Below are 60948 nucleotides of genomic sequence, written 5' to 3'. Positions count from 1 at the left end.
GTTGGTCTTTCGTTGGCTTCTTTGGCTATCTTAGCAGATAGCCCGATGTAGCTTTGTTATAAGTAAAACACATACATACATTTGTGATGACGAGAAAACCCACTTGAAGAGTAAAATATATATGTAAAAACAGCTGGTATGGGTGGAGAGAGCTCTCTGAGTGAACAACGTTTCGACCCCATTCGGTCATCTTCAGGTTCACAAGAAGGTCGAAACGTTGTTCACTCAGAGACCTCTCTCCACCCATACCAGCTGTTTTTACATACATACAGACATTTCCCATCTGAAACTCACACCAAATTATTTTCGACTTCAAATTCACTGTTTAGCTGATATACTTTTTAAAAACACTCAGGACAGATTATACTGTAAAAGCATTCATTTTACTTTCCTCAAAATATATTTTACTGTTGAGTTGTATTACAGTGGCGGAGCCAGGATATTTTCGTTGGGGAGGGGGATGAGGTAAACTGTGGAGGGGCTTCCCAAAATGCCATCAATATGAAGTATAGATGTTAATTATAATAATGTAAATACCAGGGTACATTTTAGAAAGGTGTGATATTTTGAACTGCGTTTTCAATGCAGTTTTCATTGGAAACTCATACTCTGATTAATAATTCATTATTACAAATTAGAAATAATCTGTTTATGAAAATATGCGTATATGTAAAAGTGGAAGCTCACCTAAATTCCACCCAAGGTAATGCATAATAATATAGAAAATCAAGATTAGCTGAGATTGAACATTTAATATACCATTAACAGCAAAGCTACAAATCAAAAGGGGCCTGGCATGGCCAAGCACGTAAGGCGTGCGACTCATAATCCGAGGGTCGCGGGTTCGCGCCCGCGTCGCGCTAAACATGCTCGCCCTCCCAGCCGTGGGGATGTATAATGTTACGATCAATCCCACTATTCGTTGGTAAAAGAGTAGCCCAAGAGTTGGCGGTGGGTGGTGATGACTAGCTGCCTTCCCTCTAGTCTTACACTGCTAAATTAGGGACGGCTAGCACAGATAGCCCTCGAGTAGCTTTGTGCGAAATTCCAAAACAAACAAACAAACAAATCAAAAGAAATATAACATAAAGACAGTTTACATAGCAGAAACGAATTATCCCATGTGAAGTTAATACACTCTGAGGAAAAGTAAGGTCACTATTAGGCTAACTATCTTTCATCTTAGCGCAGATAGCCCTCGAGTAGCTTTGCGCGAAATTCAAAACAAACAAATAATATTTCATATTAATGAAGACGTTGAGTTCTACAGATCTATGTCTCTTTGATGTTAATTGTTAAGCTACAACGACGATTGTGTTTTCCATATTTTATGAATATATGTAGGTAACAATATTGGGGGCTGGGGGCTCGGCTCATTTGGAGGACTCAACCCCTAGCGCCGCCACTGTTGCATTACCCCATCAACACTTTCAAGAATATGAGTAATATTATGCCTGGTTTGTGATTTATCATAATATTAATAAACCCCTGAACTCGTAATGATGAAAAACCCACTTGAAGTAAAAATGTATCTCATGACGGCTGGTATGGTTATTAAAACTTTTATTAAAGAAGAGGACAACATTTCGACCTTCTTAAGTCATATTCAGGTTAATAAAGAAAGCTTACAACTACAATTGCAAACTCTCTTTGTTAACCTGAAGATGACCTAAAAAGGTCGAAATATTGTCCTCTATTTTGTTTTAATAAACGTTTTAATACCTAAACACATCAACTACTCTTAAAACTTGTCATAAAATATAATCAAACCCAATCCGCTTCAACAAGAAACGTTTCTTGAAATGTATATCATGATTAATAGAGAAGAATACTAATTTCCCAGTCACAGTCTGAAACTTACTAATGATACATGTTGTGCGATTAAAGAACACGTGGGTTAGACGGTCAGGTCAATGAACTTAGTGTTCCGTAAGGGATTTAAATTTGTACAACTGACCAGAGGGAAGGCAACTAGCTAACTTTTCTACATACCTCAAGGACTTTGGAACAAATAAGTTTTACAACGTATCCACAGCTGTGTGTGTGGAACGTGTTGAATGTAATCACGCCTCTAACCTTCGACCTTTGGTGCATAGCTCGACAAACTAAATGTTATATGGCTTCCGGTCCAATGAACACGTTGTTTGCTTTTTTTCTCTTAATGTGTTAGAAATTGACCAAATCATTTACTATTGTACTCAACGAATTGAAATCTGAACGAACAGCAATGATCTCTGTTGATATAATTGAGGAAACTCCATATTTCATTTAAAACAAACAATTGTTCGAAATACAATGAACTTTTTATGTCATCACGAGGTTTAAGCAATCTGCTATTAACACCCAATATACATCAATCGATGAGACCTAAATCGGGGGACGTGGTGGACTACACACAGGTGTCATGGTTTCTTGTATTTAAAGTTAAAACCTCAAAATGTACTCCGATAAAAGGTTCGATTTGTTTACCTTTAAAAATAAAATAAACTTTACGACCAAACGAACTCACCCCTTAGTAGTGCTCATCTAAACAGATGTGGGGTTTGGTGGGGTTGACTTGGCCGGACTGTGTTTCTCTTGTAAAAATATTATAAATGTCTATGTTAGAGAGGTATCTTAGCCATCTTACGACGGCTTCATTATGCCCTCTTCGGACATCTATGTCGATCAAATTCGCAAAAATCGCAGCAAAACAACTTTATAGAACTAATGAGTAGATGTTTGGGTCGGAGTATTAGATTTTACCCCTCCTAGACAATAAACTAGTACGATTTCGATTGATGGACAGTTCAAGTTTGAGATATAGCAAAGATTTGAAGTATCTAAACAGAAGTCAATATACCGGAAAGCCTGCTTGTTTGAAGTTAAGCACAAAGCTATACAATGAGCTGAGCTTCCCCTGCTCCCCAGGGATATCGAAACGGGTTTCTAATGGAGGGGAGAGGACAGGCAGAGTCTTTGGATATCCTTGACTTACAGATTGAGTTTAATGAAGATATAAATATTTCCTATAAAGACATAAACAACGTAATATTTCCTAGTTTCTAGAATTCACATCGCGTTGCACTCCAAATCTGAAAGAAATGAAAAAAATTATATTTTTACACAGTACTTTGAAACCGTAAAAACCAAAAATTCTGGATTGTTTGTTTGTTTTTGAGTTTCGCACAAAGCTACACGAGAGCTATCTGCCCTAGTTACCCCTAATTTAGCAGTGTAAGAATAGGGGGAAAGCAACTAGTCATCGCCACCCACCGCCAACTCTTGGACTACTCTTTTACCAACGAATAATGGGATTGACCGTTACATTATAACGCCTCCCACGACTGAAAAGCCAAGCATGTTTGGTGTGACGGGAATTCGAACTCGTAACCCTCACGTCGCGAGTCGAGCGCCCTAACCATCTGGCCAAGCCGGACCAAGATTTTAGGAGCAAAAGCAAAAAAGAATTTATTACAATATGACAATTACACTATTTCTGTTATTTCTCAGTGCCCAGAGGCTTTTCGTCCAGTATCAGGGGGGATCAGACCACGGCATTTGGTTAAAACGCTGTTTATATGAACAAATTTCATGAACAACAGGTGTTACGGTGAGAACTATATTAACTTGGTGAAGAATACTTTGTATCAAGTCTGTATGGTTCATTTAGAAATATCAGTATTAGTGTAAGAGTTCAGACTCGTGCGGTTTATTCACCTTAAAAACTATTATTAGGCCTGGCATATTTAGGTGGTTAAGGTGCTCGACTCGTAATCCGAAGGTCGCTGGTTCGAATCCTCATCACACCAAACATGCTTGCCCTTTCAGCCGTGGGAGTGTTATAATATTACGTTCAGTTCCACTAATCATTGATAAAAAGAAGCCAAAGAGTTGGCGGTGGGTGATGGTGGCTCGCTATTTTCCCTCTAGTCTTACACTGTTAAATTAGAGACGGCTAGCGCAGATAGCCCTCGTGTAGCTTTGGGTAAAGTTCAAAAACAACAAGAAAAACAACAACCAATTGTTATTATAATTACTAATTAGTTTCCGATGTTAATGAACATACAGTAAGGCAAGTTACTACTCAGTATAATGAATTTTATACATAACATAATTATGCGTAAGAAAGTTAAAATATACGATCATATTTATCATAGTTTTTGTTACTGCATTTGAGAGATGAAAATGTAAGTGCTCTTCGTCACGAGAAGTCTACTTTGTAATATTTGCACGTGTATACACTAGCTAAGCAAAGAACAAAATAATGGAATAGTAATAAGTACAATCTTCTGGAGGTTTATATAAAGCTTGTTCTAAAATATGTGGACAAAATAAGTTTCGAATCAGTACGAGTTTCAAACGTTTCTTCAATTAAACGCTCTGTTGTCTTTAGTCATTAGGCCTATAAATATTATTCTTTGATATGTAGTTTAAAAGAAATACCTTTTATTGTTTTTAAATATTGTGTTTATTAATCACGAGAACAAAAATTTAAATTCAGAGCTCAGTATTTACAAATGTGTACTGTTTGTCTTTGAATTTCGCTCAAAGCTACACGAGGGCTATCTGCAATAGTTGTCCCTAATTTAGGTGTGTGAGACTAGAAGGAAGGTAGCTAGTCATCGTCACCCACAGCTAGCTCTTGGGCTACTCTTTTATCATCGGATAATGGGATTGATTGTTACATTATAACGTCCAACGGCTGAAAGGGCGAACATGTTTGATAGGACGCGGATTCGAACACTCGACCCTCAGATTGCGAGCCAAGTACCTTAACCACCTGTCCACGTTGGGCCTGCAGTTGTGTAACGAACGTAGCTTCTTGGAATTGTATTATGTAGAATTGAACTGAAGGTAGGTCTGAGGAATGCCAGATAGGTCTGCTTAAAACAAGAGATTTGTACAAGATATTTTATTACAGTAAAATGGTGGATTTGTACTGGCTAAGATGAAGTTAAGAAATAAAAGTGTTGAAGCCAAAATGTAGTACTCTATGAATACAACCTTTATTAAAATGTAAAACAAAAATAAATGTGTGTATTTGCTTACAATGGACTGCTACTTCTTTATAAACTAAAGGTCAGGTCAAGCTTGAATGACTAGGAATCAGAATAGCCAATTAAAAATAAAAAGTGATTATTTTTAGGAAGAAGAGTTCCATAAGATTGTTCCGGTACTGGAGACCCTCTTCATCTATCAAGAGGATGTTTGGATTTAGGAGTTTCATTCATAGGAGGAATAGTGGAAACTATGGTGAGGTCATATTTGGGAACAGTAAAAGATTAACAGAAAAATGAGCTATATATGTTTTGTCCGCCAGGGGTATCGCAATCCTGCTTCTAGCGTTGTAAGTCCGCAGACATACCGCTGTGGCGCTGAGGGACAAAAAAGAAAGAGGAAGATGAAAAGGGTTAGGGGTAGTTATTATTGTATTATAATCGATCCTGGCAGGTGCTCTTGTTGTTTTCCAACGATCGGTGTACTTTGGTACTTCGATTGGTTACATTTGTTTACTATATTGTTGTTTTATTGGTGATAATCTTAATGAGTGTGGTCAAAGCTTTGTTGTAATTATGATACTTGATTGTAACTCACATTTCCAGGAAGCGGGTGGTAACACACTTTGGCAATATTCCTAGCTGATATAAACACTTGTAGACACCCCTAGATGAATGTCCCTTGAAAATAAGTGTTTTCTACAATAGTATCTCCACCCAAAGTTGCAGTCATCGTTTTGTTCAGCAAAACATAATTATTTTCTTTACAAATGTTTTCGTGTCACAAGTCGTAAGATGAAAGGAATCTCTGTCTCCCTAAAGAAGTTTTATTTAGCAGAGAAAATGAGAAACTTAATTAATTTCTACCTTTAGCTGTTTAAAGCAGTATGTTTGTTTGTTTACCTGATAAACCTCTCATTGGTATACAGGAGTTTGCTAGATCTGTGGACTAACAATGGAGGATTTCTATTTAAAACATCACCTTGTATTTGCCCAACATAACTGAGAAAACATGTGACTGCTGGTTTTTATTACACATAGGTGGGACCCGAAACTTCTAGGTATTACCTCTGAAACCAATGAAGGACATTGGTCTCAATATCCTCAAACAAGGTCGCAAGTGGTAACAGGATACACCCAACTTTGACAATGACTGATGAGCAAAGTTAGCTTGAAACAAGACAACCTTAACGTGTAACTTTGCGCGAAATTCAAAACAAAGCAAACTATTGATATTTATCACGATATTTTCTAGTATTTAAACGACATGGCTCATAAATCCCATTACATGTGATTTTAATTTTTTTTTCAAGACTACGCTAAATCGGAATAGTGTTTGGTTTAACAGTTAAGCGGTATGAACTTGTGGATTACAAGGTACATATTGGACCCCTTCCTCCCAGTGACACGCGGTATGAACTTGTGGATTACAAGATACATATTGGACCCCTCCTCCCTAGTGACACGCAGTATGAACTTGTGGATTACAAGGTACATATTGGACCCCTCCCCCCAGTGACACAGTGGCATGTCTGAGGACTTACAACGCTACATTCCAGGTTTCGATAGCCCATTGTGTAGCTTTGTGCTTGGTTACAAACAAACATATACATTATTGAACGAGTCACGTGATCTGGCTGTCTATTTGACGTATAATCGAATTAGTTTTTTATGTATATATTTATACAACTTACTACGCTGTTTTTGCTACTGTAGGAACACATCGAAGAAATAGGTTATTACTACCTACCAACATAAAAAATAGCAAAAGGTTTAACAAAAATAGGTACGAACTTTAATACGCTTTTTTTATTCCTCGCATATGTGAAAAGTATATTGAACAAACCCTGGGATAAATTGTATTAAAATACAACCACAAAAAATTGTCCAAGAAGTGATATCTTTATCAATCAGTTTGCAGCTTGCTACTGGCTGAGTACTGTGACAACCCAGCCCACAGATTTGGTATAAATTATGTATGGATAACATTGAAAAGTAATATTTTGTTTGTTTTAAAGAGCAAAGTTACGCAAGGGGTTATTGTTTTGTTTATTTGTTTTGAATTTCGTGCAAAGCTACACGAAGACTATCTGTGTTAACTGTCCCTAATTTTGCAGTGTAAGACTAGAAGGAAAGCAACTAGTCATAATCACTTATCGCCAACTTTTAGGCAAGCCTTTTATGAACGAATAGTGGAATTGATCGTCGCTTTATAATGCTCTAGCGGCTGAAAAGGCGAGCATGTTTGGTGTGACGGGGATTCGAACCCGCGACCCTCAGATTACGAATGGAACTCCCTTAGCCATCTGGCCGTGCCGGGCTTGAGCAGAAGGTTCATACTTACTGGCTAAAACACTTAACCTGATTGGATATGTAAAATAAACTGATAAAGTTATGTCAAGGTGTATTCACACCATAGTTAACCTGCAAGCCTAAGACAATGTGCAAGAGAGAAAATCTCTTCTACTTTCGAAAAAGACAACAGTGGCAGCTTGTTTAGTAGGGCTTTATAATTAAATAACTTTGAGCTAATAAAAAGACATATCCTAAATGTTTGTTTGGAGTTAAGCCCATAAGCTGCACATTGGGTTATCTGTGTTCTGCTCATCACGGGTATCGAAAACCGGTTTCTAGCTTTACATGTTCGCAGACATATCGTTATGTTTGCTGGATATGACTCTCTGGTGAGGAAGTATCCGTAGAGAGACTTTGCAAGCTCATCTAAGTGCATGACAATTGCTTGCTTCAGTTCTCTGGGTACAGATATGTCTCCGATTTCAGACACATTTTTGATCTTACTTACACAGTCGTCCAGCAGGAGAAAGTTTGCGAAGTTATCATTTTCTGTTCGTCGTTTCCATAACGGTAGCTTTTTTGGAAAACCTTTAGGTTCTCTTCCACTTTGATGATGTTGATTCCACCGCCCTGCATCTGTTGATGGAGATGATTGAGAGCATTCAAGATATCGGCCATGTACACCAAAATGAGAATGAACTCAGATTTTTCGAAGCAATCTGCATGACAATGTTGGTGCTCTCGCAAAAACAGGACAAATTCCACATGCATGGCAAAAACACGATTCAGCACCTTTCCCCGGGATAACCACCAAACGTTAGAATGGTACAGAAGTACCTCGAATTCAGAGACCATTTCATTACACAGCTCTTTGAAGATGCGGTACTTCAGGGCACTATTTCCACAAAGTTCACACATTCCACTACAATTTTTAATACTTCTGCCAGTTTTGAAGGCAAGGATTTGTTGCCAACGCATGCCTATGCAGAACACAGTGCGTTACAATGATGTGTGGTACATTGGCTTTCACTAGCACACCAAAACCAGAGTTTCGTCCCAGTATGACTGGAGCTCTTTCCGAACAAACTGCAGAAACCATATCCCACAAAAGATCATTATCTTTGAAGAAGTCATCCACAAGTTTCTTCACGTCGGCTGCCTTAGTTATTGTTGTAAGAGGCTAACAAAATAAAAAATCTTCTTTTATCTTGTCGTTCTTCAGATAGTGCACGAATACAACAAGCTGGCTTAGAATGAAAATGTCAGTGGTCTCGTCGAGTTGAAGGCTGAATTTTGCTGGGCTTGAAATCAGATCTGCAACTACTTGAGCCAAGATGTCATCGCTCATGCCATCTGTTCTGCTGCTGATGGTGTCATTTGAAAGAGGAATTTGGGATAACTTATTTTCAGCAGCTTTTTCCTTCATGATATTTGCCATCTTCAATGCAGCTGGTTTTACGAGTGCTTCACCAAATGTGTGTGGTTTGCCCTGCTTTGCGATCAAGTACGCAACTTCGTATGATGCTGTGAGGATCGGTTTGCTGATGGGTACAAAACCGAGAACAGGCAAAGTAGCCTTTTCATTGAACCTGGCTCTCTTTACCTTGAATTCAGCAAGCATTGTGTTCTTGTATTTCCCATCTCCATGCAGCTTTAGGGAGTGTTCTCTTAGTTTTGCCGGTGTTAGACTAGAATTGCTCAACTTGGCATTGCAAATCATGCATTGAAGACGCTGACTCCCATCATGTTCCGTTATATACATGAATCCATATTGTACGTATTCGTCCGACCACTTTCTGTTTTTGTTCAACATAGTTAGTGTGAAGGGATTGAAAGATTAGGAAAAAAATCACAAATGACGCACGATTACTACAGTCACAAGTCGACTGCGAAGCGCACGAAGTTCCCTGCAACAAAGATATTAAGGCCAAGTGATGTGACGTGATCAGCCGCAGCCAATAATGGCCAAGTGGAGCATGACATCATGAATCATACGAGTGGGGTGAATGGAACAGACACACACAGTGTGTGTGTGTCTTGACCTCCGCCGAACGCCTGAGACTGGCTCACCGAACCCCTGGGGTTCGATTGAACCCAGGTTAAGAACCATTGATCTAGAGCAAAGGAAGTTTACAAGATTTTTGGGGAAAAAAAAAGTATACGTTTTCTTTTATTTGCATGTTTTAAGTTCAAATGCCAAACGATGACAGTTAGGGTACTTACGACTATGAAAAAATTTATAGCCTAGAAATTGTAACATTAATCAAATAAATAACGTTTTATTTCCGCATGTATTTCTGAGAGCGTTTATACTGGTTGAAATTAGTACATAAAGTTCTTATACGTCTGAAAGGATTAGAATGTGACAAGGGGATTTAAGCTAAAATTTGCAGACGTAATAAGTTAACAAGAATGATACAATCTTCCGTGTCATTTATACCAAGAAAGTGTGATTGTTAAATACTACAGTTCTGAATCATCACGCTTCATCCTGTATGTATATGTATATTAGCAGACCTGGATGTTTTAATTACATATTTCTTGGAAAGTGTGATTGCAGTTCTGAATCATCATACTGTAGTTCCATGTAATAGGTACAATTATATTGTTTCTGGGTAAAACAAACAAATATAAAGCACTTAATTTAAAGTCTTATCAACCAGCTTTAACAGACACTCACCTGCATACATATATTGGCATACACATGTATTTATTTACAGTCAAAGTGAATCTTAGTTTTTACATGTTCATGAAAGGTATTTTCTCAGAACCCTCTTGCGACAAAGTTTTCAATTTACATTTCTTTGTAAGTATATGAATAATCAACATACGAAAACAAATTTTGAAATAAAATAGGAAATTATAGTGAAAACATTCTCTAATGCAACGTGTTTGATTGTGCTTATTATTTATTACGACTTCTAGCATAAAGTAATTCATATATTTGGAACTATATGTTTTAGCGGATGTCGAACAATCTACACCTTTAAGGCCACACAACAGCTGAATTACGCTGGAGCAGACATTGGTTTGGTCAGCGATTCATCGGTGAAAACTGTTACGTTCATGTGTGGAAAGTGTTAGTGGGTGGAAACCTGGGATTGCCGGTATAAAACCGTATTGCCCAGTATTAGTACTTCTTTTGACTACAGTGGGGTTAAGTTTTTTGTCTTCCTTTCTGCAAATATGGATGAAGAGTACGACGTAATTGTATTGGGAACTGGTTTAAAGGTAGGAGATCACATACTATAATTTAAAGATGCTAACACCAGCTCGACTTTTTAATTCTTTTGCGGCTTAATTTAGGCCTAGCATCGAAAGAGAGGATTGAGCATGCAAGGAAAGTTAACTTAAAATATGTCGTTAGTCTCAGAGAAATTAGAGTTCGAGTGTGTATTACTTCCCTTAGAAACTGAGTGCATCTTTTGTTTTTGCCTTTGTATTCGACATGATGCTTCTTTGGGTCATTTAATTTTCACTGAATTTCGTGATTTGTTTCTTTTAATTTAATTTTTTAAGAACCAATCTGAGGCATTCAGAAAGTTGGAATATAGTTGCTCTTCATTGTTAATTGTGTTCCCATATCTGCAGTTTAGAAAAAGGACGCCACCATAAGCGTACAAGACTGAACTTTAGTTTTGGGTAAATGTGAGGTATTGTGATGGCGGTTATAAATGGTGACGTACAATTATTTATGTTTCTGAATAGATCTACATACACTTAACATCATATACATAATATAAACTTTCTCAGCATGGGCCAGATCCCAGGGACTGGCCTCAATAATTTCTTACATTTTCCATGCCATAACTTTTAAATTATAACAGTAAATTTATCTTCTCAAAATTGTTGACGTTATTAGTAAACCTTACGAGACTTTCGTACACAAAATATCAGATTTTTGAAACTAAAATTTAAGATTTTTTAAATTTTTGTTTTTCATTTTGAATGTTTACTATCCAACATTCGAAGCAATCTCTATATTATGGTTAAAAATACTTTTATGCGTCAGAATACTTTCCAATTGTACTTGCAAAATCTTTATAACCTCAAGATAATTATCAAATGTTTTTTTTAGATAAAAATATTATGTTGTGTTATTTCACTACTTTATTTATGTACAGTTTGGGTTAATTTGAATAATCTCATGACCACCATAAAAAATATCAGAAAATAAATATAGATTATAACACAAAATTAAATGTTTAGTCAGAATAGCTTACAACATTATTTATTTATATGTATTTATTATTTTTATTATATCGACCTTTCATCCGTACCTGGCTAACACTAAAGAAGTTTCAGTGATGTGGCATAAGTGCAATCATGTAACTGTGTCCAAGAGTATAAAACTGGCCTTTATAAAGTGACCTGTATTGGCTGTATTTTAGTGGACTTGTACTTTATAAATCAGTCATGTTTCAGTTATGATACATTATATATATATATATGTGTGTGTATATATAATGTATTATTATTGTTTATAAATTCTTAAATTTCAATTTTTTTTCTAGTTATTAACTTTCTACTAGTTTACTGCTTGCTGTATAGGGTGTTTGGAAAGTCACTGTGCAGTTTTGTCTGTTAATAAATATATAAGTGCACAGTGACTTTCTAACACCCTGCAAGTTGCTAAGCCTTATCACATTTTGCACGTGGAAGATTAGAAGCAATATATCTATACATATTTACTCTTTTGAAGTAACCAAAAAACATAAATTACCATATCAGTACTGTAAAATTTCACTAATTTATTAAACTTAACAACTAAGCTGTATTTTGAGCTCTCTAATGCTGCATCTTATCACTAGGAGTCTAGCATGAAAATAAAGTGTTTGTTGCTTAAACAATTTTGAAAATGTATTAAAGCTATTAACACAGTGCTAACTTAGTTTTCTCTTCAAACTGTTAAGTCCATTAAGGTTAATAATAATGTTAAAAAATGACAGTCCCATGTGTTACAGTACCTCTACTACGTGTTAATTTTGGGGGTGAGGGTTTTCTTGGGTATGCACGTAGGTTAATATGTTTTGTTCAGTGATACAATATTTGGTTAAGTATTGTTGTTCGAGTTGGAATTGTTGAGTATGAAGTCGTAATGTTACTGACAGTATCTAGTAGTAAACATTCAAAACTGGAATTTTCAATATTTTATAAATTGTAACTTGATTGAGCAGAATTTGCTAATTCACAGAGGAAGTTAAAATGACTGAAGAAAATGGCTACTTACATATTTAATGAGCATTATTGTCAGACTATGCAGCTTGTTCAAAGATTATAATTATCAGTTTTTTGGTTAAAAATTTGTGTGAAAAGGCACCTCAGCAGTACAGAAATTAATCCATAATGAATCTCAGATAACCTAGGACCTTACTGTGTAGCAGTCTGTAGGCCCCTAGTTTTGGGATGGGTGGGGTACATATACCCAGACTATGAAACTTTTTAAAATTGTCAGTTTTCTAACTTTAAGTTATTCTTTCCTTTGTTACTTCTATTCTTTAACCCATACATATTGAAAATTGCTGTGATATAAAATCAAGCTTTGTTTTACGAACAATATTAATTTAAAACAAAAGGTGGTCATATGATTAAAACAATTTCCAGGTAATAAAAATAGCAATGTTACAACGAAGGGACAAGCCATTTAAAGCTATTATATGTCAGAATGAAGGGACAAGTCGTATAAAGCTGTTACATGTCAGAATGAAGGGACAAGTCATTATAAAGCTGTTACATGTCAGAATGAAGGACAAGTCGATAAAGCTGTTACATGTCAGAATGAAGGGACAAGTCGATAAAGCTGTTACATGTCAGAATGAAGGGACAAGTCGTATAAAGCTGTTACATGTCAGAATGAAGGACAAGTCATTATAAAGCTGTTACATGTCAGAATGAAGGGACAAGCCATTTAAAGCTATTATATGTCAGAATGAAGGGACAAGTCGTATAAAGCTGTTACATGTCAGAATGAAGGGACAAGTCGTATAAAGCTGTTACATGTCAGAATGAAGGGACAAGTCGTATAAAGCTGTTACATGTCAGAATGAAGGGACAAGTCGTATAAAGCTGTTACATGTCAGAATGAAGGGACAAGTCGTATAAAGCTGTTGAATGAAGGACAAGTCGTTATAAAGCTGTTACATGTCAGAATGAAGGACAAGTCGTGATAAAGCTGTTACATGTCAGAATGAAGGGACAAGTCGTGATAAAGCTGTTACATGTCAGAATGAAGGGACAAGTCGTATAAAGCTGTTACATGTCAGAATGAAGGGACAAGTCGTATAAAGCTGTTACATGTCAGAATGAAGGGACAAGTCTTATAAAGCTGTTACATGTCAGAATGAAGGGACAAGTCGTATAAAGCTGTTATATTAATAAACAAAAGTCCCAGGTTTCATGACATGCCAAGCTCTGTAAATACATTGTCTTTTTTAAAAAAGAAAAACAAAGGGTTAAAAAGTTGACACAATTTAAACAAAGTATTAAAACATCTCAACTCTTTGAAGATCTTTGTATATGAATATATTGTTGTTTTAATTTGAAAAGGGCTATAAATTTACCAACTTTACTAACCAAGTTAAAAAAGATCCCAAGATTTTCAGAGTAGCAGGATTCTAACATTTTTAATTATATGAATACCTGAAGCTGTAAATGTGTACACCAGGGAATGTTGTTGAAAGTGATGTCATCACAGATATTGAAAAATAAAACCACATTAGACAAAAATAATAGTGCTAAAATAAGTTGACACATCATGATAGACAAGCAATAACATGAGCAGTGAGGTGAAAACCAAAGATTGAATCATCTAAAGTGTTTGTGAATTTAATGTTGCCTAGAACATCCAATCTTGGTCAAAATAGCTTCAAGGGAACTGCATAAGATATGTTAACATGGTAGGTCTATCATTCAGAAACCTCCATTAACACAAAAATTGTGACAATCCAAATAAAGTAGTCAGAAATATAAAAAAATTGTCCAGAAATTGGTGAATATGGCTTGAATAGATAGTTTTATTATATTCTCATTTAAGTGTGGCTAAAACCCATAGAAGCTTGCAGACCTTGGTGTATTGTGCTAATGGTTTAGCACAATGGAGGCTTTGTAATGATATAAGCAACTTTTTGTTGAATCAGCTGAGGCCCTTTGATCTCACTGAAAGGTGAGGGCAGAAAAGGGTTAACCCTTTTGCGAGTGGTAGCAAGTCAAAAGCCATGTTGTTGCATTTGTTAACTTGTATTAAAAATTTTATTGAACAACTATTTTATGAATTTATGTCTAAGTTTGGAATCAACTTGCAGCTAATTATTCAAACTTTAATATTATGTGTTACTTAATTTCTTAATTTAAAAGTAAATATTAAAGTAACACATTTAAATATAGATTTTACTGAGTTTCGTGATATGTTGAATGCAGCACTGTTTAAAATTAGGTGTTATGTCAAAACACTAATTCTCGAGTTTCATACAAATTAGAAACTCAAGTTACTACAAGCTAGAATATAAAATTAGAATCTCGTATCTTTTTATATTCCTAAGATATGCCTTATGTACTAAATCAGATGCAGTAGCACTGTTCAACTCTTTCCATTTTATGAAACGGTCCCTTATATACTCTTACTACAGTATGTGACATGTGAATAACCAATCAACAGCTTAGAATGCTCCCAGAGTGGTTTTCTCAACCATTTTAATCTTTGAAAAAGTTACCTTGTTCTCTCGATCCAAGTTTTTTAGTCTTCTCGAAGTTTCATATTTTTTTTAAATGTAAATACGTCTTAGTTAGTGAGAGTAATAAATGATAGTGGAATTCTATGGTGTCAGTGTAGTTACTTATGATTTTTTTGTTAGTTAACTGTGTGTATATAAAACAGAACTTTGGTATCTTCCCTATGCGAAATTTTAAAAGGCTTAGCAAACTATCAATAACCGAAGACAGACGTCGTATTGAGAAGATATAATTTTTGCTTTATGTCAATGCAATTTATGTAATCTTGTCTGTAAGGTCCATATAATAATGTAAATATATAGCGTTATGAGACTTAAACTGTTTAAACTAAACATTTATATTTTTGTGTTTTAATATCTTGTCATTTTAGCATGAAAAAATACATTTATATTTTTTAATTTTTCATGATGGTTTTGTGGTTGGTTAAGTGATAGACCTCACATAGTGTGTAGAAAATAGGTTTAACAGAAAACAAATGTTTGAAATGTATTCAGGATGTTTTAGAAATTATTCAAATATTTAATATTTTTGACAAGTAGATATTTTAATCATAACAAGAAATCACTTTGCATTCAAACTAGAAATAAAACTCTTATTTTCAGAAACAAATCTTTAGTAAAAAATATTGTGCTAAAAGATCTAATTTTTTTTGTATGCAATACACGTGTAACCTTTATTGAAAGTCTATCAAATTTTGTGAAGATATACATGCTGTATCAAAATTTATAGTGCAAATACTTAGTGTGCAAATGTGTAGATGAATGTGTACTATATCAAGCCCATAGCAAAAGTATTAACTGAAAATTATCCAATCTCTCCTGATTCAGGAAGAAAATGTATGTTTATACCACTGAAAATGATAATGTAATTGAAAGAACATTAGAAGTACTTTGGGACCCTAACTTGGCTACCACTTTCACCAGATTTAAATATTTGACATCTGTGGCCAGTTTTGAAATCAAATTTTAAAACTTTATCCACCAACGTTATTTCAACTATCAGAAATTTTGACTGGTATATTGTTTTGTTGCTGTTTCATTAGTTCCAAATGTTTACCTGTGAGGCCTACAATCTATACGTGGTAATTTACTCTGATGAAGCTACCTTTTCACACTGTTGGCTGTCTGCAAAATAATTTATGCACTTTGAAACACATGAGGTCTTTTGGTCAGTTGAATAGAATGCCCTCAAACATTTGTAATTTACTCGTTTCTAAATAAGTCATACATAAGTTTTTAAAAAAATCCATTGCTTCTTGAAACAGTGACTTCTTTCAATACAGAATAATATTTTGTTGGAAACTGTTTTCTTTGCCAGTTGGAATACAAAGAAAAGCAAGAGAATAGTGCATTGAATTTTGCTCTTTCTATAGGTTATAAAATGTGAAACGGGAATATTATCGAGAATTATAAGACCTCTAAAGACAGGAGGGTATATAGGTGCCAAAACAGTGGTAAAGCAAGAAGAATATACATTCATATTTTGTCTTGCCATTGTCTACAGTATGTGTTTACAATTAGTTGGATATTCTGAAACCCTTATTAGGGTAGAAAGAAAAGTATAATGGGAAAGTCAAATCAGAAGCCTACCATGTGACAGAGGGAAGTGAAGATTTTGAACATTCAACAAATTTTTCTTTTGTAATTAAGAAATTAAATCTATACTTAAGTTTAGTGTAACTGTGTAATAAAGGGTTGTGTACATTTTGAGGTTCCTGTAAGCAAATGGTTAATTATTTTACATAGAATTAATCCTATTGCTATGGGTCACAGGTCAAAGGCCATGTCATCACATTTGTTGACTGCATTCAAAATTTTATTGAACTACTATTTATGAATGTATGTCAGTAAGTTTGGTGTCAAATTGTATATAATAATTCAAGTTTTAGTATGATCTGTTAGTTAATTTCAATTTTCAAGGTAAGTCTCTACCGAGCTCAAAATTTCATAATTTTTTAAGACCCAAATGCAGCTTAATTACTAAGCTTGATAAATTATAAGGGAATTTTGTAGTATTGATGTTGCAATTTATTTTAGTTCACATCCTCCATGTGCAAAATTTGGTAAGACTTAGTTACTTATAGCAAGCATCAAATGATTTCAAAGGCATGATATATTTATAAACAAATCTTATTGTAAAAATACGTCATTAAATAACCTAATTTTTCATGTACAGAAGACTTGTAATGTTTACTAAACATCTTTCAAACTTTGTGAAGATATACGTAATGCATTAAAAGTTATAGTATGAATATTTAACATTTGAAAATATGTATATGAACTTGTATGCTTTATACTAAAACTCATTGCAAAAGGGTTAATCAGGAGGCAAATATGGGAATGATTACCATTTTGGGTGCAACATTTTGGTCGTCCAGACTAAAATAATTGACTTTAAGGTATTAAACCAGAAATCAAAAAACTGTAGTAGGTAAATATTAATAATAAAAAATGAACACTTTTCTTAGATTTTTTTTCTATGTCTTTTGGTATTTTTTTCTTACCCCAAAATCCATCTGAGCAGATGTACATAAATATAACATTTGAAAGTTTTTAGATTTGCTGTTGGTTTTAGGGGTAGTTTTTATGGGTTAGGGTTTCGAAGTACGATTGATTTCTTGTTGCATGCGATTGTTATTTGATAAATGTGTTACGCTTAGTTAGCGATGGAGTTGAAAGTGTACATCTAGTTAAACCACATTTTTACAGTCAGTTAGGGACACAAGTTTCCTTGTGTGTAGTCTTATACAAAACTTGAGATACAGAACAGCTATGTTAATCGGTATGCTAGTTTTATGATTGTCATACTTGGTGTACTTGCTTGATATAAGTTGTGATACTGAATTCTTATTTCAAAGCATTTGGTCTTTACCTTAACACACAAACTTTTTGTCTACATAATGACCAATAAATGTGGGCCTGCATTGCTTAGATTTTGAAATTAGAAGAAAAAAAATGATGCTTTTAACTTTAACCCTAAATTCAAATTTTTATATTTTGGCAAATTGAATTGCTAGCAGTTAAACCTTTTGCTATGGGCTTTTTATAATATACGCATTTGTCTACACATTTGAACACATTAAGTATTTGCACTATAACTTTTGATACAACATGTGTATTTTTACAAAATTTTGTAGATGTTTTTTAAAGGTTACAAATATTGTGCAAATCAAAAATCAGATTTTATAAATGAAATATTTTTGTTAATGATATGTTTGTGAAAATAGTGTTTTGTTACTAATGTGAGTGCAAAGTGATTTCATGTTAAGATTAAAAAAAAACATATTCTTTGTCCCAAAAATCTTATTTGTGATCTCTATAACCTCTTAAATGTATTTCAAATGTTTGTTTTTAGTAAGTCTATTATTATTTTCTGTACTGTATGTAGGGGTCTGTCACTTAACCAACCTCATAACCATCATAAAATAATTTGGAAATGATTATATGAATTATGCTGTTTTTCATGCTTGGATGACTACGTATTATAACACAAGTACAAATGTTGAGTCAAGGTAGTTTGTCTCATAACACTATATATTTACATATATATATTTATTTTTTACTATATTAACCTTCTAGTCATGCCAAGCAAACATGTACAGCTTTCATAGATATAAAGCAAACAATTATTTCTTCTCACTACCACCTTTGTTCTCAGTTGCTGCTGGGCATAGGTTGCTAAGTCTTTCAAAATTTTGCATGCAGAGGATATCAAACAAAAATTTTCAAGGTTTTACAAATGCAGTTAAATAACTATAAAATGATAAAAAAAATTATACTGATATCATAGAATTCCATTATAATTTCTTAAGCTCAGTAACTAAGATATATTTAGACTTAAAAAAAAAAAAAAAACTTTGAGTGGACTAAAGACAATCTACCTCATTGAAATCTTGGATTGAGAGAGCATGGTAGCCTTTCCACAGATTGAAATGGCTGAGAAAACCACTCTGAAGATGTTCTAAGCTGTTGATTGGTTATTCACATGTCATATATTGTAGTAAGAAAATATAAGGGACCATTTCAAAAATATGGAAAGTGTTGAATGGTGCTACTGTGTTTGATTCAGTACATAAGCCACATCTCAGCAAAATAAGATATGAGGTTCTTATTTTAAATTCTAGCTTGTCAATATCAGTAATTTGAATTTCTTATTTGTATGAAACTAGAGAATAAGTATTTTGGCATTACAAACATCTAATTTGAAAGTGCTGTCTTCAACATATTATGTGACTCACTGAAACCTATATTTGAATGTGTTCTTTTAATATTTACTTTTAAGAAATTAAGTAATATATAATATTAATGTTTGAATTACAAGCTACAGTTTGATTCCAGAACTTATTGACATAAATTTATAAAATAGTAGTTCAATAAAATTGTGAATACAAATCAACAAATGTGATATGGCTTTTGACCCCCTGCCACATCATGAAAGCATTAAATGTTTAGTTTCTTGTTATTCATTATCATGAGAAATTGTTCTCAGTGAGTTTGCACTGTATTAATTATCAGTGGTTATACACAAATTTAATCTGATAAAAATTCATGTTATGATGGTTGGACACAAAGCTCATTAACCATTATCTCAGTTCCCAGTTTTATTAATGAGTGATAAAATATTTCTAATATTTGAGTTCTTCACTCTTGTGTTTGTTGTTTGGGGTCCCAAAAAGTGAAACTTTCAGTCTTTTCTGGTATTATTCCTTTTTTTCTTCCATTTTGATAGGAGACTGGAAGTCATCTTTTGAAGACTGTTCAGTCTTAAGTTCTCACTACCACACACAATGTTTAAATTGTTCCTCGTTATGGAATATTCAGATATCCTAATGTGATGTTGTGGGGACTGTTGCTGAGAGTATCTTGACTAGTAGGACTGACCAGCTTCACTTTAAACAACTTGGGTTTTCTCTGGAGTTAACAGTTTTGCCTGTAACTGTTGGTGGTGTATATCACGTGAAGATTCTTATGGTTGTCATTACTTTCTTGCTATTGTTAGATATCCACCTTTTATATAATTGGACTTCTTTACCTTAATGCACTGTAGAAGGACTTATGTCACTTTTAATTACTGCATCTAAATCTTTTAGTTAAAATATAAAAATCCCCCACACTTTTCAGGTATCGTATCCCAGAAGCACTAAATATACTTAATCTCCTTCACCACCCACCCAACTTTAATTTTCATATAGTGGGTCAGTCACTATGACTCGGTAGACACATGGAAAAAGAGAAATACTAAGCAGTACTGACTTGTATTATAACTGTTGATTTTGAAATATTGCAGTTGAGTGATACAATATTACAAATTTAAAATGAATCCTTAAGTATCACACTAATTGCATCCCCTCAGAAATAACAAAAGTAACATGTTTTATATATGACATGATAGTTGGATATGTTAAATAATTTTAAGTTATTGATACAATAAAAAAATTAGTTCATTGAACATCTGTGCCATTAGTGTAACTGAGAAAGAACAAACAAAAGTCCATAACACTGAGTCTTGAGGTACCTGTCTTGTGGCATTAATCCAGTTTTAATTGGAGTCTAGTTATAATAAACCTCTGCCTTCTTCCTTCCAGCCATTTTTCAGTCCAAATTAACTTATCTCTTGTATCTAAGAAATAGAATTTTTTGGGATATACTTTTTGTATAGCATTTATCAAATGTCTTCTAAAAATATGGATACACCAAATCAACATTATTATTCTTATTTACATAAGCATTAACCTCTAAAGAATTTCAGTACTGGTAAGTCAAGTTTATTATGTTGTCTACACAGCCAGTATGTTGTACCCCCAGCCTTTGTTGCATAGTATTGTATGAAAAGTCTTACTTGCCATGTTCAAGAAGCTTGAGTGTACTTGGAATGTCAAACTGTATGAAATAATACTTTGTAACTTTTCCTCTAGTGGTTTTAAGTTTTGTACTAGTAACGCTTATACAACAATGTTGAGTATAATATTTATATTTACATAATTTATAATTTTTTAGGAATGTATTTTGAGTGGAATGCTTTCTGTAAGTGGGAAGAAAGTCTTGCATATGGATAGGAACAAGTATTATGGAGGTGAAAGTGCATCAATTACCCCATTAGAGGAGCTTTTTGAAAAATTCAATATGCCTGTCACTCATTTGGAGGAATATGGTAGATCTAGAGACTGGAATGTCGATCTTATACCAAAATTTCTAATGGCTAATGGTAAGTTTGATAATTTAGACTTTTAAGACATTTTTGCAAATTGTGTAAAATTAAGTGGAGTGTGAAAAGTTGCATGAACAAAACAATGAGGAAAGAAGTAAAGGTGTCCATATATTTAAAGAAGTAAAGGTGTCCATATATTTAAAGAAGTAAAGGTGTCCAGTAAAGGTGTCCATATATTTAAAGAAGTAAAGGTGTCCATATATTTAAAGAAGTAAAGGTGCCCATATATTTAAAGAAGTAAAGGTGCCCATATATTTAAAGAAGTAAAGGTGCCCATATATTTAAAGAAGTAAAGGTGCCCATATATTTAAAGAAGTAAAGGTGCCCATATATTTAAAGAAGTAAAGGTGTCCATATATTTAAAGAAGTAAAGGTGCCCATATATTTAAAATGAATTTAATGTATTAAGTTATATAGTTGTTCCAACTAAAATGTTCAGTTTAGCTATGTTCAAAACACTTTATATTGGTGAAATTGACTTACATAAGTATTACTTGAAATGTACACAGATTTTGATGAATAACTTAACTGAGGCATACTGTATAAAATGTAATTGTAACAGGAATAAGGCCTTTTAACAATAATATATATTTGATATATAAACAAATATCTCAGTATTTGAAGCAGGTTTGTTTATCTAAAGCAGTGAATTTGAAATTATACTGTAGTTGCTTTAATTTAACTTAATGGTCTGGGAAATGTTTAGATAGATGTGAAAAGAAATTGAGTTTTGGGTTAAAATTAAGCTACTTGTAATTTCTACATTTTATAATTAGTTGGAACTAATAATTATTTCAGAATGTATAACTTTTATTACCTACACATGCGATGTTGAACATGTATGACCTTTTGAAATATTTAAAGTAAATTTATAACTTGATAAGAGGTAGTTTGTTAATCATTAATGTATGGACTTGGTACATACTTAATAAAGTAATTTTTCTACTATCTTGAGGCCTGTGATCTTAACTTCATAGTGATTTCACATGACGAAGTTAAACACAGAACAATTTGTATATCATAACATTAATTGGTGTTTCCTTAGATTTATTAACTGACCCAAAAAATTTTGTGTATAGGACAGATAAGCCCAGTTGTACTTACGATTAAATATCCATTGTTTCCCTTAAAGGGTAGTGTTATCCATCAGTCAGTCAGTAGACATGAGAATGACGTGTCACATGTGGGATTCTTAACGTCACAATTTGCACTGTCAGTGCACTAGTAAAATGTTTATATGCCGTGATTCATGACGAGAATTATGCAGTCTGATTGTAGACTACAACATGACACGAACGTCAAAAGCAAGAAATAACATTTTTTATTATTAACTTTGGTTTTATGTACTGTTGAAACAGAACACTTTCACAGAATATAGAAGTGCATCTAGTGTGTGTGTGTGTGTGTGTGTGTTATACATGAAGGTGTATGATGGTATCTCTTTGTGGTATCATGCATGAAAGATAGCCTCAAGGCTGACATGTTTTTCAGTTATGTTCAAAAGTTGAAACTTAATGTTCAGTATATAAGAATATAAATATTTATTCATAGTGTGATTGATTCACACTAAAAAAACAATTGATATTTTACAAATATCCTGTTTATTTGATAATTCCTCAAGAACACAACTGACTCTCTTTACATATATACCAAACTAATTTTGTTTAGACAAAGAGATGTTTTAATCTGTGTTTGCCTTGGTACCATATTTTGTAGAAAACAGCAGTTCAAGATATTTCGTGATTATTTCCATAAACAGTTTAAATATAAACTTTCCTTTTAATTATAATAAAATTTTCAGTAATGGTCTATACACTAATATAAAGTTTATTTTTTTTAAGAGGAATTTTTATGTAATAATGGTCTCGCAAGTTTTAATGCACACATCCACAATATTCCAGCTACTACAGTGATTCCACATGTTTTGTGAACAGTAATCTACTGTTATAGTTATTTCTGTGTGATATGTGAATATATGTTTCCATCCTTCTATTAATACAGGAATTTTTTAAATTTAGTCTATTTCTGTGCAGGTGTAACAAATGTTTTCATTTTCAGTATTTCATGCATAAAACATTCAGGTTTCCTTCTCACTCCTTCTGTTATTTGGTTGACATGCACGCATGCACACACACACGCGCACGCATGCACACACACACACACACACACACACACACGCAGACAGTCTTGTTACAGCAGTGTTTTGCTTGTATTTTCAGCAAACAATACACTTCATGGCTTATTTGTTTTCCACATTTGTTTTAAGAGTACAAGCATGTTTATACATTTCTCAAATTATGTTCATTGCATAATGTGTTAGTACAGGGAAATAATTTTGTTGACTTGTTATATACATGAAAAAGAAAAACTCCCAAAAAAACTTGCCTATACCCTAGCTTTCCTTGAAATAAAATCATGTGAGGGCTTAAGGTGTGGTTGGCTATTTTTGTAGGTTCACATGGAACTTTCTGTTCCTGATATGTTAGGCATTATACTTGTAAATGTGAATCTTTAGTTTTTTGTGTAAGTTATTATATTCAGATACATCTATTATAATTAATGAATAATATTTGTAAAGCATTTTTAATATTGACTTGTTTTTCAGTTCTATCAACAGTATAAATAGCAGCACCGTATATTTAGCATAGCATACAACAGATGAATTTTATTTACCTTAATCAACTATGTTTCACTTTTGATTTGCTAAGTCACTATACATACAGAATAAAAACAATAACATCTGATTTTTACTTGTAGAGATCCACTTTTTGATATTACATAACTTGCATGTTTTTTACATTTCTTGTATTCTCATATTTAAAAACAATTTGGTGAATTTATTTTTTGTTATCACCCTACATATTAGATGAGATGTCTGTTTAGTAATAACATTTTGTTAGGGAACTGTGGTAATAAAACCTCGAGGAGTGAAATTTCTCTCATTTACACAATACTTTAATAGTTGTAAGTGTTTAGTGTTGACTGAAATGGTTATTCCAGAATTTCATGTTATCTTGGAAAGGTAAAGTATGTACAAATTAAATAGCATCATGGTTCCGTACAGTCATACTTGATGTACAATATAAACATAATTTAAAGCTGTATGGTGTAGGACTTTAATCACTGAGAGGCATGTGTGCATTGTGTCATGTTTCAGAAATTATTTACATGCAATAAATGTGCTCTTCATAAATGTTTTGAAGAGTTCACTGTACTCTCTTAATCTTCTTCTAGGCCAGTTGGTAAAGTTACTCATCCATACAGGAGTAACTCGCTACTTAGAATTCAAATCAGTGGAAGGTAGTTACGTGTACAAAGGAGGAAAGATTTCAAAGGTTCCTGCAGATGAGAAAGAAGCTTTGGCCTCAAGTAAGAAATAATCTATTTTTAATTGTGTGTGTTTGGCATAACTATTAGTTTATGCAGACCTGTAATCTTTTGAAACTTTAATTATCTTTGCTCTAGTTGTTTCTGGAAGTAAATTTAGAATAAGTGACTTGTAAGCTACTTGAATTCACCCCCTAACAAGTGTGATCTTTTAACTTGGCAAATGTAGATATACTATGTGTTCAAGTATATAGATTAAGATTCTTTTAGGTAGATTAAATTAATTTCAAAATTTATATATACTTATACATTAATTAACAAGGGTACAGAGGACTTAAGCTTGATTAAAAACAAATCTGATCTCTAAATACAAGTCTTCATGGAAGTTACATTTGTTAATTTTGTAAGGATAATTCAGTGGATTAATTTTCTTGTTTGTGTTATCAATGGGAAAAAACAAAATTTTCAATCATATGGTAAAATAATACACATCGGTATTTAAAACAAGAATATTTAGTTTCATATGCAGGATTGAGGTTGACTTATCAAAACCAGTTTTAGTAATAAACTTGAAAGTGTAAAACAGTTTTGATGCTAACCCTATCATATTAGGTAGATCAAAATGCATGTCGCAATCTCTTAGAGTTACGTTAAAAAAATATAATTAAACTACTTTATTATTAAAATATGCAAATAAACTTGGCATAAAAGAACAGTTAATCATCTTTTAATATTATGTAAGTTTTATTTCTTTATTTTATAAGGAAACATTTTTAAAAGATCTTTTTTCCCTTAGTAAGAGAACTGTGACATTGACCTTTAGGGTTTTTGTCTCTTCTGTGTACGACCCTTCCAAGAAATATGGAATTTAATGAGATATTTATTATAACATAAATATTACTTGAGCAGAGTATAATGTTTATATCCTTCAATCTTTTTTGTTTATGGGCCCATACACTAGAAAATTGGGCATCTTATCACATCCTCTACTTCACAAATTGCTAATAGTCCTCTGATGTTTTATATTATATATAACTAGTAGAGAATCAAGGACATAATCCATAAAATGACTGATTACATTGTTTTTATGTACAGGGCATTGTCTATTATGAAGTTTAATATCAAATTTGTTCTCATTGAGGGGAATTGTGTTGTTAAGCTTAGCTGGATGTTATAGACTCCTTCATTTCATGGGTAGAAAGCCAAAAATAATTAGTTATAGGATATTGTTTGTTATTTGGTGTTCTTAGTTGTATTATTTTATTAAATAAAACTTGTTTAATGTAGTTTTACAATTTTTAGTTTATTATTAAAAGTAGGGTTAAGTCTACAGAATAAAAAAAATCATGTTGTAAATACTGTACTTTTTGGTTTTATGTGTATTATTTATTACCATAAAAAGTAACTAAAATATAAACTGATCATGCTAGATAATGAACAAAAGAACATTTTTCCCAAGGTATGTTGTCAAGCAGCTCCTACATTATGTAATCTGAAATGGTAACAAGAGCTACATTTTCAACTCTTATGGTGAGATTATGAACAAAATGTGGTTCAAAGGTCAATAAAAACAAAATTAAGTATAAATAGATGTATACTGTGTGTTAAGCTACTTGGGATAAACAGTTGGGGATTTTCTTTTACAATTTAGTCATCCTAGAGAGAAGTGTAATTTAGATTTACTATTTAATTTAGTGATGCTTACGAGGTTGGTTGATTTGTCCCATCACATATAGAGCTATGGTAGAGAAAGTAACATACAGTATATAGTTTTTTTAATATAATTTGATGTTAAGAAGTTTGGGAGGTTATTCAACTCTAAATTTTGGAATTTTCACATGAATATCATGAAAATCACTTTGCATTTGGAGCAGTCACACTTTAACTCCGCCTGTTTACAGACATTTAATGACGGTACTTAAAATCTCGGAACTTTTTGGCTACAAAAGACTTGTTTATTTAAAGCTTGTCAAATTTCATTAAACTACATTAAGTGCTTACAGAGTTATAGTATGTATATTTCTGTTGTTACATGAGGGCTGCGAGTTTCTTTAAAGTACAGTTTGTTGAGAAAGGGTTAAGTCTGTGGTCATGTACAATTCTAGATTGTTTATGTGTATACATATATAGACAGCAAAGTCAAACCGTTTAGCATAGTAGACAAGTCATTTTGCTACGCTTGAGTTTGTTTGCTTTTTCTCAAAATCTAAAAGAATATCTCAGATATTGCATAATATATTAGTTTGACTAAAAATTAAGTCATTTAGGGAGACAAGTTCATTAACTTGTAAGGGGTTAGTGGTTTGATGCAGCATCTTTCCCAATTTTTAAGCATATGGTATGTATGTATTTCCATGTTAAAAATTAATCACTGAAGACTTGAAACACTGAACAGCTGTTTTCTTTCATCAATTTTTGTTCAGCCACCAATTATCAATATTGTTGCTATGAATTTATTTGCTGAAAAAGAAAATAAAAAAAATTAATTTTTTTCTCACATTGAAATTGAAGAATTTTAGGTTGGTGAAAATTTATAGATAATGTTTTTTCATGTAGTTTTAATATTTACTTTAAGACTAAATGATCAGAATAGTGATTTTAAAGTAATATAATGTGATGTGTAATAGCAGACTAAATTAGGGTAAATAATACACATTTTAATTGTCTCTTTATAAGTATTAAAATCAAGTCCTCAAAGAAAATGTTTAATTGTTGTTTAATGTTCTGAAACCAGGGAATAAAGTTTATTTGGACCTTTAACTTGTCGGTAATCATTGAATACTATTTTTATCTTGCAGTGCTTTACCTGACAGTTTTGATTTTCTTTTAATTGTGGTTGAAATCATGATAAGTCTTCCAATAGGAAATGATGTTTTTATGCAGAATATATATTTGTTTGCATTTGTTATGTGAAATAGCTTGCATTCGGTTACAGATTTTTGGTGTAGCTTGAAAGATATATAATTATAAGCAGTTTTAGGTACCATAAATATAGTGGCACTATTCATAATGAGAAATATATATATATATATATATATATATATATTTTGGTTCAAGTGGAATTCTTTGTATGGCTTATTTATACTTAAGTTTTTTATGTGTAATATTTGTTTGAAGTTATAAAAGCTTGTTATACTACTAAATTTGGGCAGTTTGTCAATGTGGGTAGAATTTCTGGAGGACTTAGTGTGTGTGTGTGTGTGTGTGTGTGTGTGGGTATACATATGTTTAGTTTCATGGTTGTGTTAAAAGAACAAGGTTAAAGTAACGTGTTATTTCATAACACAAGTTTGTAGAACATTCCAAGTGAATATATTATTGTATGAGCTACTTTTTAAATGTACATTTGAAAAGTAGTGTCCAAGCACAGTTTTGTGGATCAAATTTGCCTGTTTACAGTTTCCACTTTCCTGGAACAAGTGGTAAGGTGACAGGTTAATGTGTGACATTTACTTCAGTAGTTTCAAACTCAGTTTTTTTGAGAAGTGTCTTCCTCATACACACACAGAAGGTAATGATTTTTAACAGTAGGCCATTCAGGGTAGTGCCTTTAATAGATTACCACCTCAGGGCCATTTTCATAAAATTATTTTACAAATAAAATGTACATAAAACACTGTTTTCATAAAAAAACACATCATTCAAAAATATACATTTAACACCATTAAAAATTCTAAATGTATATTCGCTCAGTAATTACTAAATAATACATAATGAATTTAATACATAATTAAATAGATTAACTTATTACAAGTGGAATATATTCCCAAAGGTGTTTTGTACAGTTTGATACCACAATCATGGAATTTTTGAAACAAACTATGTTCTGTAAAACAAAATAACTTTGGCTATTAAATTATTTTCTGTTTTCAAATTTGGATATCTTAAGCTTGAGAAATTTATATCACAATGTTACCATTAAAAACCAAAAACTCAAATGTGCGAGTGTATCAGTAAGTTAAAAATAAAACAAATTCTCAGCATTAAGTTAAATCACCATGGGACTGTTGTGCTGCTCTGGAAACTGGTCCAAAGCATTTTTCCCTGTTCCACCATACATGTTCACCCCTTTTGGTTGTAGTGGCATTTTAATGTGACATTCAATCCCACTGTTTATTGGTAAAAGAGTAGCCTAAGTGTTGGTTGTGTGTGGTGATGACTAGCTTCCCTCTCTTTAGTCTTTAACTTAAAATTAGGGAGGCAGCCAGTGCAGATAGACCTTGTATAGTTATGTAAAATTAAAGAAAAAGAAAAACACAAATGCAATTCTTGCCTCTATCTCATTATTTTTAATGTTGAACACTGGTTTAGTAAAAACTGTTTTTGCTGCAAGGTGTATGCAAATAACACACAACTTGTTTATTTTTTTAAAGGTTTGATGGGCATGTTTGAGAAGAGGAGATTTCGTAATTTCTTAGTATACGTTCAAGATTTTAACTTGACCGATCCCAAGACCTGGAAGGATATTGATCCTAACCAGACAACTGCAGCTCACCTGTATGAAAAGTTTGGTTTAGATAAAGATACTGCTGATTTCACGGGTCATGCCTTGGCTTTATACAGAGATGATGAGTATGTCAGTGTAATTACTTTGTATAAAGATACTGCTGATTTCACGGGTCATGCCTTGGCTTTATACAGAGATGATGAGTATGTCAGTGTAATTACTTTGTATAAAGATACTGCTGATTTCATTTCACGGGTCATGCCTTGGCTTTATACAGAGATGATGAGTATGTCAGTGTCATTACTTTGTATAAAGATACTGCTGATTTCACGGGTCATGCCTTGGCTTTATACAGAGATGATGAGTATGTCAGTGTCATTACTTTGTATAAAGATACTGCTGATTTCACGGGTCATGCCTTGGCTTTATACAGAGATGATGAGTATGTCAGTGTCATTACTTTGTATAAAGATACTGCTGATTTCACGGGTCATGCCTTGTCTTTATACAGAGATGATGAGTATGTCAGTGTAATTACTTTGTAATTTATTGGAATGTTTAACGTAAAAGATTGTAGAAAGAGTTTTACCTGTCAATAGATTGAAGGACCTTTTGTGTCATCACTCCTTTACAAGTAACTAAAGAAATCATGTAGTTATCTTTCCTCAAGTGTTAGATGAAAACATTTCATTGTGTGTGGATGTATATTTTATGGCTTTTAATTAGTTCATATAACTTTTTCTTCCTTATGCTCATATTAATATCTGCAAACAGATGAGGTTAGATTTCATTATTTTTTCTAATATTTTTTAGGTATCTTAACAAGCCTTGCTTAGAGATGATTGAGAGAATCAAACTTTACAGTGATTCTCTTGCTCGATATGGGAAAAGTCCTTATCTCTATCCACTCTATGGACTGGGAGAGCTACCACAAGGTTTTGCAAGGTTGGTATTCAAAGATTACTGGACCTGTTTACAACTGTAATCCTCTACAATGTATTGTTGAAGGTTTTTGTTGTTGCCAAAATTGCATATGTTGTGATGTGATAATGGCTAACTTCTAGTGTATAATTTTGGAATTGTGTGCTAAAATTTTGAAGATTTAATCTTTTTAAAATTGGATCTTATTTAACAGATCAAATATTACATTATTTGATCTGTTATGTTTGTTTAACTTCTTTTTTCTGAATAATGAAATACTTAAATACACTTAAATAACTTATGCAATTTTAAGCATGTATTATAACAAGGGTTATATTTTTCTAAAATAAGCAAGGTGATGTAAGATACATTAAAAGTAATATTAGTGAGTTTATTGTATGAAAATATTACTAATATAAAGTAATGAAATCATACCTAAAAACAGCCCTTGCAATTTATTATTCTTTAGATTTTTATAACTAGGAAAAACAGGTCTCAGTCACATTGCAAAATATTTTTCCTATATTTCATAATGAAATATCTTTTATTAATTGTTTGATTTCATTCAAATACATGGGCTTAAATTTTAGAAGTGCAGATGAGGTACACAGAACATTTACAATGAGTAATATAAAAGTTACCATTATGATATATGTATTTTTTTACTGGTTACCCTAAAGTAACAAATATTTTCTCCTTTTATAAAAAGAAATTGAGTAAGGCCCAGTGATTAGTGTGCTGGCTTGTAAACCTAAGATTTTGTAGTTTGTTCTCTGTTACTATTGAGACAAATGAATCGAGCTTTGCACTTTGTGACTTTGGTTACAAGAATGATGGTAAAATCCCACTATTTGATTAGAGTAGCTCATAAGTTGGTAGTACGAATGTTGACGTGCTGCTTTTCCTTCAAAATTGAGGACAGCTTTATGGAAAAGCCAAGAAATGCAACATTACATTTCTCTGAATCATTAAAAGTGCAAATAGCTTAGGTATTAAATATTCTTTAAAACAAACACTAAGTTTGGGCATCCCACTTTGAAAAAAAACACACACATTCAAACCAACTCCAAGCAGAAAAAGTAATATAAAAATATTTTGTATTTTTGTATAATTTCATGTAAAAGTTTAAATTATCTAATTTAGAATTTTGTATTAATGTTTTTTACATTGTATTTGACCAAGAAAAAATTGTTCATTTAATTATTGTTAAAGTTCAATAAAGTATTATTATCATTATTATTACCATTTCCTTAGGCTAAGTGCTATTTATGGAGGTACATACATGCTGGACAAATCAATTGATGAAATAGTAATGGAAAATGGAAAAGTAGTTGGTGTTCGTTCTGGAAATGAAACTGCAAGATGTAAACAGGTTTATTGTGACCCATCATATGTTCCTGATAGGGTAGAAAAAGTGGGTCAGGTAAGTCATTAGGAAATTGAACTGTAAATAAATATAAATTTATATGGTTCAGTAGGTAGAAATGTCTGTATAGTAGTGACTTCTGGTGGGACAGAGGTAAACTTAGAGACATAATGCTAAAATCTGGGGTTGGATTCTACGAGGTAATTACAGCAAATAGCTGAATTGTAGCTTTGATTTAAAAAAACAAAACAAAAAAGCTCTATAGTATATTTGAATTAATATTGTGAAAAACAAACTAAATGGAACCAGTTTTCCGTTTACTCAAAATCTTTCATATACATTCCTGAAGAAAACCTACAATGTAGTAGTTTCAGTACAATACTTCAATCTGCTCACAATATTAGCTGTTCTAGTTCATTGTTACCCCATGCAAATATTTCTGTTTGTGCCATGACCCTTCTGCTACCTCCTATTGGAATCAAGTGGAACCAACTTGTCTCATGTAAAGCATTATGCATCTTCTTCACCAATAAGATCATACACTCGCATGGTGCATGCAATCCCTCCATGTATACACTCACATGGTGCATGCAATCCCTCCATGTATACACTCACATGGTGCATGCAATCCCTCCATGTATACACTCACATGGTGCATGCAATCCCTCCATGTATACATGCATGGTGCATGCGATCCCTCCATGTGTCGCATGGTGCAATCCCTCCATGTGTACACTGCATGGTGCATGTGTATCCTCCATGTGTGCATGGTGCATGCAATCCCTCCATGTGTACACTCGCATGGTGCATGCAATCCTCCATGTGTACACTGCATGGTGCAATCCTCCCCTCGCATGGTGCATGCATCCCTCCATGTGTACATGCATGCAATCCCTCCATATACACTCACATGGTGCATGCACTGCAATCCCTCCATGTATACACTCACATGGTGCATGCAATCCCTCCATGTGTACACTCACATGGTGCATGCAATCCCTCCATGTGTACACTCACATGGTGCATGCAATCCTCCATGTGTACACTCACATGGTGCATGCAATCCCTCCATGGTGCATGCAATCCCTCCATGTGTACACTCACTCACATCCCTGGTGCATGCAATCCCTCCATGTGTACACTCACATGGTGCATGCAATCCCTCCATGTGTACACTCACATGGTGCATGGTGCCTCCATGTATACACTCACATGGTGCATGCATCCCTCCATGTGTACACTCACATGGTGCATGCAATCCCTCCATGTGTACATCACACTCACATGTGTACACTCACATGGTGCATGCAATCCCTCCCTCCATGTACATCCCTCCATGTACACTCACATGGTGCATGCAATCCCTCCACTCACTCATGGTGCATGCAATCCCTCCATGTGTACACTCACATGGTGCATGCAATCCCTCCATGTGTACACTCACATGGTGCATGCAATCCCTCCATGTGTATGCAATCCTCATGTGTACACTCATGGTGCATGCAATCCCTCCATGTGTACACTCACATGGTGCATGCAATCCCTCCATGTGTACACTCACATGGTGCATGCAATCCCTCCATGTGTACACTCACATGGTGCATGCAATCCCTCCATGTGTACACTCACATGGTGCATGCAATCCCTCCATGTGTACACTCACATGGTGCATGCAATCCCTCCATGTATACACTCACATGGTGCATGCAATCCCTCCATGTATACACTCACATGGTGCATGCAATCCCTCCATGTACACTCACATGGTGCATACACTCCCTCCATGGTACACTCACATGCAATCCCTCCATGTATACACTCACATGGTGCATGCAATCCCTCCATGTATACACTCACATGGTGCATGCAATCCCTCCATGTGTACACTCACATGTGCTTTTACTAAATTGTCACTTTTTATTTGGCAGCACATGTATCCCAATTTTTTTTTTGTTATTCTTTATTGTGTCATTTTTGACTTAGTGTACTCATGAAGTGGTCTTCATTTGTTATAACTTCCTCATTTTTGCATTTTTAAAGTTTTCAACTTGCTTTCATTTTTCTCAGTTTATTCCAGTTGCTTTCCGAAGCTAATGTTACCACTTTGGGGTCACACCAATGACTAGTGCTATCTCACAGACCACAGGTGCAGGTGGACCCATCTTGGGTTTTTATTGGTGTTTATCCATTGTTCATGCTCCTCCTTTGGTTTTGTCCAGAATTCCTCATGTGGATGCCAACTCTGTGTTCATGCTCCTCCTTTGGTTTTTGTCCAGAATTCCTCATGTGGATGCCAACTCTGTTTAGGTTGATGGGGATCTTGATAGCCACAAACAGATTTCAAGTGTTTTGTTCTTTATTTCCATTGTGTAGTCTCCATTCTTTGTACAGTTTCTATTTTATTCCATTATTAAGTCTTACTTATAGACTTACTAGTCCTACAGCAGTTGCTGGAAAAGTTTTGGGAAGTCTGATAGAAGATACTTTGCAAAGTCTTTTAACAAAGTTCAGAATTTTATTGGATAGTCTATGGTTTTAGTAAGGGGAAAATCTTACCTTTCAAATTTCTTGACATGCTTTGATAATGGTACTGCATATGTAGATAAGGTTAATGGTGTACATTTCATGTATCTGCATTTTCATAAAACATTTGACAAAGTGCCACATAAAAGGTTTGTAAATAAACATCTTTGATAGAGGATTAGTTAGTTAATTGGATAGATGGGGGATAATTTAATTTAATTGGGTAGATGAAAGAAGGCAGAGAGTTGTTGCAAATGGAGTTCAGTCAAACTAGATTGATGTTACAAGTGATGTACCTCAGGGCTCAATCTTAGGACCGTTGCTCTTTTTGATTTATATTAATGATACAGATGAAGGAGTTATAAGCTACATAAATTTATTGACTATATCCAGGTCATGAGGGTTGCTATCTGTGACAAGGGTGCTTAGTGCTTTACAAAAGGACTTAGATTATTTAGTGAGTTGGGAAAATAAGTGTTAAATGTGTTTTTATTAAGATAATTGCAAGATACTGTAAGTGTCTTACTATAATTTGAATTATAAGTACACATTAGATGGGAATAACCTTAACATTGTCATGAGAGGTTCTTGGTTTTATGGTTGATCAGTCTCCTGAGCCATTCAAGCAGTGTTTTTGCTAGTGGTAGGGTAAATAGAATATTAGGTTGTATGTATAGAAATATTGAATACAAGTCTAAAAGAGGTTATATTTGCTTTGTATAAGTCACTGGTTAGGCTACATTTAGTGTTGTGTTCAGTCTTGATCTCCTTACCATAAGAAAGACATTGAATTTTTGGAAAGGGTTCAGAGGAGGGTTACTAAAAATGGTATGTGGCATGAAGGGATTGTCTTATGAGAAGTTTAATGGATTTACTATTATGTATTTATTGATGTTTGTTTTAATTAAATATATTTTTAAAAATTCATGTAACATTTTGTTCTGTTGCCTGTATGGCTTCTTTCCTTGGTGCCCACTCATGTTTCTTTATTCCTGGGCAGATTCCTGCTATTACCATTTGTTTTTAGCTTATGATCCCATTGGCTTACTCTATGATTTTCACTTTCTTCCCACAATTTGTTCCTGGTGTCTTCTTATCACATTAAACATCCTTACTTTTTCCTTGGCATCTTGTTTTCATTAACCATTTGGACATAAAGATTAGGCTGCACCTAATGCGTTCATTTCCACTTATCTACACTGATTTTATCCACCACCTGTGACCATTAGTTGCACTCTAACTGGGAAAGTTTCAATTCATAGTTGCATAGAGAAGTATCAGTATTACTAGAGCATTTGTTTTTAATTGAGAAATTTGCATAATCAACTTTCAGTGTTATGATCTTCCAGAGTTAAACAATTACCTGTCAATGTCATGTACACATCAGCTCTAACATTTCTTTAAACTTTACAGAAAATATCTTTAGCTCATGGAATGATAAAAATAATTTTAGTTGAGTTGCTCATATTAATGCTTAAATATGAAATATTCTAATTCATTAGGTATATGATTATATGATAAAATATTATTCCTAGTATATGCATGTATTCATAGTTTGATATGTGCTTGAACCTGTCAGATTATGCAGCTGTGTATTTCAAGCTTCTTATATGACATTACCTAATAGACATTTTTGTCTATTTGTCATAAAATATTGAAACATTTATGGTTTCAAATTTCAAAGTCCTCAGCATGGTCATTTTAATATTTTGTTTCCCAATTTAGTTAGTTTTTGGTCGTATATGATTTGTGTGTGCCAAAAAAACAAACAAACAAAAAACCAATAAAATCGTAAACTGATTAAGGTTTTTATTACTAATCATTTTTATGTTTTTAACCTTTGATTATTAAATTGCATATGACTTAGGAGGCCAGTAGTCAAGTCTTAAAAAATTATTTGTGTTTTTCTTTGTTAGGTGGCTAACAATACAAATTTAACATTTCTCTATGTATGATTTAGTGTTATTTACTTTGTTGAAATGTGTTGTGGTGCCATATGATTGTTTTACATAGGGGTGTGTATTACTTCTACCTTTGTTTTTCTTTGTTGAAATGTGTTGTGGTGCCATATGATTGTTTTACATAGGGGTGTGTATTACTTCTACCTTTGTTTTTCTTTGTTGAAATGTGTTGTGGTGCCATATGATTGTTTTACATAGGGGTGTGTATTACTTCTACCTTTGTTTTTCTTTGTTGAAATGTGTTGTGGTGCCATATGATTGTTTTACATAGGGGTGTGTATTACTTCTACCTTTGTTTTTCTTTGTTGAAATGTGTTGTGGTGCCATATGATTGTTTTACATAGGGGTGTGTATTACTTCTACCTTTGTTTTTCTTTGTTGAAATGTGTTGTGGTGCCATATGATTGTTTTACATAGGGGTGTGTATTACTTCTACCTTTGTTTTTCTCTGTTATTAATTCTAACGGTTGGTATGTTAATATCAGTATATCTTAAAGATTTAGGTACTCTGGATGTGATGTAGTTTTATATAAGCATATTTTCATTTCCTTTTCCAGGTAGTTAGGTGCATCTGTTTAATGAACCATCCAATTCCTAACACTAAGGATGCTTTATCTTGTCAGATTATCATCCCCCAGAAACAAGTTGGTCGTCATTCGGGTAAAGATTTATGTATTTATAATATTTATAAAGTTTGTAATGGATTTATGCCTTTAAGAAGCTGAATAAAATCATTCTAAATGTACTAAAGTTGAGACTTGGGCTGTATTTTAAAATCCCATAATATCTTGTTGCATGTTTTTTTGTTTTATCTTGGTTCGTTATTGCCATGTATGAGTAATAAAAGATACATACAAAAAAAAAGTTTAATTATATAAATTAAACCTACTAAAGAAAAAAACAAAACTTGACCATTTCCTGAACTTGTATATGCTGGTTGACATTGAGTAATCCATCAGTGTTTATTATTTTTCTTTCTTTGAAGGTGTTTCGTGAAATTCGAGCCAAACCATAGCCCTGTAGAAAATAAAATTAGAAGTTTTGTTATTTTTGTAAACTTCAGCTTGCTAATTTCAGTTTTTAGAATATTGTCTTCAAAAACTTTTGTTTGACATAATTAACTCTGTTCATTAGTAAATTCATAATGCTTTTTAAAAGAAAATATTTAATTCATATGTTATATTGTACATAATTCATGTTATATTGTACATAATTTTTAATGTTATTTAAACCTTCAAAATCCATTTTTATATATATAACACATTTCTTGAAGAAAAAACATGTATACATCTTTTATTGTAAGTAGGTTATTGAATAATACATTTCAGTTAGCATTACAAACTTAATTTGTGTTTTGTGTATTTGTTTTTATATTATTAGTGTAACAAATTTCAAACTTCTAAAAATTAACATATTAATAAGAAACTGACTAACTTTAGTTAAGAGTATTATTTTATTGAGTCAGTGTCTGAAAGAATTAAATATTTATTAGAAATTAGCCTTGAGAGGTTTAAGTTTACCAATTAACGGATATTTATTGTAATATTACTGAAAGCTAACAGTTCATCTTGTTTTTCCAGATATCTATGTGTCTTTGGTTTCTTACACACATCAAGTAGCAGCAAAAGGCTGGTTTGTAGCCATGGTTAGCACTGCAGTGGAAACCTCTAACCCTGAAGAAGAAATCAAGACAGGACTTGACTTACTGGGTCCCATTAAACAGAAGTAAGGCTTTTTCAGTTAACAACACACTGTTTTGTTATATTTGTATTTATCTTATAGCAGTGATGCACAGAAGTGTACAGAAGGTCGAACGTGTTATATTTTAAAATTATCTTGAATGTCCAAATCATGCGACATTCACAGTCAGTATAAAGTATCAGAACTGTATCTTTCCTTCTAATTTTGTAAATACTCTGAAACTACTGAAGATTGGTCACCTTTGGGAAAGGTATGTAACAGATATTCATGAAGGAAAATATTCATTCTCTCAGGTCATAAAGATGTATGTATTCAGACTTGGGGTTTAAAATTTCCAAGACTGAAAAATCCCTTGTACTTTAATAGTGTTGGAAAGTAAAGGAATTTAAAGTACTTGGAAGACCCAGATCATTCAAGAATTGACCTATAACAAGTTTTTATCCCAGGTGAAGTAAGTGTTGTATATTGTAACAAGTAAGACAACAAGCACATAAAGGTAAGAGGCCAAAGCCAGCTACATGCTCCAATATGCAGCATAAACAAGAAGTATTTCTATATGTAGAAGTGACACAAGGTATCTCTTCAATGACATCAAGAGAATAAAATGGGTATTATTGCTATTACATACAATCACATAACAGTTGAGTTGTCAAATACATTGTCTATGGAATTTTGTGAGATTGGACATTTGAAATGAATGCTGTTAACCATAGTGCTTTTACATAAATTGATTATGAAAGCCAGCAGATAAGAGTGGTATGCTTTGGATAGGGTATTCTTATGATGGAATCTTTTGCAATGGAAAATAAACTGCAGAGCTAATGTCAAGGTTGAAAATTGTCTTAAAGCACTTTACTGGACTGTGGAAATATGATAAATCATTTTGTAATGCAACAAATTTTGTATTATACGGAACAGACTGTTAACACCATTTTAAAAAGTGAAAATAAAACGTAAGACATTGTTGTGAATTTATATAGTTTTACAAACTACAAATACTAAAACTCATCTATCATTTTTAGTTGTGACTTGAAGTGTGAACTATATACAAGTAATACACTTGTTTATCTGTTTGTAACTTTTCTCACGTGTTTCTTGATCAAATGATTCAAATATCCGGTCACTAAAAAGCTCTATGTATGGGAAGTTCAAATTGCATATTGGGTTTTCTAATCAGAACCATCTTACCTGTATTTACTTAGATTTTAAATGCAATGAGTATGGTACACAATAGCACAGTGTTGTCATGTGATTACTGGCTTTGAATTCAGTTATAGCTATTTACTTGGAAAGTAGTTAAGACAAATGACACTTAATCTGCTTGTGGTTTTCTAAATAAAATCTTATACTAAATACAATTTCTGTGGTCTTTCACATCAAAGACTTTTTTGTATCTAAAATATGCACAGCAGTTCATTACAAACTATTTACTTATCAATTTGTGAACATGTATTCAGATATTTCTGCATACTCAACTGAGTTTGCCTTCATTACAACTTTTACATTTACTTTTTAGCTAATATCTTCTTTACTATTGGTTCATTCTTCATTTTTGTTTGTCTTTAAACTGTATCATACACTGAATACTTGCAATTGTTTACTATACATAATTTTATTAAATTTATGACAGTTTGTATGTCTAACCACCTAAAATATTAGTATAAAATAAACTAGGATTTATTGCTCTAAACAATGCCTGCAAAAAAAGTACATCTTAAATGGTATGCATAAAAATGATAGAATAAGAAAAATACAAGAGCATTAAAATTACTGCAAATGATTTGCAGGTAACAGCTGTAACATATTTAATGACCTTATTGAAGACATCATCTGTCTTTGAACATTTAATAGACACATTTCTCATGACAAAGTATTTGTTTCTGGTTTGAGTTAATCATTATGCTTGTGCCTTTTTTGCTATTGTGTGTAGTGATAACTGAATTATAGAGAAAATAACATTAAATACTGTTCATTAAAAATATAATGAACATACATTTTTGTATAAGAGCAATTGTTATGTTGTAAATATACATTTTTAAATTTAGTTTATGGTTGTCATTGTACTTCCTCTTCCAGTTTTTGTCAGATAGCGCTGTTTGAACTTGCTTCAGTGCATGGTTAAACATTTCTGTTTGTGAAGACATTTATTGTACTATTAATTTACACATTTTTACCAGGAAGTTTATGTATATAATATCAAATTGTATCTGTGAAAATGAGACTTAAGTAGTTTTTCTACTTCCCGAAAAAAATTAAAGCTTAAGTTTCATGATATTGTAGATATTAAAATATTTATGGGATCAACCAGTAAGATCTGCCATAACTCTGTTAAAAAACGTTCCAGTACCAGTTTTAACATACAGGCTCTAATATGTACTGGTGTGTTTGTATGTAAATATGTACTTAGTTGTAACTAATATGCATTAGGTGAAAAGATTAACTGATTTTTGTCTCTTGCAGGTTTGTATGGGTTAGTGATGTTTATAAACCCAAAGACGATGGGCAACACAATCAAGTATGTATTGTGATTGTTAATATTAAAACATTAAGTTGCAGATTTTGTACTTTTAAAAGAGCTGCCTTTGTATAATACCAGAAATGTAAATTAAGAAAATTTTAATGGATAAATGCCATGAACAATGTAAACCACTTTGTTAGCATGTCTGTCTTAATGACGATTACCCTTTATAGTATTTCTTGAAGTATTGATGTAAACCTGGGACATTATGAAATTGTTTTATCTTTCCCCATTTTATGTAAGAGCAATTGTTACATTGTAGATATACATTTTTAAATTTAGTTTATTGTTGTCATTAAACTTGCTCTTCCAGTTGGAAAAGAGACCAAGCTATAATTTTTTTTCTGCCTGTCCACAGTAAGTTTTTGTCAGATTGTGCTGTTTCAACTTGCTTCAGTGCATGGTTAAACATTTCTGTTTGTGAAGACATTTTTGCCTTGGACGTTTGTGGGAAAAATTTTGGAGATTTATTGATACTCCTGTATTAGTTCAGAATTGAGACATCTCTTCCCCCCCATTTATATACTGTCATAATAACCTTGAGGGTTTTAAGAAATTCTCAAAGGTTTCTTTGATTCTGTATTAGACTATGTAAAAGTTCTAAACTGCATTGTATCTGCTCAGGTGTTCATCTCTGAAACCTTTGATGCAACAACCCATTTTGAGACCACATGCTTGGACGTTCTGGATATTTTCCGCAGAGGAACAGGAGAAGATTTCGACTTTTCTAAAGTGCAGCATACTCTCGGAGATGAGCAAGAATGAAAACATTGAAGTTTTTTTTTTAGCTTTTTCAGGGTATCTTTCTCTGCTTCGTTGTTTTTGTATACGTTAAGTCTGTGAAAGTAACTCGTTGCTATGAGAAAGTGTCCCAGGAGCTGACTCTGAACCACTGCATGGAAGGCAACTCATACGATACTGTATTCTCGCATTTGTTACTGCCACTCTTGTATGGGGAATCTAGTGGCATTTGAATCATGTAATGTAGAACAATTTGTTTTGTGTGCAGTATCTCATCTTGTAATTTTGGAAAATCCTGTTGGCAAAGATGTGCAACTGTCACACTTAATTCTATATCTGAGCATGTAGTAAGTAATATATATCAGTTGATGGTAACCAAATATTAAAAAGGTAAGCAGTTCAATTAACATTAATTTGTATATATAATAATTATGAAGTATTAAGCCTTTTTTTCTTTGTTGCTGAAATGTAATATTAAAACCATGACCATTCCAATTTTTACCACAGCTGTATCGTTATCTTGGTTTGCTGATGAAGTGTTTAATGTATTTGAAATTTCTGAAATAAAATACTAGGTTCCCTGATTTGTTGTAATCTTTGGCATAATTGTATATTCATACCATGAATTTTGCGTGGTTCAATGTTTTTTACATTGTCTAGTAGTTAAATAATCCTTTACATCTTGGGGATGAAAATTATACCTGGTTCTTTTCATACAGCATTAGTATTTATACTATTACCTTTCAAAATTAGACTGGAAATGCTAACTTGTAAGTTCCATGTTTTAATTACACCATGGTGTAATGATTTTACGGTATATATTACAAAAATATTTAAATTCAACTTCTATCTCATGACAAAACCATTTCTGTAAGTAGTTGTATTCCTTTATTTTTATTACTCTGAATCAGTTTTCAGGCAACTAGTCATATATACTGCTGAAATATCTCGTGTGTGTAGTTAATTATGTTAAACTCCTTCTGTTTGAGAACATTCTGTTTCATCTTTATTTTAAGCACAAGAATGCAGGTGTGCAACATTTAGAAGTCTTGTTTCAAACACCATTGATGGGCACACACAAAAAAATGTTTAGTACACCTTTTATACATTAAGTTTATTTTGGGATTACAATTTTGCTTATAATGTAACTTCACTTCTCCTTTTACAATACATATTTCTATACATCTATAGTTACAAAAAAGTTTAGGGTAGGTTGCTATTGTATTAATTCTTTCCTTCACACTATACTAAAACCTAATTTTGTTGTTTTAAAATAAAGAAATTAATTTAAGCAGACACTAAATATTAATATAAACTAGCTTATATATTGTTCCAGTTTTTTTTCTACAAGTGACTAAGTATACTGAACAAGCTAAGTGCAAACTTTAAATCACCTTGGTTCTTGTTTTTAATCTAAACAGATTACTATTTATTCTTTCAGTATTTGTAGTTACTTAAATAGCTATAAATAATTTACATCTTATTTGTTAAACATGAACACGCGTTAAGCAGTAGACACTCAGTAAATTAATTTTTTTCCTATACCTACATAAATCTTAAATCCAAAACATTTCAGTAAGTTAGGAAGTTATGACAAATCGACTGTCTTCACTTTTCCTAAAACTATGTAAATGCAGTTGAACAATTATACAATGTACTACTGTACAGCATGCCAGCATTGTTACAGACTGTACCAAGAAACTCATGTTAGTAACATGCAGAAAGAACATTGGGAAATGATGTACATTAATAGGTACGTTTACAGAAATAACTATCATGTAGGTAATTTCTATATGCAATAAATTTAAACAAGCTGTCACTGTTGGTTAAGAACAAAAGTATGTTACGACTTGACTGAACATACTACAATGCTTTGTATAGTAAGGGAATTCAAAAGCAATACATTAGCACACACCAAACCAAGGAATATTAACTGTTATGTTCTTATACTTAGTTCCATAACAAATTTAACAAGTACAACTCCTATATGATAATACTAGAATATCTACTGGATTACTCCCATCAGTTGCCCTAAATCAGCAAGACTAGGAAGGTAGTAATTGGGAACCATCCTCTGTTCATTTTCAGAGTTGCTATTACTACACCTTTCTACTTCATCCAGGTCACTGACACCTGTTAAAACCAGCAATGTCCTTAATCCAATAGACTTTCCCAGAAGGATGTCTGTACTAAGCCTAAAACACCAAGTTAGTATGCATTAATATCGAGCAGTAAACTGTAGGTAAAAAAATTTTATTTTGGACAAAACAGTATTAAATTAAGAAAGAAAGAAATTTTCTCTCTAACATCTTAATTAATCATTCATTGGAAAAGCACTTAATGTTTGTAATTAAGTGGTAGGGTTTGTTTCTCGACTAAAAACTACTGTTTAAAAAAATGGATTCAAAATATAAACCTGATCATTCTCTTGAAAAATAGGACACATTTAAAACTTTAGCTTAAAGAACTGTTAATATATATTTTCAAAGAGTTTTTACTGGTATTTTTGAACATTTACAACCTTCTATATCTAATTTTGACAACTTAAGTTATTCAATAATTGGAACTTACTCTTGCATATTTGTACCAAACAATATCATGATACTTAAAAATATTAGGCCAAATGGACCCATTCGATCATGTAAGAAATCCTCATTTTGATAAATTCATGAAAACACAGCTAATATTAATTTACTTATGTATTTTACTACAGAAGAAATCAAAATGATGAGTTGAAAATAATGTGAGGTTTATGAAGTTGATAAACTTGTTACATTGTTGAAAAACAATCCACAGATTAGGGTGTGACAAGATCAGGCCAATATGAAGAAAAAAAATTTGAAATGATAAAATACCTTAAGGTTGAATCTCTATTTCTAAACTTCTACCATTATCGTAAAGAACACACAATCAACTTTGTGTAAATCTGCACATTTCCTCAACTGGCTTCCTAAGTATGATATACCAATTTGAAAACAGTGACTATTGAATAATTGAAATCTTGGCTTTTATATAATTTGATGTGTTAGAATTACTAACTGATAAAGGTTTGTGGAGAGTTCTGAAATGTATGAAGTACAGCATAAGTTTAAAACGTTTTCAATATGTCCTTGTGTTGTTTAAACAGCATGTCCTCTTGCATTATTGCATTTTGGTTCATAAGAACGTTATCACCGAAAATACATGCTATTTGTTTCTTTTTAATATACAGTTGTGCAATAATGTTCTACAAACTGTTTTATTTTTCACACTACAGCCAGATTTTTTCAGTTTTCATATAAGCCCATACAGTCAAGAATATGCACATCTGGAATTTACCATCAAGATCTCGTTTCATACATTTATTGTATCCATTAGATCATTCAGTGTCTTGCTGGGAGAAAAGTATCCACTCAATAAGCTATGTTTTTGAGTGAATGACATGATGGATCCAGAGGTGCTTGCACTTATCAGCTGTCATGATGCCATCAATTTTGTATAGATCATCACTGCCATTGGCTGAGATATGGCCTCAAACTTGTACCATTCCATTTCTCCAAAATGTTTACTGAAGATTACACTGTTATTTTTCTTTGCTTCATGGTTGAATAAATTGTCAGTGATGGATACACCTGTATAGGGCAAGTCTTCAGCTTTTCTGACAGCATCATGAGTGGTCTGATGCTCATTCAAACTTACAGGTTTGGTTACATCTTCTGTGCAATGGGCTCTGAACAGATACACTTTCTACAAGACAACTTTATGCTAATGTGTATCTTATTATTCACAAGGTAATATATGTACCTCTATTTACAGCATGATGTGTAATGGACCATTATCTCTTTCACATAAATCAATACCTGAGATAATAAATATCACTCTTGGAGCATTAGATTTCTACCTCTAACACTGCCTGTTTCATGTAATATCCTTTCAGAGCAACGTTCTTACAGATGCAAAATGATAAGAAGCACATTATTTATAGTAAAGAGAGTTTATCCTATCAAACTTTCTTGTACAAACATGACTTTTATATTGGTGAAATTTCTATGAACAAAATGATTTAAGAATTACGTATTTTCTGAAACATTCGTAACAATAAAATTACAACCAGAATAATGAACAAGAAGTTTTTTTACTGTGGTGGTGTGAAAATATTTTTACTCTTTTACTGCTCGACATTCTTGTCAACGCAAATTTGGAATATGCTAAATATTGTATGGTATAGATGACTAAAAATATCGAAGGTGATAGTGAGCTATTTAATTTAAGTGCTCCATAAATGCAAACAGAGTAAATTACAATGTCACAAATGAAATTAAAAGTAATATAGTACCGGTCTCCAATCATTATGCCTTTTGATGGATCTAAGTCTGGGTACTGATGTTTGATACAATCATACAAAAACTTTGCTGGTTTACCGAGAAGAATGGGAGTCCTCCCACATACAGTTTCTACTGCTCGAATAACGGCTCCCGTTCCTAAACACAACAAAAAAAAGTTTGAAATGTGTGACCAAATGTCATCTGAACTATTTAGTTGTTTTTTTAATACATGTACGGTAATATTTGTATTAGTTCAGAAAAATTCACTTTAAAAACATAACATACAATACCAGTTTTGAAACAATGCAAACAACTCGAGGTACAATTTAAGCATCCTAATGAAATGAAACAAAAAAAACCAAGAATGTCTGTTACAGTTATAAAGCCCAATAGCTGATAGTGCAATGTTTCTTCGTGATTTCAAAATTGGACCTTTCAACTGACAGCATGTTGTATCAACTACTGGTCTAATCAGCCCAGATTTATGCAAGTAAGATACTATTATGTCCTCACAAAATATTCTAAATAATCTTGTTAATTAAAAACGTTTGGTCTTTAATTTTTAGAAATAAGATTTGTTTTCTTAGGTAAGTTGTTTAGACTGATGCTTCAGCACCTAATGGCTATACCTCTATTTTGAAAGATAAAAAAAACAACAAATTTCAACAACTTTTAAATACCAAACACAATTCTACCAAAATATTACGAGTCTGCAATCAGGCAATGATTATTCTTAGACTAAAGCCACATCAGACTATCTGCTAAGCCCACAGAGGGGAATCGAACCCCTGATGTTAGCATTGTATATCCAGAGACATACCGCTATACCAGCAGGGGGCAGGCAATGATTACTAACCTGATTCTTGGACTATCAATTATAACTCAACATACTTAAAACTGTTAATTCCTCTGTTACATAAAGACATACTGTGAAAAAATAAACAATATTTATTATATTCTAGATGCATTTTTAAGACTTGAGCCTAATTATGTTTAGTCACTATGTTGTGTTACACTTACCTCTGAGAAGCTTCTTCAATATTACCTTCATGTTGAGTAAGTAAAGAAACTTTATACCTCAAGATTTTAAGTAACTTAAAACTATAACGTTGTAACAATCAATCCAATATTACTACTTTAGTAGCTTCTACATTGTATGTAAAATATAAATGTGGTTTTGATCAAAATTTCTAGGGAGTTAAAAAAAAAAACGAATCACACATAAAAGAAGCATTTGTTTAGACACTTCATCCTTTGATACGAATGTCTTTTTTATTAATAATTGCTTATTTAAGTTTACTTCTGATACTCCTTACATAGTTGTCTAATCGAATTAACTTATGTTACCATGAAAGATACTGGTTATAAAATTCCGTTTTAATTCGTGTCTTTTTATTTCTGACACTTAACTGAGATATGATGATAAAATTCTACCTTTAACCGATAAAGACCAAGTCTGGATTAATATTCAACATCCCAATGTTAAATTAACTGAAATGTAAAAATATTCTGAACTATTTTTATTCACACCCATGTAATGTATACTTAGAGTTGGATACTATAAGACTTTCACTGGGGCTGAGTTATACAGGGTGTTCAGAAAGTCACTGTGCAGTTTTGTAATCATATGTTATTAAATTTCAGATTTTGATTTCAAGCCAGCAACTGATAGCTGTGTTTAGAAACAAAATAAGAAGGATTCAGGCCTGTATTAATGCCAACGGGGGTTACTTTCAACATTGTTTATAATTGTCATTCATATTTACCTCCTGTATTCTATATTAAAACATGACTATTAATAAATATATAAGTGCACAGTGACTTACTGAACACCCCGTATATACATTTAGAGTTTTGTTAACGAACTTTTTAAATGTAATGAAGATTCACTTCAGCCTCTGGTGTTTATATATTTTGTTACTTTTCTTTCTTTGAACATAAAATCTCGCAAATCAAACACACTTCTAAAGATCCACTCTTTGTTAATCCATAAGAATTTCCAGAAACTCTCAAAAAAAAAACATTAACCATTGTTGAAGAATCCCATAATTCCAAGTATACCATATGTTTTAGATGGTGATTTATGTTACAAAACAAACTTGTCACTCTTTTTTGTAAAGCATTTCCACAGATTAATCTTTACTCACAAAACATGTTCTCCTACATGGGAAGCATCCCAAAACTGCAAAAATAATTAATAGATTAACAATATATTAGTACTTTATGTATATGTATAGAAAACATTTCAATATTCCATACTGATAAACTGTGTTCGCATAATATGTAAGAAACTGTAGAAGACATTTTAATAAATTCAACATATAAAATGACATAGAAACATCAACTGTTCACTCTTTATAATTTAACATACAATGCATAACTCATGTAAGTCACATACAGATTTCTGTTTCTTTGTAACAGATGCAAAGATATTTGTAGGCATTGTTTTATTTTCATATTGGTTATACATTAAACTTCAGAATGGATCAAAACACAGATTTCATTCATATTTTAAGCTGGGACTGTAGGTGTATTTCAACATGAAGTAATATATTCAAGTTTGTAATACAGCTTTAGCCCACAAAAATTAAATTACTTGTATTAGTTATTTCCAAAGCTGTAAAAGTAAACGAGATAGATACAAGTGAATGCGAAAGGTTAGAATCCTTATTGTAAATTTTTCACTGGACAACAAATCAATTTTATTTTATATTAGTTCAATTATAATCAATTTCATAAAGGTTACAATGAAATGAACTGATAATAAACATGATAACCATACCACAGCTAGTATGGTTCTACTGAAGACTGTAGGTTACATATGCAAAACCTATTTCACCATGCCTTCAACCTGAGTAATAATTAAAATGCAACAGCAAACTTTGATTGTGTTAATGTACAATTCTTATAAAACTATGTTCTGCAAAAACAAAACAGTACTGTAACTACTGTAGCAGACTTTTGATTTATTAGCTACGATTTCACAGACTCAAGCAATAAAGCTTAATAGTTTTACTTTACAATGTACTAAACCCAAATAAACAAGAATATAAAACATGTCACTAACAATATTCACTTATTTTGCCACTCCATTACTAGTTAAACATTGTTTTGTTTTTTTGTACAGATCTCTGGATTTGTTTCACACAATTAGTTTTTCATGTAAATTAAAGAGTAACAAAAATTTAGTGTTCAGTTCAACACAGTAATTGTAATTTGAAGAAATAATCATAAAGACTCAGCTCACACACCTTTATAATCTGTGGTGCAGTCTCTCCTCCTGTCTTTACACAAAGACAAAAACACCCATGCAATGGTTATAGTTCTTCAGAGATTTTTAGCACATAAGCAGTTTTTGAATCTTGTAGTTACTACAAAGCCTTGCTGTTCAAGTACTGCAGCAGGAACCGAGTCTCAAAAACCGTATGCTATGCTACACAGTGTAAAACACAAGTCATCCAACATATGCTTAAAAATGCATTAAATTTTTAAATGTACACAAAACAAAAGGCTGAGTGATTTGTTCTTTGATTACTGTGTAGTAAACCCTTTTGAAATGTATCTGATAATTAGAAAAAAATCACTATCCTTTATACATGTAGCAGTGTGAAACCATCATGAAACTGCAACTGCAAGTCACTGCAACATCACTTACTTTGTGATAACATAAAATAAACAATGTATCCCAATAATTATTATATGTGGGAAAGACCTATTTGTTTTTATTATATTTTGAATTTTAACAATTAAAAGTGCAAAATGCTTCTAAGTTAATAAGTAACAAATCACCGTATACGATAGGGAATAAAGCAGTGGAAAAGGAGAAAGTCTGATCATATCACACCACTCCGTGTGAACAGTAGTTTTTACATTTGTTTGATTAACATTATTAAAGCAAAAGGAAAAAAAAAAGTAAAAAGTCAGAAAAATAATTTTTAAAAAAACCTATTGATATACAATTTTTCAAATAAATAACAAAATAAAATCATTCATATAGAAACTAATTCCTAGTTTGAAGTAGATATCTATATACAGAAGACAGCAGATTTATAGTGAACAATAACAGTAGTAAGTGCTTGTTGGTTAAGTTTATAACTAATTATAAAAACCCAGTCCAGTGGCCTAGTAGAGAGTGTGATTTATGGTAGTGATTGCTAACATTTTTTTTCCAGTAGAAGACCAGTTAGTTTTAACCATTTTAAAATTGTCACCAACCATTTAACAGAATTTTGACTTTTTAATGTGTTTTTTTATATTACAATGTAAAACAACATATCTTAATAGCTGTTTCTTTAAAATGTTTTTTTTTATTATTTTCCAGACTGGCTTAAATCTTGTTGTGTAAGACAGCCAGATACCTCCCCAGTGAGGAAGAGGGAAAGAAAAGATTATTGGTCTAACTACTGATGTAGAAAGCTCAGTTATTCTTGGATGAGGAAACCATTGTGTTGGTGAGATAAGATTAATTACACTGAAAGAGTGAGAAATAAACACTAAGCACCAGCCAAAAGATAGCCATAAGAAAAACCGAAACTGAGAATTTCTGATTTAAAGAAATGATTCATAGAAAGCAACATAAGAAATGAATTCTAAAACCAAGCTTACGTAAAGCATCCTTCAGAATTCAAACCATACAAAGTGATTTGTGAAGATATTTATAAGTTATTAACCCTATCCACCCATGTAAAGATATACACACTATATTGAAAGCTACAAGTATTAAATCTGAAAAGATTAAACAAGTACAAAGAGGTCACGTGGTCGGTCATATAGACCGAGCCGATGTTGAAGGTGTTAAAAGGCTCTTGCTTCATCAATCAATCATTGATACAGAAATGGAAATCTTCTGCTCAGGATTAAACACACAAAGCAACAGCTTTTGTAACACTGGAGCAAACATAAGAAGCCGTTGGTGAAACAAAAAACTCATTGAACCAGTGGACATTATCTCTATGTACAGAACAGTGACAAAAATTCTTAACAAAATATAAAGATCCAACTTTTCATTATCCCATAAGCTGGCTTCATAATCAAGATGAATACAGAAAATCCTTTCATTCTGGATCAAGGTACCACGATAATGTTCAGTGGAAAAAAATCCAGAACAAATCACTAATCCACTTACTTAGAAATCTCAATGATGGAGATGTAAAAGGAAATTAGTTCTAAAATGATGATTCAGTAAAATAAATTCAGTAAATGATGATTCATGTGCCAGAGATTATTCAACTAAGTCAGCCTAGGCTGAATATTTAAATTAGAGCTGTAATATATAGCATCAGTAAACACAACAGTTTCAGAGAAGAAAGAAAGCTTTTTTATATTCATACACTATATTTCATTGTAATAATCAAAGAAATCTGTTTTAAAACGAGACTGGTCATCTCAAATAGGGTTATCAATTTTACAATCTTCTTGGTCAGCTGACACTATTCTGATCATGTGTAGAACAGCTGTATAATGGCTATCAGACAGAGAGACAATCTTAATAACAAAAAATGGTCTCATCCATACATAAAAGAACAGATGTTACAGATAATATTTAGCCAACGAAATTGGAGGTAAGGTTTTGTACACATAGGTATCAGTTAGTACATTTCACAACTATGATGGTTGTTGTAACAGATAAATGTTTAGTGTAACAAAAACAAAACAGATTTTCCTACCTGGAATAACTAGATGTTTCAAATCTGTCTGGAACTGTTCATCTACATTAGTAGCTATATAAACACAATCTGGATCTTTAAGATAACTCACTGTTTTGACTAATTTTGGGAAGCTAACATGCTGATCAAAACCCACTACTACAGCTCCAACCTACAATTAAAAAAATAAATAATTATAAATACATAATTTGTTTTTTTTTAAACATTGCTACTTGTAAAGAAAACAATTATTTTACTTCAGTTCAAATTTACACAGAAAGGACTAAATGTTTCTTCATTTCTGACCTCTCGCTTCCATTCTTTTAAAATAATCTCAGTTGAAAAGTTAGTATTAATCATACTATTTTTTCATTCTGAACTTACATTTTGATCAATAGATAATTACAATACACAATCTTGGCTCCAATCTAATGCTACCTTCGATGTGTTAATTTTGATAATCTTTACATAAAAAAATTCTAACCACTCTTGATACAGGTGGGTAAAAAGTGTGCACATCAGAATCTTTTCACAGTTACATTCAAAATTTCATTTAATTAATTTATTACTAATGAATATAATAAACTCTACATGACAGTATGGTTAAATAATTTAATTTCTCCATTTCAAAAATATATATTTAATACTCTCATCTTCACTCCCACATGTAACACTCATTTTCTTCTAACTCCCTAGTTCAAATATACTCTTCATTCCTTTTTCAATATTAATACTGATTAGAGACTTATAATATAGATATTGCTAAGATATAAACTAATTATATAATCTCCAATCATAGAGATATGAACTAGAAAGTCAAACCCACATGCTTTGTTCTGCTATCATAATGTGTTTTGAAAATATATCAATAATTCTTCCCAACAGTTACTAGTACATTATTTATAAACAACAGAAAAAAAACTATTTAAGATAAATGAATTATAGAATAGGCTAACTTGTTTTTGATATAACTTCTGGATTATTTAGACTATAAATTCAAAGTTGCTGAGTTTATCCCAACCAGGAAAAATTTTAATATAGTTAATGCTGAGTTAAAATGCCAGTTAAATTACAAAAGTTGTAGGACATTGTATTTTTTTTGTATATTATTATTTGATGTTCCAATTTGAATACTTAAAATAAATAAAAGTTCATAAGGAACTAATAATAACTCTATCAAATATTAGGGGAAAATTTTATTAATATTTTGGCATGGAAAAAAAAGTATAATACCATAATATAAATAATAAAGTTCTTCCTCTTTATTTATATTTTGATTTGTTGTTAGAAAATTAATTAATATGAAAAATTAGAAACTCGTTAGGTTAGTTAAGAAAACAAAAATTTCTCAATGAGGTATGCACACAAACTCCTCGAGCATTAGGTAACTGAATACATTCTCTCACTGTAACTTGAGGTTCTTCTTTGCAGAGTGCTTGCAGCTTTATTTGGATCATTTAATAGTCTGACATGGTTCAGAGATTAATGAAACAATACAGTGAAATAAAAACATGTAAACTGTTATGAGCCCAAGACTATTTAGGGTAACTAATTTTTCTATTATAATACACCATCATTATAAAAAAAAAAGGTTACTTTGTTTTATTTCACATTTTTTCTGTGATAGTGTTTTTACATTTGTAAAATGGTACAGTATTAGAGTACAGATAATAACATGAAATATAAAGATTTAAAGAAAAAAACAAAAGCCCTGTTATTCATCCAGGAGGTTCTATACACTATGCAAATGAAATATGAAAACCTAAAGTTGAAAAAGTATTTCTAATTTAAATGTGAAGACCACCTCTCACTTAGATTACTGAAAAGTCTCAATCAAACTATGACTCCACATGTTTACGAAGAATGTTTTAATAAACATGCTTAATTAAAAAATCAAATTTTCTGTGTATGAAAGACTCATAGTGTTTACTATAAGCTTGCCAAATTTCATATACAAGCATTAAGAGTAATATAAGGTACAGTTTTATGGTTACACATTGATACAATGTTGGTTAAAATGATCAAGCTACTAAACAAAGGGTCAAACTCTCCCACTCATGCCATATTATGTCTTGGTCACAGCAGCTGGACAGTATTATTACACCTTTTAGATTTCCCCATACTATTTTATGAAGCCTAATTTTACAAATTTTAAAAGTCTGCTTTTATTATTAGCCAAAACAAGAACAATTGAAGTTTGTAATTTTTCATATTTATTGGACAAATTTTTTACAAGCAAACTTTAACACTATTATTACTTTCAGATGTCAAAAAAAAGCTAGTTTATTTTAGGCTCAGATAAACAATGAGCATAGAAGGCCAGAAAAGAATTAATGACTTCACCATTTCTTTCTTTGTTTCAAAACTTTTTTCACGAGTAGTTATCAAAGTTCATTAACCTGTTTTCTTTTAACTGGAGCATGCTCAATATCTCTGCTACTTCTAAACTCAGAGACTGTTAAATGATATATAGTTTGTAATGTCTTTTTTTAATCAAATATACAACAAATTCCTTAAACATAAAATGTTTGGTATTTCATTAAATTTCCTATCTGTCTCTAGTTATTAACATTACAAAATGACTGGACATTAATAGGTTAAAAATGGACATCTAAACTATTAGGTGATGATGTGTTTTTACCTTTACGTGGCCCGACATAGCCAAGCATGTTAAGGCATTCGACTCATAATCTGAGGGTTGCAGGTTCAAATCCCAGTTGCACCAAACATGCTCACCCTTTCAGGGGTGTTATAATGTGACAGTCAATCCTACTATTCGTTGGTAAAAGAGTAGCCCAAGAGGTGGTGGTGAGTGGTGATGACTAGTTGCCTTCCTTGTAGTGTTACACTGCTAAATTAGGGATGGCTAGCACAGATAGCCCTTGAGTAGCTTGCATAAAATTCAAAAACAACAAACAAACAACTCTTTACGCATTAAAAACTTACTTCAGAATCCAGTTCCAACTCGTTTGTTACCCAGTTATACCAGTCTTCTATTTCGGGCATTGGATCTGGCTAATCAAAAGAAATTAAATCTCTGTATAGATACTTAGATGTTATTACTTAATGTATTTGACACAATTTAACTGTGAGAATCACAATCTGTGAATGAGTGGGTTATCTTTACTATAGTTATTAAGAAATAAAAAAAATAAATATTACACTATTAACATTATTACTGAAATAATTCGTAATTCAAAATCACGTTTGATTACTTCTGATTATCATGTGTGTACTAAGTGACCCAATTATATTCTTGACAATGTTCAGAAAGTTTGAAATGGGTTTCTGATGAAACTAATGCATTAATAGTAAATCGCATACGGACGTAATTCCAAAATCACTTGAGAAATTCATTAATTAATTATTTTTCTTACACCAACAGGTAGGAAGGGGATTCCAGCACTGTAAAGCTCGTCTCCAATACCACTACTTCCGAGGACGTACACTTTCTTTTTGAAATGGATGGACTTCAAATATACTGCCACACAGTAGGATGTTGGGAATATTCTATCCTGATCAGTGAGAGAAATGCCATACATTTGTACACAAACTTTCTGTTCACTCAGTCAGTTTTTGTTAATGAAACAATATGGCTTTCACACACAGGCACATTTCATTTTAGTAATGCTTTTTGGACTTGAAGTGTGAAACAAGATTTGCAATTTGAGAGGAACTATAATGCCTAGTAGATATATTATCTTACAAATAATTCACCCAGTTTAAACTTTCAAGCTCATCTCTTGCCTCTAAATTAAGTTCCATTCTTTATTAGAATGATGAATTTTATGAAAAGCTATTACTAAGAACCTGTTTGGTTATGTAAGTGTATTTATTTGTGGACTCGACTTGGTAAATACGTTTTATAAATTACACGTCTTTGTTTCAAATAATTACACCCAATAGCAGAGGTCAGTAGTGTAAGTACAGATGGTCGAACAGAGCAGCTGTCATGGGAACAGTCTAGAAGGGAAATATAAAGTCTCAGCTATTTTAACAGATATTTGAAAACTAAACCAGATAATATGATTCAGCAAAACTTACCCATTTGTGATTATTATTATATATTATCACAAACTGAATTGTTTTACTTTATGATTTTATAAAGTGATTGTGTATGTGTGTAGGGGGGGACAATTCACCAAACTTGCTCCAGTCATAAAAACACTGCCAGTTTACATATTCTACTGAACAAAGTTAAAGAGCTTAAGATGTATTGTAAAAAGTTACTTAAAGTTGCTTAATAATTTCATTTGTACCACTGATGCATGACAAGTTACAAAATACCTAGTTCTCATGTTTAAGAAAATATTTTGAAAAATATACGTTTCCTTCAAATACGTAAGTGCTATATATGCAATGCATTATAAATGAATGTGCTGATATTAGCATATTAAAAGTAATTCGTGCAATGACTTTAAAATTTTTTGCATATCTCTCAGGGGTAATATTTTCAATGTTGTTTTCCCCTTCTTGTACCATAACCTCAACAATAAAAATATTACCTCTGAAAGAGATTATAGAACATTACTGTTCTTTTGCCCTTCTTAATGCATAGCTCAACTAACATATCAACAAATTTAAAAAATAAATTACATACATATCTTGTAAGAAACTTTTAGTTTCTAAACAAAGTGTTAGTAGAACTTACACACTCACCACACTTGCTTTAAAACCAAGCATTTCAAATTTCCTATGGTATTCATATCTTGACTTACTACTGTTATTTGTGACAAAGATTACTGTCTTACCCTGCAACAGATAAAAAATAGCAAAAAAGTCATTGTTTTCCATATAACTAGTATAATATTACAAGTATAAGTTTATTCGATATTCCACAGCAATAATCTGAACAATGTTTTTTCAATTCTACAATACTTTCATGGAATATATACTTAAATTTCAAAACACTTTATAAAAGAAAATTAGCCACAAAAAAGGTTTTGTTAATATGTTGTATTCTAGTCATTTACACAATATCACAAACACTACAAATCCCCAAGAAGCATCTCAGTTTGCAGTTGTTCTAACAAGTTAGAAATAAAAAAATTAAATAGGAGTCAGAAATAAACTTGAAGTGCATGTTTGTCTTTTTACCCTATCTTGAAGAGCATTTATAGTTTCTTTTGCTCCAGGAATTGCTTCATTTCTATTCCACAGTACTCCTGGTGTTAAAAATGAGAAAAAACAAATATATATTATAAAAATGTAAAAACAAAACAAAAACAACAGCTTCTTTATTATCTAAAAATAATAAAGATTGTTTTTTCTAATGTGCTTCATTAAACAGTTCGATGAAATATTTTGAATATATGTTTTAGCTAATGGTTGTTACATTTTAAATCAGATTTTTGATTTAGAAGCAGAATTTATTTCACAAAATGTTACACCTTTAAATTGAAACCTACAAACAGGGGGAACATAGAAAAATAAGTAACAGAGAAGTTTTAACAATTTGTTTATGCCATTACAGATCTCTGTTCTAGAAATGTACTTCAGTTACCACTAACAAGTACAGTTATTAATGTAAGATACACAGTTTTAGGAACTTATGAATGAAAGTACAAATAATAATTAACATATTAGACAAAGAACAAATAAAGGAAACAAAAGTCATTTGAACTGAAGTAGGAGATAACGACCCTATGCATGACGCCACACCTAAGAATATACTTGATCCAAAGTATCACTGTTTAGCAATTTAAACCAAACAAGTTTCATACAGAAAATCTACCAACACATAATAGTTAGCAAGTGACTATTTGAACTCTAGAACAAACTGGACTGATTAACTAAATGTTATAATCGCTGAAAAAATGAGTTTCAGATAAACAGGTTCAGCTTCAGTGTAGCAATGTTAGTGCCACATTTTCAAACCAGAGTAATTGTTCACAGCCTGAGAAAAATTGTTTGCTAAAGAGAGAGTGCAACAATTACAGTAAAAGCAATAGGATCCTTACTAAAAGCCATCAACATCATTAACACTGCAGTACAATTACCATCACAATCGGTGAGAACAAAGTCAAACGAATTCAAAAATCCATTACGAAACACCGTTGCATCAAGTTCCTTCGTCATGATCAAGCGACGAGTCTAGGATAGTAATAGTCACCAACGGCCAAATATTAGTAAAACAGCCTCTAAGCTTGTGGACATTTAACTATCATCAGTAAATATAATTTAGTAAAACATGTTACTATTATTTTTTACGTAGCAGTAGAAAAATATGTAAATTATTTTTTTCTTTCATTAAATTAACAAAAATATTTCAAAATATTATTGTTATTTTTTTATTATTTCGATTGTTTTTGTTTTGAATTTCGCACAAAGCTACTCGAGGGCTATCTGTGCTAGCCGTCCCTAATTTTGCAGTGTAAGACTAGAGGAAAGGCCATCACCACCCACCGCCAACTCTTGGGCTACTCTTTTACCAACGAATAGTGGGGTTGACCGTCACTTTATAACGCGACCCTCGGATTACGAGTCGCATGCCTTACGCGCTAGGCCATGCCAGGCCCAATATTATGAAACCTGAAAAATAGATGTATGTCACTCAATAGAATATAGCCATCCCTGAAACGAAATAACCGTGTATACACCTCAGTTGAACAGCTAGGAAAAGCTTCACAACTTTTTTGTGTGAAAAATAATTAAAGATCAGAGTAGAAGATTTCCTATGGCCAGTTTTACATATATACCATATTACTAGAGGAATAGCATATCCTTTTATACAATAAAGTTGAATTACTGGTTCGTAATAAACGTACAATTGAATGAATTTAAGGTGCGGCGTTGTTTGTTTGTTCTCAAGTCAGCACGTGATAACTCTACGGAGGCGCTAGGATAGGGATATCACGTGGCAAAGAAATGAATAAGGTATTGTATAGCTCAATATTTCCGTGTTTAGTTTTGTAGACGATCGGTGAAGATATTTAAAAATATGGCCCGGCATGACCAAGTGTGTTAAGGTGTGCGACTCGTAATCTGAGGATCGCGGGTTCGCATCCCTGTCGCGCCAAACATGTTCGTCCTTTCAGCCGTGGGGGCGTTATAATGTTTCGGTCAATCCCACTATTTGTTGGCGGTGATGACTAGCTGCCTTCCCTCTAGTCTTACACTGCTAAATTAGAGACGGCTAGCGCAGATAGCCCTCGTGTAGCTTTGTGTGAAATTCAAAATCAAGCAATCGTAATAAACAGTACGAAACGATTACAGGATTTCAAGTAAAAATGTTATGTTCAATCGATGCTTAGCTTTAAAAATAATTCATTGTTAAATACACATCTATTATTTCAGTTTTATCGTAATAAAGAGTCTGTACAAACTTAAGAATTTGTATATGGCACTCAACTCTGACGTGAAACGTTAGGTAAATATTTATTTTTATTATTGAGTCATATGATCCTTTTATTCTGTTTATTACCGTCCCTCGCTGATACACGGGTAAGTTGACGGATTTATAAAGCGAAAGGCAAGGGTTCGGTTCTCTTCGGTGGACTCAGCTTATTGTCTCACATGGCTTTGCTATTAGAAAAGACACACACACGTTTTCTCTTTCATAACACTAAATGTATCTATTGATGTTTTAAAAAGGCCCGGCATGGCCAGGTGGGTTAAGGCGTTCGACTCGTAATCTGAAGGTTGCGGGTTAGAATTCCCGTCATACCAAACATGCTCGCCCTTTCAGCCGTGGAGACGTTATAAAGTTACAGTCAAAGTCACTTTATACCACATATCATGAAATGTAAATGAATAATTAAAATCACTATTAGAACCACAAAAACAAATTATGTGGTCCATGTTTGTACTTAAACGACCTTAAAGCAGGATTAATAATTAATTTCCTGTTTGCGCTATGTCTTTAATATGTGTTTACTCTTATTACGTTTGTCTCTTGCGAAAATGCTGTGCTGGATAAATAATTATATAGACGTTCACTATTTCTGTGCCTTTTATCCTTCACAAACACCCCTTAAAAAAGCCCCTTATGTTTCACTTATCTATACTTTTGTTTGTATTATTTGCTACATAATACTTATACCTAATGTTGGAAAGCAACATATTACAGAAAATTAAAACTTCCAGGGATGGCGTGACTTAATAGCCACAATATTGGCCTGTACTGTGAACCCACGGATTCGGGGTTCGCAACATTTGTCGCAAAAATGCGTTCCGAACTTTAGGGGTCGTGGGTGCTGTATAAGTGTGACAGTCAAACCCTACTATTTGGTTAAACAAGAGTTGTTGGTGAGTGGTGTTTACTAGCTGCTTTATGTTTAGTTTATCAGTTCAGAATTGGATGTTGTCAAGCACATTGCTATACAATCTCTGTTCTGGTAACCACGGGTATCGAAACCAAATTATTTAGCGTTGTAAGCTGACCGACTTACCGCCGAGTCACAAGAAAGCAACAATAGTAACAAAAATATATTAGCAATAGAACCAACTAAGCACGGTAACCCTTGTGTAGCATTGTGTTAAAATTATAAAACGATAAATGAATAACAAAAAAATATGTTCGTGTAGTTACGAGCATATACATTTTCAGAAACGTTTTAGATTCTCAAGGAATTACTTTGCAGTATTTGAAACTGAAATAACTACGAATGGTTGAACCATTACGAGTTTGAAATCTCAAAATCCATTCGATTCAGGGACCCACAGCAAAAATTGGTGATAAGTTTTATGTATATCCTATATTAAACCTTGTTGTGTGTGTACTTTTTTTATGTGGCCGCCATATCGTTCCTTTGTTTTAGAACTAGTAGGACCAAACTTGACATGCAGACTGGGGATGACCAAATGGACGGGCGCGTTTATTTATTTTGCGTAACTTTATACCTAGACAGTACTAAATAAGGTTAAAATGCACCCAGAAGACCATCCAGGCGTGATGAGGCCTATTAATGGGTCTTTAGAAACGTTGAGTTAGAATATGGGATTCAATTTTATGTTACTTATCGGAAACTATAACAGTGATTAACTCATATTAAACGGTTTCAGAAACACACCCAGCTGGTTAAAGCACTCGACTCGTAATCCGAAGGTCGCGAGTTCGAATCCTCGTCACACCAAATATGTCGCTCTTTCAGGCGTGGTGACGTTAAAGTGTAACGATCAATCATACTCTTCGTTGGTAAAAGAAGAGCCCAAGAATTGGCGGTGAGTGGTGATGACTAGCTGCCTTTCCTCTAGTCTTACGCTACTAATTTAGGACGGCTAGCGCAGATAACCCTCGAGTAGCTTTGTGCGAAATTCCCAAACAAACAAACTGACAGTATGGATTCGACGTGCAAAACAAATATTACGTCATACTATTCTCACTTGGATATTAGAATCTTACTTCAGAAGGTTGGTCGGTAATATTTTTTTATACATACAAACGAAATATCTACCCTTAAGTTTTCACGTCTGTTAGCCCAGTACACGTAATTCAGTAAACCCAGTGCAATATTTTATTAAATGGTTATTTTTTTGGGAAATAAATTCGAAACAATGCACCAGTAACAGGTGACATAAAATGGATTTATGTTTGTTACATTTCCCACTGTGCGAGAATAGATATTAGTATCACACAACTAGAACCATTCATCTGAAATAAATATACTCATAAAATGTTACAACAAATAACGTGCTATGTGGCACCGTGAACTCCATAACTATAAATAACAAGCTGTGAGTTGGATATACACGACTTTTTAAGTTAACGGAACTGTTATAATTTAGGTAGATTAAGTAGCGCAAATATTAAATTTGTTATTTCTAGAAGGGATAATTTATGGTAATTTGCTTACGTAACCGCCAACGAACCGTATGTTGTGCAGTTAAATCGTTGTGAATTGACGTCTTGTTACCAGAACCTTCCGAGCTTTTCTTGTTGAGTACTATTTCATCATACCTTGTAGTGTGTAAAGTGTCCTAGGTCTCTGTCAGGCTACAAACACTAGTCTAAAGGCTTTATAATGTGACGGTCAATCCAACTATTCGTTGGTAAAAGAGTAGCCTAAGAGTTGGCGGTGGGTGGTGATGACTAGCTGCCTTTACCCTAGTCTTGTGTGTTTGTGTGTGTTTTTCTTATAGCAAAGCCACATCGGGCTATCCGCTCAGCCCACCGAGGGCAATCGAACCCCTGATTTTAGCGTTATAAATCCGGAGACATACCGCTGTACTAGCGGGGGGCTACTCTAGTCTTACATTGCAAAATTAGGGACGGCTAGTGCAGATAGCCGTCGAGTAACTTTTGGTGAGATTAAAAAAAAAAAAAAAAGACTAGTCTAAAAAGTAG

At 32.6% G+C, this 60948-nt stretch overlaps 2 protein-coding genes across 8 annotated transcripts; one reads left to right on the top strand and one right to left on the bottom strand.

Moving 5' to 3' along the window:
• Positions 1–10256: 10256 nt before the first annotated feature.
• On the top strand, positions 10257–41298 carry LOC143256519 (rab GDP dissociation inhibitor beta-like). The gene is made up of 10 exons (XM_076513858.1): positions 10257–10505; positions 20999–21206; positions 24444–24578; positions 28910–29108; positions 29797–29928; positions 31159–31327; positions 36312–36414; positions 37335–37479; positions 39916–39970; positions 40598–41298. The coding sequence occupies exons 1-10, from the start codon at positions 10461–10463 to the stop codon at positions 40736–40738; spliced, it is 1332 nt and encodes a 443-aa protein (XP_076369973.1). The 5' UTR covers positions 10257–10460; the 3' UTR covers positions 40739–41298.
• A 504-nt stretch (positions 41299–41802) lies between these two features.
• LOC143256518 (glycerol-3-phosphate phosphatase-like) lies at positions 41803–56799 on the bottom strand. 7 transcript variants are annotated; one of them, XM_076513851.1, is made up of 8 exons: positions 56663–56798; positions 55761–55828; positions 55323–55415; positions 54041–54178; positions 53610–53678; positions 50685–50835; positions 45030–45174; positions 41803–42909 (listed from the first exon to the last, which is right to left on the bottom strand). In XM_076513851.1, the coding sequence occupies exons 1-8, from the start codon at positions 56739–56741 to the stop codon at positions 42720–42722; spliced, it is 933 nt and encodes a 310-aa protein (XP_076369966.1). In that variant the 5' UTR covers positions 56742–56798; the 3' UTR covers positions 41803–42719. The 7 variants fall into 7 exon arrangements, with proteins under 7 accessions (XP_076369966.1, XP_076369965.1, XP_076369968.1 ...); XM_076513850.1 differs by having other exon boundaries at positions 56624–56756; XM_076513853.1 differs by lacking the exon at positions 55323–55415 and having other exon boundaries at positions 56663–56799.
• Between the last annotated feature and the right edge of the window lie 4149 nt (positions 56800–60948).

This window comes from Tachypleus tridentatus, chromosome 7 (assembly GCF_004210375.1).
Source record: "Tachypleus tridentatus isolate NWPU-2018 chromosome 7, ASM421037v1, whole genome shotgun sequence".
Taxonomy (NCBI): domain Eukaryota; kingdom Metazoa; phylum Arthropoda; class Merostomata; order Xiphosura; family Limulidae; genus Tachypleus; species Tachypleus tridentatus.
This window is presented reverse-complemented; position numbering and strand designations above follow the sequence as displayed.

Bases quoted from the DNA above. Each gene is read 5' to 3' on its own strand.
- LOC143256519 (XM_076513858.1), top strand. From the start codon at position 10,461: ATGGATGAAGAGTACGACGTAATTGTATTGGGAACTGGTTTAAAG. The intron at 24,579-28,909 runs GTAAGAAATAAT...ATTTTTTTAAAG, and splicing joins GAAAGAAGCTTTGGCCTCAA to GTTTGATGGGCATGTTTGAG. The intron at 36,415-37,334 runs GTAAAGATTTAT...TTGTTTTTCCAG, and splicing joins ACAAGTTGGTCGTCATTCGG to ATATCTATGTGTCTTTGGTT.
- LOC143256518 (XM_076513850.1), bottom strand. From the start codon at position 56,741: ATGACGAAGGAACTTGATGCAACGGTGTTTCGTAATGGATTTTTGAAT. The intron at 45,175-50,684 runs GTAGGAAAATCT...TGTTGTGTTTAG, and splicing joins GAAACATCTAGTTATTCCAG to GAACGGGAGCCGTTATTCGA. The intron at 42,910-45,029 runs GTACTATATTAC...TTGGTGTTTTAG, and splicing joins GGCATAATGATTGGAGACCG to GCTTAGTACAGACATCCTTC.